General features: G+C 45.2%; 1 protein-coding gene across 10 annotated transcripts; it reads right to left on the bottom strand.

Annotated features, from left to right (window-relative positions):
- Nucleotides 1-46,047: 46,047 nt before the first annotated feature.
- Pex5 (peroxisomal biogenesis factor 5) lies at nucleotides 46,048-70,036 on the bottom strand. Of its 10 annotated transcripts, none has more exons than XM_075982827.1 (16): nucleotides 69,534-70,036; nucleotides 68,795-68,957; nucleotides 68,169-68,204; nucleotides 67,728-67,860; nucleotides 67,427-67,558; nucleotides 60,195-60,300; nucleotides 59,656-59,746; nucleotides 59,161-59,271; nucleotides 58,870-58,965; nucleotides 58,377-58,496; nucleotides 49,239-49,382; nucleotides 49,050-49,120; nucleotides 48,439-48,651; nucleotides 47,964-48,129; nucleotides 47,540-47,697; nucleotides 46,048-47,402 (listed from the first exon to the last, which is right to left on the bottom strand). In XM_075982827.1, exons 2-16 carry the CDS (start codon nucleotides 68,939-68,941, stop codon nucleotides 47,201-47,203), a joined length of 1,926 nt encoding a protein of 641 aa, XP_075838942.1. In that variant the 5' UTR covers nucleotides 68,942-68,957; nucleotides 69,534-70,036; the 3' UTR covers nucleotides 46,048-47,200. The 10 variants fall into 10 exon arrangements, with proteins under 10 accessions (XP_075838942.1, XP_075838945.1, XP_075838944.1 ...); XM_075982830.1 differs by having other exon boundaries at nucleotides 58,377-58,472; nucleotides 69,534-69,667; XM_075982829.1 differs by having other exon boundaries at nucleotides 69,561-69,579.
- Between the last annotated feature and the right edge of the window lie 2,053 nt (nucleotides 70,037-72,089).

Below are 72,089 nucleotides of genomic sequence, written 5' to 3'. Positions count from 1 at the left end.
AGTGAACTGTGTGCCACACTAAGTGTAGCTTGAGCAAAAGAGACCACAAAGCCCACTCCCACCGTAACACACTTCCTCCAACAAGGCCACGCCTACTCTAACAAAGCCATACCTCCTAATGGCACTGCTCCCAAAGGGGGCCATTTTCTTTCAAACCACCACACTCATTGTTTGTTTTTGCTTCAGCTTTTTGAGACAGAATATCACTGAGCTGGCATGGGTAAGCCTTGAACTTACGTTTCTCCTGCTGTAGCTTTCTGAGTCATTTGGATTCTGGGTCTGCAGCAGCAGGGCTAACTCAGCAGGGCTAATAAAATAACTTATTTTATTGAACTGAAAAATGGTGTGGGTTTTAAAAAAAAGGCAACTGATTGAAAATTAAGGGAGGCAAATTCTGGAGGGGAAAAAATCCACAAAACAGAATTGTAAGAGTCGGGTGTGTCACAACTCAGTGCAAGCTGGGGACAGAGAATGGGGTAACACTGACAGATGCACTGGGAATTCCACAAACCAAGGGTGGCAGGAACTGTGAATCCAGGGAGGAGGGCTGAGCTGTCCTAGAAGCCAACATGTATAAGGAGTTCTGCAGCTCACAGTGGGAGCAACGAGCCCAAGATAGGTGCCTGAGATAAGCCAGGGTTAAGTCCCACAGTTGAACGTCACAACTCACCGGAAGCTGTGGACCCAGTCAGGAGGCCCATATTGACACGCCTGCAAACATAAATGTTGGCATACAGGCAGGCAGAAAGTACTCATACACATGCAAACTCATGTGCTGAGAACTTTGACATGCTCTGATACAAGCTTAGGAAAATGTTCTCTGGTCGGGGGAGGATTCCTTTTTAACCTGTAAGAAACTCATTCCCTGGAGAGACCAGTGTCATCATAAGGTGATGCTGTGTGCGTTTGGGGAGTCTACTGACACCTCTAAAAGCAAAGCCTGGGAAGAGACAATCGCACTGCCTTGTAGCCAAGCCCCCATGAACCTGCTGTTCCAAAACACGCAATGAGAAAGTGGAGATTAGAATTGCTTCTTCTTCTCAGAAGGTGCAATTTCTGGGAGAGGAGAGAGAGGGATGTTGACTGGAAGGGCTTGAAATGGGGTGTAGGGATGGGTAGGGTGCAGGGAGATGAGAAGCACGGCCACGGCATCCAGACCCAATGCCACAGTGAGGGGAGCAGGTCTCCAGGCACACAGCCACAAGATTTGTACCTCAAGAGCTCAAACAGGGGCATTCTAACCCTGCTGAGCCCTATGCCCAGCAGAAACCAGATTTCACACAGGGTCAGGAAGCCATAAAGAAGATTGCTCACCACAAAGACATTCACAGGAATGGTGCTCTTCCAAGCAGCTGGTTCATTAGGATGTCACAGAAGAATTGGAAGGCAAGTTTGATCAGGAGAGGCACATTTCGAAGTCTCTAAGGCAATGCATGCTTCTGTTCTCTCTCAGTGCTAATATCTTTCCATCCACGATCACCTACCTCTGCATCAGTTTCTTCCTGCACAGTGGGATTAGAGGCCTGGCTTCCCAGGAGGTGGGAAGGCAGCAACACAGGCTGGAAGACAGTGTTCTGGAGGAAGCCGGGGCTAGAGAAAAACTACAGCTGAGTGGTAATTGGGAGGTTCTCGTGTCAGTCTTCATCACGTGTGCGCGTGTCGTCACCACCCTGATGACCACCTCCACTGTCCAATCCAGCAGTTTGCACTCCTGTCTAGAAATTGTCAGCTCATTTGGGAAGATGTCAAACAGCTTCATCTGGCTCCTGGAAGATGGCCTCCTCCTGCTGCAGGAGCCTTGTTAAGGGTTGGGTTTCCCACACTGAGGAAGCTGAAGCTTGTGATGTGAAAGCATGAGGACCAAAATGCCTAAGCATGGATGCTGCTTTCTTTGGGACTTTCTTCTCTCCTCTTCACTGTCCTCATGTGTGCTCGGGGTCAGCAGAGCTACTGCCTTGAGCTGCTTAGTAAAAGCATAATTCTTTTGGCATGGGTCCAATGGATGGACATTTATAGCCTAGCATAATTTTTGCTTGTCTCTAACAGGCCCAGTTAGCATGTTGCTTATCTCTGAAGTATTTGGCAGCCAGTACTCCTTTAGCTAAATTCTACTTTCTGTGATTTTATATCTCCAAAGCAAATCTGTTAGCAAATCCTTTATAACACCAATTGTGTGCCTTTGAGTTTTTTCTCTACCGGTACGTTGGGGCTGGTGTCTCACCCTTTCCTCTTTGTTTTCTGTCCACTCTCTTTTTAATTGTTCTGTTTCTCCTTTGACATCTTTCTTGAAGCTTTCCCAAACATTGTTCAGAAATCTGGACCAGCAAGATGGCTCAGTAGATAACGATCCTTGACTTCCTTTAGGGGAATGTACAATGTCTTGGTTAATGTTTCATTACTGTGATAAAAACACTGTGACCAAAAGCAACTTGGAGGAAAAGGGGTTTATTTCTATTTATAATTCTATTCCATCAACCAGGAAAATCAGGGCAGGAACCTGGAGGCAGGAGATAACGTAGAGACCATGAGGAATGTTGCCTACTGGCTTGTACCTCAAGAATGGCTCGACCTACTTTCTTACAGAACCCAAGACCACTAGCTCAAGGGTGCTCTCACTCACAATGGAATGGGCCTTCCCACATCAATCACTAGTTAATAAAATGTCAACAGTGGCTTACCCACAGGCCAGTCTTGTGGGAGCATTCTATCAATTAAGGTTCTCTCTTTCCAAATGATTCTAGCTTGTGTCAAGTTGATATGAAACTAGACAGCACAAAGAAGTTTTCCTCTTGAGGCCATTTGTCTTGGACCATTTGTGCAGCATTGTGTGTGTCTTGGTTTCTTTCCCATCCCAGTCACCAAAGGACAAAGCCTGACAAAGGAGAAACATTAGCAAGGCTCCCTATGGCTCACAGGTTAGAGGAATACAATCTATCACGGTAGCTTGGTCTGCAGTGCCGACCAGAAAGCATGCTAAGCCAGCCTTCTGCTTTCACCTCTCATTCAGTCTGGAGTCCTCTTCTATGAAACAGTACTGCTCACACTCAAGATGAAGCTGTGCACCTCAGTTCTTTCTGGGAGCACTCACCCTAAGCATGGATTGCTGCAGACCTGGTACCAATTGTACTGGAAATAAAAAAATGAACACAATTCACTTAGGCTATATAATTTATAATGCTTCCAAGATTTATGTATTCGTGGATGACTAAATGTGTGTCTTTTTTACTGTACTTTCTGTCCTTGTGTATATATTTCTAATCTGGCTATCTGAGAAGACTGAATCTGTCTTGGGGATGAGAGCATCTGGCTGGGAGAGGTTCAGCAAATGGCAAGGAGTATGCTATGCTGTGCTATGCTGTGCTGTGCTGTGCTACGCTACGCTATGCTGTGCTGGGTTGTGCTATGCTGTGCTGTGCTATGCTATGCTATGCTATGCTATTCTATGCTATGCTACACTGTGCTGTGCTGTGCTATGCTATGCTACGCTATTCTATGCTATGCTACACTGTGCTGTGCTGTGCTATGCTATGCTATGCTACGCTATGCTACGCTATGCTACGCTATGCTATGCTACACTGTGCTGTGCTGTGCTATGCTATGCTATGCTGTGCTATGCTATGCTATGCTACGCTACGCTACGCTATGCTATGCTATGCTATGCTACACTGTGCTGTGCTGTGCTATGCTACGCTACGCTATGCTATGCTATGCTACGCTACGCTATGCTGTGCTATGCTATGCTATGCTACGCTACGCTACGCTATGCTATGCTACACTGTGCTGTGCTATGCTATGCTATGCTGTGCTATGCTATGCTATGCTACGCTATGCTATGCTACACTGTGCTGTGCTGTGCTATGCTATGCTATGCTACGCTACGCTACGCTGTGCTGTGCTACGCTACGCTATGCTATGCTATGCTATGCTACACTGTGCTGTGCTGTGCTGTGCTATGCTATGCTATGCTATGCTATGCTATGCTATGCTATGCTACACTGTGCTGTGCTGTGCTATGCTATGCTATGCTATGCTATGCTATGCTATGCTATGCTATGCTACACTATGCTATGCTACGCTACCCTACACTACACTATGCTGTGCTATGCTATGCTATGCTATGCTACGCTACGCTACGCTATGCTATGCTATGCTACACTGTGCTGTGCTATGCTGTGCTATGCTGTGCTATGCTATGCTATGCTATGCTATGCTATGCTGTGCTGTGCTATGCTGTGCTATGCTGTGCTATGCTATGCTATGCTATGCTATGCTATGCTATGCTATGCTATGCTACACTGTGCTGTGCTGTGCTGTGCTATGCTATGCTATGCTACGCTACGCTATGCTATGCTATGCTATGCTACGCTACGCTACACTGTGCTGTGCTGTGCTATGCTGTGCTATGCTATGCTATGCTATGCTATGCCATGCCATCCCGTGCTACTGTCATGATGAGACAGATAATAAGGGTAAAAGGATGCTGGAGTGAGACGGTCTGGTTAATAGAAACATCGGACCTAAGAATTGAAGTTCTGTAGGTGAGAATTACTTATTGGCAGTTCAAAAATGAATATGTATTGGGCTTTATCGTGTACCCAAAAAAAAATCCTTGTCATCTGGAACTACAGATTGTGGCCTCTTTGGAAATAGCATCTTTATGCATGTAAAAAGTGAGGTCATAATGGATAAAGGTGGGCTATCATCCAATGAATCACAGTCTTACAAGGGGAGGATATTTAGACTCAGAGAGAAGAACACTGTGTGAAGACAAGTTCTGCACAGAGAAGACACCCCGTGAAGACGGAGGCAGACACTGTATAATGTTTGCATAAGCCAAAACTAGCCCAGAATTGTTGGACAGCACTGGAAGCTGGGAAGAGATGGGAAGTGTTCTTCTCTAGACATCAGGAGGGAACATGGCGTACTGACACTGTGATTCTGGACTGTGTGTGCGGCTCATGTGTGGTACATGTTCGTAAGTTTACCACTGCTGCTTTGTACACACATGGAAGCCAAAGAAAGATGCTAAGATTCTAGTATTCTGTCTTTTTTTTTTTTTTTTTGATTTTTGAGACAGGGTTTCTCCGTAGCTTTTGGTTCCTGTCCTGGAACTAGCTCTTCTAGACCAGGCTGGCCTCGAACTCACAGAGATCCGCCTGCCTCTAGTATTCTGTCTTATTGCCTTGAGACAGGCTCTGTCACTGAACGAAAAGCTCACCATTCCAGCCAGGCTTCCTGGTCAGTAAACTTTCAGAATCTATCTGTTCCTGTCATGCTAGCTTTTCATGTAGTTTCCAGGGATTAGACCTCAGGTCTTCGTGTTTGCAAACGCAAGCACTGTTGCCCACTGAGCCATCTCCTCAGCCGAGAGAAAACATTCTGTTATGGTAGCTTTCTGTGATTTGCTTCAGCAATCACAATGTATGAGAAAAGTGCAAAGATGTCCCTGAAAAAGTGCCTGTGTGGATATATACCATATTCATTATTTCGGGTCTGGGTTATCTCACTCAGGATAGTGCTTTCTATTTCCATCCATTTGCATGTAAGATTCAAGATATCTCCCCTTACCCCCATCCCACCCCACCCCCAAGATCCCACTTTTCTCCCCGGCAATTTTGTCTACTTCCCTTATCCAAGAGGATAACTATATGTTTTTCCTTGGGTTCACCTTCTTACTCAGCTTCTTTAGGTTCGCCTATTGTAGACTCCGTGACCCCTATTTATGGCTAGAAACCAATTATGAGTGAGTACATCCCATGTTCATCTTTTTGTGTCTGGGATAACTCACTCAGGATAGTGCTTTCTATTTCCATCCATTTGCATGCAAAATTAGAGAAAAGGTAGAAGGGAAGGAGGGGGGACTTGGGGAAACAGGAGGATCGGGATAAAGGAAGGTTGGATAGGGGAGCACGGAACCACAATTCTTAGTTAAGGGACCCACTTTAGGGTGGGCAGGAGAATTGACATTAGAGGGGCTCCCAGGTGCCCAAGCTGAGGTCCCCAGTTAGTTCCTTGGGCAGCTGAGGATAGGGAACCTGAAATGACCCTATCCTAGAGCAATACTGATGAATATCTTGCATATCATCCTAGAACTTTCATCTGGCGACGGATGGAGATAGAGACAGAGACCCACACTGGAGCACTGGACTGAGCTCCCAAGGTCCCAATGAGGAGCAGAAGGAGGGAGAACATGAGCAAAGAAGTCGGGACCACTAGGGGTGCACCCACCCACTGAGACAGTGGAGCTGATCTACTGGGAGCTCACCAAGGCCAGCTGGACTGCTACCAAAAAAGCATGGGATAAAACTGGACTCTCTGAACATGGCGAACAATGAGGGCTGATGAGACGCCAAAGACAATGGCACGTGGTTTTGATCCTACGCAATCTGCTGGCTTGGTGGGAGCCTAGCCAGTTTGGATGTTCACCTTCCTAGATATGGACGGAGGGGGGAGGACCTAGGACTTACCACAGGGCAGGGAACCCTGACTGCTCTTTGGACTGGAGAGGGAGGGGGAGAGGAGTCGGGGGAAGGGGAGAGGGGTGGGAGGAGGGAGAGAAGAGTGGGAGGAGGGGGAGAAGAGTGGGAGGAGGGGGAGAAGAGTGGGAGGAGGGGGAGGGAAATGGAGACTGGGAGGAGGTGGAAATTTGTTTTTTTTTCTTTCTTTATTGTCTTTTTATCAATAAAAAAAAGAATGTATTTTTGCAGAAAAAAAAAGATTCAAGATATCATTGTTTTTTACCGCTGAGTAGTACTCTAATGTGTATACATTCCACACTTTCTTTATTCATTCTTCCATTGAGGGGCATCTAGGTTGTTTCCAGGTTCTAGCTATTACAAATAATGCTGCTATGAACATAGTTGAACAAATGCTTTTGTGGTATGATTGGGCATCTCTTGGGTATATTCACAAAAGTGGTATTGCTGGATCCTGAGGTAGGTTGATTCCCAATTTCCTGAGAAACTGCCACACTGATTTCCAAAGTGATTGTACAAGTTTGCGTCCCACCAGCAATGGATGAGTGTTCCCCTTACTCCACATCCTCTCCAGCATAGGCTATTATTGGTGTTTTTGATTTTAGCTATTCTGACAGGTATGGTATCTCAAAGTTGTCTTGATTTGCATTTCCCTGGTTGCTAAGGAGGTTGAACATGACCTTAAGTGTCTTTTGGCCATTTGAACTTCTTCTGTTGAGAATTCCCTGTTCAGTTCAGTACCCCATTTTTTAATTGGGTTAATTAGAATTTTAATGTCTAGTTTCTTGAGTTCTTTATATATTTTGGAGATCAGACCTTTGTCTGATGCAGGGTTGGTGAAGATCTTCTCCCATTCAGTAGGATGCCTAGTGGACTCTAGTTATAAACAAAGGACATTAAGCCTATTGTTCACAAGCCTAGAGAAGCGAAATAACAAGGTAAACCCAAAGAAAAACATACATAGATCCTCCTGGAAATTGAAAGCAAACAAGAACGCCAGGCAAAAGTTGGGAACATGGGGATGGGGGTAAGAGTGGGGTGGGGGTAGGGGAAGGGGAGAGAAGGAAGAAGGGAAAGACTGGGGAGAATTTTGGGGAGTGGGAGGGTGGAGATGGAGGAAGCGTGAATATAGGAGCAGGGAAGAAGATATCTACATTAAGGGAGCCATTTTAGGGTTGGCAAAAGATTTTACTCTAGAGGGGATCCCAGGTGTCCACGGGGATGTCCCCAGCTAGGTCTTTGGGCAGCAGAGGAGAGGGTGCCTGAACTGGCCTTGCCCCACTATCACAATGATGATTATCTCGAATATCACCATAGAATCTTTGTCTTGTGACAAATGGAGATAGAGACAGAGACCCTCATCAGAGGAATGGACTGAGCTCCCAAGGTCCAGTTGAAGAGCAGAGGAGGGAGAAGATGAGCAAGGAAGTTAGGACCACGAGGGGTTGGTCCACCCACTGAGACAATGTGCCTGTTCTAATGGAAGCTCACCAAATCCAGCTGGACTGGGACTGAATGAGCATGTGATCAAACCAGACTCTTTGAATGTGACTTCCAATTGGGGCAGACTGAGAAGCCATTGATAAAGGCACTGGGACCTGTTTCTACTGCACGTACTGGCTTTTTGGGACCCTAGTCTATTTGGATGTGCACCTTCCTAGACCTGGATGGAGAGGGAGGGCCTTGGACTTCCCACAGGGCAGGGTTCCCTGCCCTCTCTTAAGGTGGGAGGGGAAGGGAGGAGGGTGAGTGGGAAGTGAGAAAGGAGTGGGAGGAGGGGAGGAAGTGGAAATTTTTGAATGGAAAAATAAAAAACAAATAAATAAAAACGCCTGTGTGGAGCAAACATTTTGACACTGGGTGAAACTGGATCCTGAACTTCTAGGTGGGACTAAATACCTGAGACGAACAACTTAAGAGAGGTTTATTTCAACTCATGGACTCAAGGGGCTTCAGCTCATGGTCAGCTGATCTCATTGTGCTTATACTTGTAGCGAGGCATAAACATCATGGGGGGAGGGCATGGCTCAGGAAAGTTGTTTGCCTCATGGTTACCAAGGAAACACAGAGAGAGAAGGGACCAGAACCAATTTAACCTTCCAAGGCCCAGTGACATATTTCCTCCAAGGAGGCTACCAGGCTCTCACAATCTCCCATTGTTCCTGAAGCTGTGACTTCATCACCCTGAGCACCTACAGGCATCATCAGTAGAGACAGGATCCTCCTTGTCATTCCCATATTCAAAATATGTTCCTGCAAGAAGCCCATTCAAACCCCAGGCCCGGGATCTTCTTTGTGGCAAGTATCCTTGGTTTCAGCCTGGGACCTTGCTTCCTTATTTTTCTCCTTCTCCTGATGATTCATCAATGCAGAAAGAGACCAAAGTGCCAAGGTAGCTCTGGAAAATATCAGGATCCTGTAATGCTGAAAGCCAGGACAGAGGGTGGGAGGTACCACTTATTTGGGAAGTCGAATCTACATCCTGTCCTAGCTGTATTTTCTGGATGATAACACTTGTTCCCTAAACTCTCAGACCACGTGGTTTTAGATTAGAAGTGCCAAGGCAATATGGTGTTATTTATGATAGCAATAAGGCCAGTGGGGGTCACAGAGCCAAGAACTAAGGTAGATGAGGACTGAACTGAGGCTAAAGGTAAGCCAGGAATGCGGGGGTACCCATGAGCCATGAAGGTGGCAGGGATCTGGTTATGTGAGAGATGCCCCAGAGACTTCAGGGAGGGAGCAATGTAAACATGTTTCAGAATACTGATTTTTCTCACTCGAGTTTTGTCTCAGTCATGAACATATGTAAATGTTGCCCATGGTGGTCATGAGAGAAGAAAGAGAAAGCACAGGGATCAGATGGAAGTCCCTTGCCCTCCTTAACATGCCCTGTTATTTGTAATCACCGCCTCAGGGGTTTTCAACATGGAGGTGTGCAGTCTGCCTATCGCACTTCTGAGTCCCACTTCCACACCTCGGCCATCGCCACGGTTTGAAGATGCTAGCTCCCTGAGACCCAGGAGACACTGCAACTTTAGGGGAAAAAAAAGTCAGGGCTGAGCCTTCTGCTCTGGTCCTTACCTCCTCTGCACATGTGTGTGTCACTGTTTGTGTTCATCTTTAGAATGTTCCCTTCCTGGCAGATGGCCCTGTCTCCAGCTGCCATTGCACACCAAGCAATGTAATGAAGAAGTTGATTGGAGGACCAGTGCAGAAAATAATCTGCCCTTGGGAACAGATGTCAAGGAATGATGGAGGAAGGTCATTGGCTAATAAAGGAACTGCCTTGGCCCATTTTATTGGTTAGAACATAGGTGGGTGGAGTAAACAGAATTCTGGGAGGAAGAGGAAGTGAGCTCAGACTCCACATCTCTCCTCTTGGGAGCAGACGCCTCAGAGAGACGCCATGCTCCCCACTCCAGGGAGGATGCACGCATGAAGCTCCGACCCAGGATGGACTTAGGCTAGAATCTTCCCAGTAAGACCGGTGCTACAGTTTATTAGAAATGGGTTGATCGGGATATCAGAATTAGCCAGTAAGGGCTAGAGTTAATGGGCCAAGCAGTGATTAAATGAATACAGTTTGTGTGTTGTTATTTTGGGTAAAGCTAGCCCAGCAGGCAGCCGGGGTGCTGGGGACGCAGCCCCGCTACCCCTATTACTACAAAGGAAGGACATGCTTTGTGTGGAAGAGAAGTCAAGGGAAAAGGGTTTTTGAGAAACTGTGGTCTTGATCGTCTGAGAGAGGTCTGGCCTTGAGGGACCATCCCGAAAGAACTAGAAGGATAGTTTGTCTACTTTACACTCTACTTTTTACGCTCTGACACTTAAGTGACAGCCTTGTGACCCTTGTCCATGGCTGTTCTAACAGTTTCAGATATATGTTAAGATTTAGATATTGTGACAGTATTCCTCAAACTACATCTAATTTGACAAAAGAAAAAAATGTTGAAGCCCTGAAAGGTAGACAATGGCAAAGTATTCTTTTGCTGAAATCCTGGCATCTGCTGAACATTTTGTTTGATGCGGGTAATGTAATAAGATTTTGAAGCTGATGCAATCAAAGATTACCTAGAATGCTCTCAGTTAGGCTCTGGGATTGTCTGTAGGTTTGCACAGCTCTATGCAGTAATACAGAACTTTCTCAAGGCCACAAAAGACGCCCTGCTATCTTCAGAGAGATGCTATTCTGATTCCTAGGAACAGGTCTACCCCATCTCCTTGCTTCTCACCTAGGACCCTTGCCTACACTTAGCAGACAGAAGACCAGTGACCTAGAGTACAATAACAGAAATATAAGGTTGCTGAGCCTACAATGCTTCCAGAGCTTCATGTCTTAGGAGTGGATGTTCTGGGTATGCCCAAGATTGCTGCCAAGGGTATGGAACCTATAGCAGCATAGCGCCCTGTGCCTGGCTCACTGCTCTGCAGTCACCGTGTTGAAAATCTGAATTGTTTTGAACAAGAGACTCTTCCTTTTGTTTTTGTCTTGGGTTTCTATATTTGAAAGGCTGGCCTCTAACAGTGACTTGTTCTTGTTACCTATTATTTATCCCTATTCTTATTGCTGGAAAGATACATTTGAGCTATTCAGTGTTAATGCTTCCTTTAAAGACAAAATCTGAGTGTGTTCACCACTTCCTATTTCAAGATTCCCTTCCTGCATCATCTTGGTTATTTCTGTTTGGGAGAGGATATGAAAACATTGGTGTTTGTGGTTCCCAGTTACAATAGTCACATGGTTTATGAAAAAGTATTTGGGGCTAATTCAGGACAAAGAAAAACAAAAAGAGAAATGCAGTTTAAAAAATATCACTGGTGCTGATATGCTAAGATTCTGATACCATATGGTACAATATATCAAGAACGCTCTGAGAAGTGTGGGCTTTCATGAAGCAGGATTTGGAGTTGGGGGATCACCCCATAGTTCTTTAAGCTCCAAAGCAGGCCTTAGTTACGTAACTTACAGACACTAATCAAAGGGGAAATTGTGGGATCCCTGTTCTAAAGCCATTACAGTTTTCAAGGCAGATCTGGAATATTCCCTGTAACATAGGGGCCCTTTAAGCATAGTTTTTCTTTCCTGTGCCATTTGATATTATGCAGACATAGAACCTAGCTACCTAGGCTTGCTTTCTTACCTTACCCGTGATTTTCATGGCTCCATGAGACTATCTGACAGCTTGGTCTTATTAAATATAACGAGACCCTAAATTCACTATTTCTGGTTGTTTTTCATACTGCTCAGCGAAAGACCATCAGGGAACGGCGAAACTCCTGGAGGAGGAGGAGGAAGAGGAGTCCTGTACAGAAATCACTGTGCAAGGAGACTCCAAGATCTGTCTGGACGAGTTGTCGTGCCAGTACTGAAACAAGCCGCACCATGATCCAGGCTAGAGGTTCACAGACCACCACCGTGGTATCCAGAGTGGGCCATGATGCACTGTGGCCCCTTTAATACTTAAGTTCTCCAATAATAAACCATTTGGTCCTACTCACCAGGTCCCTTTGACACTCTTTGAGAGCAGCTAGAGATATGATTTCACAGATGGCAATGCAGCCATCAGGGGCTCACCTTTGTCCCCTCTTCTCTTGAGCGAAGCCCCCGTGAGTGACGTGTGCTCAGACACAGGGAGATGCTGGATGCAGAGGAGTTCAAAGTAAGTCACTCAAACATAGCAAACACGTGTTACGTTCGCATATATAACATCTTTGATTGGATGCTTTCCAGTAACTTGAGTTTAGTCACATGGAAATAGATGAAGATGGGACAGAACCTCTTAATGAGAATCAAATTAATCCAAAAAAAAACTAGAGAAACTTCTGAAACACCTTCTAGAAACAGAAAGACGGGGAAATCAATTGAGGGAAGTGAGGCCGACTACAGCCTGGGCAGAACGTAAATATTAGCATGCGCACGCAACTTTACTCTCCCACCGGCCCATCTCTTCGTGCCCCTTTTCCTCTCACTGTGGCCACCACTTGGCTCACAGTCTCTCTAGAGGACAGCCTTTTCTCATTTTTCCCCTGTACAACTTTTGGAAAGATTTTCCTGTCAGTCTTCTCCAAACTGACTTCCTGTCACGAATATACAGAGGTGACCGGAGGGAAAACCAATAAAACCCCTCCTCTCACGGAGGCAAAGTAGAAGTTTGCCCTACTCCTGATCTTATGCTTTGTCCATGGGGAAAAAAAAATCAGATAAAATACTTATGCTTTCTCCGGTCACTGAGTAACCACAATTTCTCCCTGATTCTCCTATTTGAGGTGTGTCATCCTCAAGCTTACCCCACTTAGCAGGATCTATGCATTCTGCCTGGTGTGGTCTAGCCTGGACGTAGCTCCAGCAGGCACTGCCGAGCTTTGTGCAGAACAACTGGGCAGAGATTTCACATATAAGCAGCAAGATTTGCAGTTCAGAACAGGAACCGGTCCACAGCCAACTCACTCATAGACTATAATCCAAACTCTAGTAATTAGACGTTGGCTGGCCCGCTGTGCCACAGTACAGGGTGTCAGCGCTAACAACTAGGCATTGGCCGGCTGTAGCACAGCACACCGTGTCCGTGCTAATGGCCACAGACGTAGTGCCTTTTCCTGGATGCAAAGGCAACTGCTGCCACTTCTTTGGGTGTAGCCAACTTTTCCTTCCTCTTCAGAAACCAGTTACAAGCAGTTATGAGCGAGAACAGCTGCATGGAAGAACAGGAAAGCATCCTGCATCTTTGATGGTGTCCAATAAGCATAGTGGAGAGGTGGCCTTGCTGATTGGCACGGGCAGAGTGAGTGTGCCTTGGAATCCTAGATTTCTCCGAAACACTTTGTGTCAGCAGAATTTCCTAAGCTGGCAGGCTCGCTGCTGACCTGCCACACAGGTAAAGGGGCACTGGACAGAGGAAATCTCAACTGCATGTTAATTATAATTATATTCCGTATAACAACTCAAAAACTACTACAACTGGGTGTGGGGTACACACTGTTAATCCTAACACTGGAATGCAGAGACAGGCAGATCTCTATGAGTTCAAAGCCAGCCTGGTCTACATAGTAAATTTCAGGCCAGCCAATAATACACAATGAGGTCCTGTCTCAAAAAAAGCAAACAAACAAAAATGATGACATCAGGTATATGTTCTCAAAATACATCTTCCTAACGGGCATAGTTTGTTTTCTAAGACACAGCTGCCTAGTCCCACCAAAACAGTAAACTCGCTAGAGCCAGGATCAACTGTGAAGAAACAGTCCTGAGCATCCAAGGAACTCTCTGCTTCCCTGTGAGCCCATTCTTGCAGCTGACTGGCACCTCGATGGAACTCAATGGAAGGCAGGGACTGGCCAAGGGCTTTGTCCTGGCAAAAGGCTGCAAAGAATAAAAGCAATGGAAAAGACAGGATCAAGATCCTTATCTTCTCAGTTCATTTCATCACCGGTCCTGTGCCCCCAAAGTGTTGCCCACGATCTAGGCTACTTGCTGTGTTCATACTTGTGGTAGGGAAGTCCAAACATTGTGAACATGTTCAATTAAACATATTAAAAGTTGGATGGATATCGATGAAGAACAAATGGTTTGGAATATCAGTTTACCAGGAAGGTGAAGAGAAAGAATTAAAACAAGCAACATCACAGACGCGTACAAGGGCGCCCCAGCGGTGTGCGCCTACCACATCTAGGGAGACCAGCAAACAAGGGGCACTAGAAACTGGTACTCAGCTCACTTCCTTTCTCTGTATCGTTCAGTCTGGGACTCCAGGGCATGGAATGGTTCATTCATATGGGGGGGTGGGGCAAATCTCTCTAGAAACAACTCCACAACAGCATTCAGAAATGTGTCTCCTAGACGATTCTAAACCCAGTCAGGTTGACGAGGATCACCCCTCACATGTTACATTCATCTAGCTGTAGATCTACCAGGTTTGTGGACCCTTAAAAAAAAAAACCTGTTTTGTTTTTGCTACAACTTTCTTTTTCTCTCCTCATGGTGCCTTCATCACCATTCTGTGCAATTATCGCTGTCTCTGTGCTAGCTGTCACCCAACACCTGAAGTTCCACTGCTGATTTGAGATGGGGGTAATCTTCATGTACATACAAATAGTTAAAATCCCTCTCCACGCTGCTCCATCGCACCCCACAGCCTCGGTACACTGTGGCTGCGTTTGCATTCATCTCTAAGTAGTTCCTGATTTGACATCTAATTTATTAGGTTTCATTGTTTCATAGTGTGTTATTTACTTGCCACAACTCAGACCTCTGTTACTGACTCCCAACTTTATCTCACTGAATTTGAAGACCCAGTTTCTCCACTTGCACACAAATATTACATCCCAAGACCCTCTGCAGATTCCTAAAACAATGGACTGAGCTCTGCAGAAACCGCATTTCTTTTCAAAGGAAGCAGGCTCAGAAATGTGTCTGTGGTTATCTAACCCGGCTGTTTCGTGCTTCTCCCCTGTGCGCAGAAGCCCTTGCTTGGTGCTAGCCTTGACTCCTGGGTTCAGGATGACTTCTTACACCTAGCCTAGAGGTAGAGCAATGGCCTTTGCTCATATCTGGGAAGCAAGAGTCAGGCTTATCTGCTTCTGTGCCCATCCCAGAAGCGATGACATCTGCCTATGTCCTGAGCTGAAGGACCATGTTCGTCATCTGATGACTCAAGAGATGGACAAACTCCAAATGTGCACCTTCCTCTTTTCTCTCATCCCTGCAGCTGGATTCGCAAGACCTCCAAGTCATCCTAAGGCCCACAGGGGTGAAGCCGGCTCCTGTGATGAGGCTCTAATGGAATCCTACACCTACAGAATGACTGGCCAGTTTGGAAGTTCTGTGGACTTCAGACCCAGGGGACTGACTCACACCAACCCACCACCTCGTCTTCGTAGACCTCTCCAAGAATCTCACCACAGAGACTTTCCATAACACAGGAGTCAAGAGGTAACCAGAAACTGCCCGGGGAAACAGGCACACAGAGCTCTGCCTTCTCCTAAGCATTGTAGAATGAAAAGAAAAGGCCTGGGATGGTGGGGAACAGCGTTCCTAAAATGCCTGTTTGCAAATATCCTTAGCATTTTTATTTCATACAATGGAATACTACTCAGAAATGAAAAGAAATAACGACTGGTATATACAAGAACCTAGGTAGACATCAAGATGGTTGCATTAGCAAAAGTCGACTTTGAAAGGTTATATATGACGCAATTCCATTTATCTAAAATTCTTGAGACAGCAACACTGGGAGGTGGAGAATGAGTTTTCAGCTGGAGGAGATAGGAAGAGGGTTGGGGCAGAGCAGGGGAAACAAAGGAGCAGTGCTTCTATGGGGCTTATTTCCGAGTCTGGATTCAGATGGTTGACTAAAACCATCTCAATGGGAGGGAAAACAGAGCTACAGTGATCTGTATGCGTGCACAGGCAAGCACTCGGAGACACAAAGGCTCTTTAAAAGAAAGCGAACATGCTATTAGGTCTGTGGTTTATTAACAGTGACAAGCAAAGCTCCCCCAGAGAGCTGTTATGTAAACACATCTTCACTAAAGCCAGGGTGAACAAGGAAACTTAGGCCAGAGTATCTCTTGGCATCAGACTTTAAAGGTCTACAAAGAAATCAAACTACTGCTATTTACAGATTGGATACATGAGATCCAAAAAATTCACCAGAAAACCTTTAGGAATAACCAACAAAATCAACTCAGAAAAAAATCAGTAACCTTTCTATATACCAACTAGCTGAGAAAAAGATATCATTGAACATACTCTCATTTACAGTGGCCCTAAAAAATATGAATTGAGAGCCAGGTGGTGGTGGCACACACCTTTAATCACAGCATTAGGGAAGCAGAGGCAGGCAGATCTCTGTGAGTTTAAGGCCAGCCTGGTCTTCAGAGATAGCGCCAGGACAGGCTCTGAAGCTACACAGAGAAACCCTGTCTCAAAAAACTAAAAAAAAAAAAAAGAATTGATTGTATATTATGCCTAGCTACACACCTGAGACTGTGTTCTTAACCAGAATTTCTTACCAGAAGAATCTTTGGGAGATAAAGCAGAAATCAGAACTATAGTAACAATACACCAAGTCTCTTAGTTGATCCTAAGGTTCTTTGGTGACATCTGCTGTTGATCCAGGGTAGGCAATGCCAAACAGGACCCTGTACTGATGTGGTTTTCCTTCCTCTGATTGCAACATGTTATTTTCTACTCTATTGGTGCACAATTCTCAAAGAAATTGAGATTGTTCTCATTCACACTAAAATGTGATTCAAATTTGCTAATTAAGATAAGGAATGAGAAATAAACAATGATGACTGTGATTGAGAGTAGCGGTGGTAGTGGTGATGGTGATTGATCAAGATGGTGATTAATCATGATGGTGATTGATCATGATGGTGGTGGTGATGCCAAGGAGGATGATGGTAGTGATGATGATGATGGTGGTGGTGGTGATGATGATTAATCATGATGGTGGTGGTGATGATGGTGGTGGTGATGGTGAGGTTGATGGTGGTGGTGATGCTGAGGAGGAGGATGGTGGTGATGATGATGCTGCTGAGGATGGTGGTGGTGGTGATGATGATGATTGATCATGATGGTGGTGATGATGATGCTGCTGAGGATGATGGTGGTGGTGATGATGATGATGCTGAGGATGGTGGTGGTGGTGGTGATGATGATGATCATGATGGGGGTGGTGATGCTGAGGAGGAAGATGGTGGCGATGATGATGATGCTGAGGATGGTGGTGGTGGTGATGATGATGATTGATCATGATGGGGGTGGTGATGCTGAGGAGGAAGATGGTGGCGATGATGATGATGCTGAGGATGGTGGTGGTGGTGGTGATGATGATGATCATGATGGTGGTGATGATGATGGTGGTGACGGTGAGGATGATGGTGGTGGTGACGGTGATGATGACACTTTATGAATCATCAAAAAGTATTCAGGTGTTATACTGCTTTCTTGTGATCCCAGCACTCAAGGGAGTTGAGGCAGGAGGCTCATGAATTAAAAACTAGTCTGGGGTGACTAGTGAGCTTCAAAAAAATGCTTTGTGTAGTCAGAATGCCGCTGGTAGTTTGCACTGCCTACTAGACATTTTGAGGTGTTATAGCAAATAAGTTTTTTAAATATTGAAACCTGTGTAGTAAAACTTTGAAGCGAAGTAGGTGCTCTTCCTCTTAAAGTGACTGTTTATTTTCTAGAATTTTTAAGATTTTTTTGTTATTATTTGACAATTTTATGATCTAGGTACCCTTACCCATCATAGTTCATAGTGAACCCTTTCTTCCCAGCAAGCCCCTCTCCTGTTTTCATGTCTTTTGTTATTTGTTTGGTGTTTGGAGAACCCAGTAAATTCAGTTATGGTTGCTTGTAGACAGATGTTGTATTTCATTTCCCAGCCATCCGGACCAGAATAATCATCTCCGCCTACTTTCTTTATATATCTCTGTTCAGATTTCCTGCTGCCTAGCTTTGCTCTACTAAGCTGTTTGGGTCCAGTGCCAGCCCTGACCGTAAATTATTTCTCCAGACCAGAGGGGAGGCATGAGAATAAAGACACAATTCACAAGACTTTATTGGGAGGGAGTTTTTCAGTGACCCCTCATGAAATTCTGAGTTCACATCCTGAAAATTCACCCGCATTTATTCTTCAAACAGTTTTTATACCAAAACATAAACTGAGGGGGAGATTCATTAGCATTCTGTTTCCTAGGTAACCAGGTGAATGGCTTTAGTCATGTTCACACCCTTCTATGCCCTCTCTGTCATGTCTTCCTATCTTCCTTCTCTGTATGCCAGCTCTGTCACGAAGGCTGAATTAACATCTCTTTTCCAGGCGTCCTCTAAATTACAAAGAAGCAGAACAACATTAGCATATCCTGACCCTTTGTTAGGTTCGTCTGGAAAGGCTAGGTGACCACCTTCTGTGAGGCCAGGTGCAAACCATGGCCTGAGAGTCTGGCTACCATACAATGTAGACATTTGGGCCTGTATAATATATGGTCCTACACTAAGCCATTGACTGAAGCAGCTTCTCTATAACCAATAGTAATAAAACATTCATAGCATACAGAGGGGAATCCCACATCATCTCCCCTTTTCTGTCTAAGTAAGAAGGAAAGTTTTAACTTTAACACTATAAAATTACATATAACAAATAAGTTCAAGCAAGAATTATAGTTACAATATTTAGTCTATTTTTACCTGGCAAAATTAAAGAAAATATACTATCACCTATTTTATCCTTGTGAGTCTAAAATTTCATATCTAATTTATCTTTTACCATAACTAAGGAAAACTATAACTATCTGTCTTCAACTCCATCAAAGACTCCAGAAGGATTTAATACCTAAGTAAACAGGAAGTGCATTGTAAGCAACTTCCAAAACTTTAGAACTGACAATGACATCTTGCTGCCTGGACAGTAACCCAAATTTCTTCTGTAACATTGGGGCATTCATCTTCAGCCTACAGGCCCAAAGAAATGGTAGACTTTTCCATGAAGCAGGAAATTTGAAAGGCTGTTTCACCTATCTTGGTAGTTTGTCAGTCACTTTTTTTATCTTGCAGAATGTCTGGTAGTTTCTTCTATAGAACAGGAACCCTGAAGGACCATCCCATCTTTTGGAATGTTCAGCAGTCACTTTTCTGTAGGTCCTGCATGTCCAGTTCATACAGCACTACAGAAGGCAAATTCCATAACAAGCTTCTTCAATACCCATCAACCTCTCTGAAGTAATTAGTCCTACCAAAAGCAAATATGTCTCACTGTTGAGAAAAGTCTAAGTTCTTTTTTTTTTTTTTTGGTTTTTTTTTTCGAGACAGGGTTTCTCTGTGGTTTTGGAGCCTGTCCTGGAACTAGCTCTTGTAGACCAGGCTGGTCTCGAACTCACAGAGATCCTCCTACCTCTGCCTCCCAAGTGCTGGGATTAAAGGCATGCGCCACCACCGCCCGGCAAGTCTAAGTTCTTAAAACATTTAAAATACCATATCTGTAGGTCTATAAAAGGATTGAAGATTATCTAACAGAAATACATCTCTGTATATCTAGAAAACCTAACTAACATGACAAGTTTGACTATTATAGATGACTATCTATTAATCTGCAAATTTTATTAATCATTACATTTTTAAATGAACAGTCTAAATATAATAACTTAAACAAGTACATAAATGCATAAAACAAAATTGACCTTAAATTTGTATTAATAGACCAACATCCATACCAATACAAAGTAATCATCTTTATATCATATCTCCCATATTTTAAAAAAAATCAATTATCTGTGACCATTAACAATTTATACCCAACCTCTTTTAAATGAAAACAAACATTTATAAATAATCACTACCTCTTTTAAATGAAAACAAACATTTATAAATAATCACTGGGAATTTGGGCATAGTTTTCTCCAAACTGCTTTCTGCTGTTTGTTGGACAAAGTATTTTTATGGTTAATGGAGAACTTTTGTAGGGTCTTGTTCCGTCAAACCACATTAGCATGGAAGGTATCCACATGTTCTTATCTTCTGTAGAAACAAAAGTAGAACTTCTTTTCCAAAGCGACATATCCTTAGACCTTAATTTTGAAATCAAGATAACTTTATATTGGTTAAACTTAGGAGTTCCCAGAAACAAATGTCTCTCTGCAGTCAAAAAATTCAAAGAATGCACAATAATATACATAATCCAGACTCTCTGTGTATTTTCCATCTTTATGGGCCTATTTTTCTTTACTTCTTTAATCTATGACTGACTGTACTCTTTTATATAACTTTTACTGTCTCCTTAAAGACCTTACTTCTTTTTATAACTTTCTATACTCTTTTTTCTTTCTCTCCTAAGTCTACGTACATTTTTAACACACTGTGACCCATTCAGAGGTTTATTTCTGTCTGAATCTGTCTTTATTGTAGATCTGTAATAATTTTCTGACTAGAAGCACTTCTTGAAATGCTAAGAGGTGTGGCCAGGACCAACTGGCTCCACCTTTTCCAACATGGCAGAGCAATGTTCACTGCCAGCTCTGTGAGCCATGCTCACTGCTCCAGCTCTAGGAACACAGGGAGTCTATTACTATATTTTAAAGATTTATTTATTATGTATACAGTGTTCTGCCTGCATGTACCTCTACAGGCCAGAAAAGGGCACCACATCTCATTCAAATAGTTGTGAGCCACCATGTGGTTGTTGGGAATTGAACTCAGGATCTCTGGAAGAACAGTCAAGTGCTCTTAACCTCTGAGCCATCTCTCCAGTCCCCTCTATGCTACCATTAAGCAAATAGTAGCATGTTGCTCATAAACCCCATTTAGTGCAGGACCTCCTGAAAAAGCCAGAGCTATTCATGCAACTAGCAGGATCCAGGAAATCTTCTTAAAGGAGTCTCACTTCTGCTCACCACCAGCAAACAGAGTCCACCTCAGAAACTTCTGCTACCAAGAAGCTGTATTTAGCTATGTTCTTTTGTGTCTAGAATTTCTTCCCAAGCTCTCTCAGGTTTTATGTGGATGCTGCATTTCGTTTACCAGCCACCAAGACCTGAATAATCACACAGAATATATATATATATATATATATATATATATATATATATATATATATATATATATATTAAATTATATTAAGCTTGGCCAATAGCTTAGGCATATTTCTGGCTAACTTTTATATCTTAAATTAACCCATTACTATTATTCTGAGTATCACCACGAGGCTGTGACATACTGGTAAGGTCCCTGAAGTTCTGGTGTGTCCTTTTCCTTCCACAGCTACATAGTGTCTCTTTGACTCTGCATACTCTCTACCTCTGTTCAGATTTCCCATCTGGCTTTGCTCTGCTAAATCATTAGCCAAAACAGCTTCTTTATTAACCAATGGTAATAAAACATATTCATAGCATACAGAGGGGAATCCCACATCAATTGCTCTCAGGGACAGAGGTTATTTCCTGGAACTTGAACACTTACCAGTGGCTATGCCACTGAAGGAAATGGCTCTCTGTCCCCCAGCAAGCTCTGAGTGGGGTCTTATGAGCCCCTCCCCAACTTGAATATTTTTATCAAGTGAAAAGAAATGTCAACTTAAGATTAAAAAAAAAAGTTTATTTGTGACATTTTCTAGCTATTCAGGAAGGATTGGAAACTCTTATCCCCAGTTTGGGAATTTAGCTCCCAGATGGCTTGACACACTTCAACTGAAGTATAGGTCAGAGTAGAATAAATGCTGTGGGCCACCAGAAATCTTAGCTGTTTAGGTGTTTTACCCTAAGACTAACATGAGTCGTGGGATGTTTCTCTCATTTCACTTTTTCTTTTTCTTTAAAATGCAAGACTGCCTACAATGTCTAGTGTCCAAGATAATTTTTAAATTAAAGCTTAATTATAAACATTTCCAGAATAAAAACCAATTTCATGGGAAATGTTTTAAAACTTTCAAAAATATGTGTAATAGAGCTGGAAGATGATATTCGGGTCAATCAGAGAGAAAAAATAGCATCTCTGCAGTCATTTCTGCATGCTACAGTACCAACCTTCTGGGCAAGATGTGCACCCTGGTGCAATAGTGGCATGCAGATTATGGGATAACCAACCGCTTTGAGGTTTTTTTGGGGGGGTTGTTTTGTGGGTTTGTGGGTGGCAGGGTTGAGACAGAGTTTCTGGCTGGTCTGGAACTTGCTCTGAAGACCATGATGGCCTCAAACTTACAAAGATCCACCTACCTTTGCCTCCCAAGGGTAGGAATTAAAGGTGTGTAACCACCACCGCCTGGCCTTTTGGGTTGTTTCTGAGGCCTGTTCTACATGAAGGAATTTGGGATTTGTACTATAAACCTGGTCAAAAGCCCATGAGTCTGGAGGTCAAGGGACCTATAAGGATTCACTACTGTTGTTTTGCTAAATGGACATGCTGTCAAACACCCCCTGAGTATGTTTGCTCATGCCCATAGATTAGTGCTGTCCTCAACCATGATCGGGGAAACATTAATTACAACATTGCTTGGCCAATAGCTTAGGTGTATTTTTAGCTAGTTCTTACATCTTAAATTAGTCCAGTTCTTTTATTATTATATATTTTACCACAAGGCTCATGGTTTGTTACTTCTTGTTTATTGGGCAGGCAGCTACATGGCGTCTGTCTCCTTTGGCAGCTACAAGGCATCTCTCTGACTCCACCTACTCTTTCTATATATCTCTTTCAGCCTGGCTATATTTTTCTAAGCCATTGGCCGAAGCAGCTTTATTCATTAACCAATAAGAACAACATATATACTGTAGTAATAGAAGTGGCGGGACTGCGTCCCCGGCACACGGCTGCCCACACGGCTAGCTTAACTCGAAATAATTACACAGAAACTGTATTCTTTTAAACACCGCTTGGCCCATTTCTAGCTAGCCTCTTCTAGACTAGCTCTCGCACCTGGACTAGCCCATTTCTAATAATCTGCTGTAGCCCACGAGCTGGCTTACCAGGAATGATCTTAACCTGCATCTGCCTAAAGTGGGAGAGTCATGGCGACTCCTTGACTCAGCTTCTTTCTCCCAGCCTTCTGTTCTGTTTACTCCACCCACCTATGTTTTAACCTATGAGGGCCAAGCAGTTTCTTTATTGCTTAACCAATGAAATCAACAGATTGATATATGACACTCCCACATCACTTCCCCTTTTTCTGTTTAAACAAAAAAAGGAAGGCTTTAACTTTAACATAGCAAAATTACATATGGCAAAACAGTTATCAAGCAAGAATTACAGTTACAATATTTATATCTATTTTATCTTTTATCATAACTAAAGAAAACTATAACTATCTATTCATTCTTCAACTCCATCAAAGACTCCAGAAGGATATAATACTACCTAAGTAAACAAGAAATAAGAAAACTCTAGAAATGACAGAGACATCTCGCTGCCTGGACAGTCACCCAAAGTTCTTTTGTACCGTTGGAGCATCCATCTTCAGCCTTCAGGCCCATAGTATTCAGCAGACATTTTCATCAAGCAGGAAATTCCAAAGACAGTTCAGTCATTTTCTGCTGTATCCTGCAGAATGTCTCGCAGACTCTTTCATGAGTCAGGAACCCCGAAAGACCATCTCACCTTTAGGCAAGTTCAGCAGTCCTCTCTCTGCGGGTTCTTTGTGTCCATTTTATGCAACAGTCCAGGCAAGAGCAGTTTCTTGCCCAAATGGCTATCAAACTCCATAAGGATCCTCTTCAATGCCCATCTTCCTCTTGAAGTAGATTGGTGCTGCCAGGAGCAGAGTGTCTCATTGTCATGAAAAGCCCTAAGTTATTAAAACATTTAAAATGCCATATTCTGCAGTCTTTGAAAGATATGAAGAATGTCTATCTAACTGAAATATATCTCTATATATCTAGAAAATCTAAGTAACATGACTACAAACTTGACTATTATTTATGACTATCCATCAACAACCTATATTTCCTAATTATACATTACATTTTAAAAATGAACTACACAATCACAACACCTTATTCAAGATCAGAAATACATATACATATAACAAAATTGACCTTAAAATCCACACCAATGCAAATTATTCATACCTATATCATTTCCCCCTTTAAATGTAAAAGAACATTTATAAATAATATTTTGGGAACATAGGCGCAGTTTTTTCTCTCCAAACTGCTTCCTGCTGAATGGGGGCGCTGTTAATCAGATCATTTAGGGTGTAACCTGTGTGCCAGGTTTATCTCAGTTGGCAGTTGAGCGAAGAAATTTTTTGAGGGTGTTACAGCAACCTTTCAGGGGGGTGTGGTCTATCATACCATATCGGGATAGATGCAATCCATAGGGTCTGGTCCTCTGCGAAAACAAAAAAAGACCCTCTCCAAAGCATCATATCCTTAGACCCAAATTTTGAAATCATAATATCCTTATATCCATTCTTGTTTAGCTTGGTAGCCCATGTAATGAAATGTCTCTCTGTACTTAGCTCCTTCACAGTCAAAAATTTTAAAGAAAACACAATGTACATAATCCAGACTCTCTGTGAATTTTCCATTTTTACGTGGCTTATTTTTCTTTATTTCTTTTAATCTACAACTATCTGTACTCTGTCTCTTTAAAGACTTTACCCTTTTTTTTTAACCATTAACTTTATTCTCTATATTCTTTTTCTTCTCTCTCTCAAGCCTACATACATTCATCCAACAGTGTGGTCTTTTATGTCTGAATCTGTTTTATTGTGAATCTGTAACATTTTTTTACTATCCAGGAGCTTTTCTTAAAATGTTAAGCATTTCTTAAAACCTTAAGTTGCACCATGTAGGGGTAATACGGTACTGCCTGTTTACTGCCAAGTCTAAACCTTAACTGCGCTGTTATTATGGTAATTACGGCAGTTCCTGCCTGAGGTCAGCACAGTTCAGCATGGAGCAGCGGCTCCTGCCTCAGATCCACTGGTGCCTCTGAGCTGAGCACAGTTCCAGGCACCCAGCAAGTCCACATTGGAGCCACACTCAGCAGTTTAATTTTGAGACTGAGCATGCAGCATAGAAACTCTTTTTATCCAAGTTACAACCATTTCTAAGTGTCATATATCAATCTGTTGATTTCATTGGTTAAGCAATAAAGAAACTGCTTGGCCCTCATAGATTAAAACATAGGTGGGTGGAGTAAACAGAAAAGAAGGCTGGGAGAAAGAAGCTGAGTCAAGGAGTCGCCATGATTCTCCCACTCCAGGCAGACGCAGGTTAAGATCATTCCTGGTAAGCCAGCTCATGGGCTACATAGATTATTAGAAATGGGCTAGTCTAGGTGCGAGAGTTAGCCGAGAAAAGGCTAGATATAATGGGCCAAGTGGTGTTTAAAAGAATACAGTTTCCATGTGATTATTTCGGGGCATAAGCTAAGCTAGCCATGTGGGCGGCCGGGTGCCAGGGACGCAGCCCCGCCACTCCTATTTCAACAATATACAGAAGAACTTCCCACATCACTGTATTGATGTCCATGGTTCCTGTTACCACCGAGGGCTCTACAGTTGCCTGGAGGCTGAAATACCACCTGTAACCTTGTCAGTGTCAGAGAAATATGATCCCATAGTGGGGGTCATGCTTTTCTAAGAGGTCTGTGCGGCCACCTGGGTCTAGGGTGATGCCCGGGCCTGGTCTGTTGAGGAGAGTTATGTCTGGATCTGTGGCCTTGCTACAGCTAAGCTCTGTGTTGATGTCAGTGGTTCCTGTTGCCACTGAAGGCCATGCAGAGGCCCCATAGTCTGGGCCAACACCTGAAGTCATGTTGGTGTTTGAGGGTCAAGCTGCCACCAGGGCCATATAGATCTGGGTGTCCTGTGCTGTCATCCAGGGCTATGGTGACATCTGGACCCAAACTGCAGCGGAGGGCAATGTCTAGATCTGTGGCCCTACCACAGCCAGGATCTGCATTGATCTGCAAGGCTCCTGTTACCATCAATGACCAAGCAGATGCCTGGGGCCCAGACTGCCACCTTGGGATATGCTGGTACTTGAGTGCCATATTGCTCCTGGGGCCATGCCAATCTGTGTGACCGCAGGCACACATAAGCTCGGCCAAGGCTTATGCCAGGGACCATGTCTGGGCCCATGGTTCTACTGCAGCCTGGGTCTGTGTTGATCTCCATGCCCTGTGTTCCACCAAAGGCCACACGGACATCCAGGATCTGAACCGCCACCTGTTGTAAGGTTGATGTCCGAGGGCCATGCCATTGCCAGGGCCATACAGACCTAAGTGACATGCACTGCCAACCTGGACTATGGTGTCAAAAGGGCAGAGCTATGACCAGGGCCTTGTATGGGTCCATGGTTCAGCCGCAGCCAAGGTCTGCATTGATGTCTGAGGCTCCTCATGCCATCAGGGGCAGTGAGGATGCCAGGGATCTGGGCCACCATCTGAGGCCATGGTGGTGTTCAAGGGCAATGCAGCCCCTGGGTCCATGCCAGTCTGAGTAACCTACACTGCCAACCTGAGCCATGGTGACATCCGTGACATCCTGCCCTGACCACTGACAAGGGCCCTGTCTAGGTCTGTGGTCCAACCAGAGTCAGGATCTGTGCTGATATCCGTGGCCCTTGTTGTCACCAATGGCCACATGGATAACCAGGGTCTGGACCACCACCTACGGCCATGTTAGTGTCTGAGGGCCATACAGATCTGAGCGGCCTGTGCTACTGCTAAGAACCATGCCAGGGTCCGTAGCCCTATCACAGCCTGAGTCTGTGCTGATGTCTGTGGCTCCTGTTTCTACCCAAGACAGTGAGGATACCACTGCACAGAACTGGCCCCACTTCTCACTGACTACAGCACTAGGGGGAACAGGCCCTACCTCCCCTCAACTGCAGCACTCAGGAGAGTGGGCCCTGTACCTAGCCTGGGCAGCACAGTAGAGCTGACCCTGTTGGCGGGGGTTCAGGAGAGCCTGCGCTAAAGGCAAGAGGATGGGAGAGCTAGCTCTACTATCTGTGGTCATACAGTGCATGGGTGAGGGAGAGATAACCCCTCTAGTACCTAGTCACCTACTACAGGCCGGAAAGCTGGTCCTGGGGTGACCAGAGTCGGAGGGCTGACCCTGTTCCTCACCGACTGCAGCACTCAGGAGAGTGGGCCGTGTCACCTCTCGTGGGCAGCACAATAGAGCTGACGCTGTTGATGGGGGCACAGGTGATCTGGCCCCGTGAATATGAGTGAGCGATCAGGAGCCGCCCCTCATCTGCCATATGTGGAGAGCTGGCCTGAGGTCGTGAGCTTGGCAGAACTGGCCCTGCCCCTCACCAGCGCAGTACACAGGAAAGCGGGTCCTGTACCTCGCCCCGGCGAAACAGTCAAGCTGACGGTGTTGGCAGGGGTGCAGGTGAGCCTGAGGGCATGAGAGCAGGAGAACTGACCTTGCCCCTCCTCATATGCTCTGTGGTGGCATGGGTGAGGGAAAGATGCCCCCCCACCCCTTGCTACCTGCAGCAGACAGGAAAACTAGCCTCAGAGGCAGGAGAGCAGGAAAGCTGGCCCTGCACCTTAGCAGCTGTGGCAGTCAGAAGAACAGCCCTACCCCTCACCTGGGCAAAACAAGAGAGTGGGCCCTGGTGGTGTGGGTGCGGTGAGCCAGTCCCAGGGGCATGAGGACAGAACATGTCCCGCTCCTTGCTGCCTACTGCAGTGGACAGACTAGCCTGGGCAATACCGAAGAGCTTGCCCTGCTGGTGTCCGTGAGAGAAAGCTGGCAGGCTGGCCAACCCGACTACCACCCAGACCCAGAACAGAGCGGTCCATGCCAACATCCACCTCATCAAAGAAAAACTGCTGGAGCATGTGAAGGGGCCTGCAAATCCAAAGCTTCAGAATCTTCATGATACAGGAGAACAACAGGATTCTAAGAGGAGCCCCAGTGAGGGCCCAGCATCGAAGGGGTAGCAGGAGCCAGAAGCCTCAGACCAGAACAATGAACACTTATAAGTAAAGATGTAGGGACTGGCGGTTTACTGTGTGACTCACTGGGGCACACTGCAGCTTCCATGTGGAGACTTTTCTCTTTTTCTTTTTGTATGTTTTTATGTTTGTTTTCATCTTTTCAATTCGTTTGTTTTTCTTTTAAATTTTGTTTTATTTTGGAGGGAGGTTGCAAGGGCAGAGGACAGATATGAAGGGACAAGGAGATGAATGGAATCAGGGTGCATGATGTGGAACCCACAAAGAATCGATTAAAATGTCTAAAATGAAAAAAAAATGTGACTGCAACTTCAAGCAAATCCCAACCAATAGATACAGACTCTACTAGCCCCGCCAGCCCAACAATTTTAAATAAAGGCCCTCCCAGGGAAAGGAATTCTGCCATCACAGCAAACAGATGACTTAAGACCTGCACCATGCTCACCGGGAAAGCCCTGTAGGGCTCATAGGAATGAGGAAACTTGATTCCCACGTGCATGCACTCAGACGTTGAAGTGTCTGTGGGCACAGGGAGAGCGGCATTTATACAACGCATAGAACCAAGCCCTCGCTATTTTTCAACTTAACCTCTGGAGACGCAGCTCAAGTGTTTCAAATCCAGAGCCAGGCTGTACCCAGACACACCCTCCTTTACTCCGATTCTGCCTCCTTCCTTTTCCTCTTCTCTGCACTGATGGTCCTATTCCTTACAGGACACTTACAGCTTGTGCTTGTTTGTTTGTTTGTTTGTTTGTTTTTCTCTTTCTAACTATTAAGCTTTTCACTACCTTCCTGTATAGTTTGCTTCAACCTTCATTTTTTTCTTTGGATACTCCTGTATTGGTTAAACCCACGGATACTGCTGTATTGCTTAAACCCATGGATACTACTGTATTGCTTAAACCCACGGATACCGCTGTATTGGTTAAACCCACAGATACTGCTGTATTGGTTAAATCCACGAATACTGCTGTATTGGTTAAACCCATTTTGCCGGACCTGTTTTCTCTCTCATGCTCAGGCCACTCTCCTGCGCATCGTCTCTGCTCTCCCCTGGACGGCTTTCTCTTTCTCCTCTGAACGGCTTTCTCTTTCTCCTCTGGACGGCTTTCTCTTTCTCCCCTGGACGGCTTTCTCTTTCTCCTCTGGACGGCTTCCTCTTTCTCCCCTGGATGGCTTTCTCTTTCTCCCCTGGACGGCTTTCTCTTTCTCCTCTGGACGGCTTTCTCTTTCTCCCCTGGATGGCTTTCTCTTTCTCCCCTGGACGGCTTTCTCTTTCTCCCCTGGACGGCTTTCTCTTTCTCCCCTGGACGGCTTTCTCTTTCTCCTCTGACGGCTTTCTCTTTCTCCCCTGGACGGCTTTCTCTTTCTCCTCTGATGGCTTTCCCTTTCTCCTCTGGTGTGTTTGTTGATGGCAGGCACTGAGCAGAACACGTGGGAACAGCAGATTCTGTGCAGCGGGAACCACCGTGGTATTTCTGCTGACTAAGGCTCGGGGTTGGTCCCTGGTAAACCGACAGTCCCCTGACAGTCAGGGCTCGGCTTGCTGATGTGAGCTGGGGACACTGAGGCCGTTGATCTGTCTGTGAACCTCCTGCGTGATCTTGAGTAGGTCCAACAGTTCCCGATGGGGGTCTCTGAGTAAACATCGGGTACCTGTGTCTGGAATCAACCTCTCTGTACTCAGGAATCCTCTCTCATCATTCTGAAACAAGCCCTGTCTCTAAGCCTCTGGCTTTGTGTACTATAGTATAATCTTCAAGTTTATCTTGAAGAATCATGTCTTGTTTGGCTGCTTCATTAGGTCAACAAAAATGGATTCTCTCTATCAGACTAAAACTTGGTGGAGAAATTTGATCATATTGATTCGTTACTTGTTTCCATTTCATCCGCATTCCTGCAACACTCAGGTGGCTAAAACACTGTCAGGAAGAAATTACATCTATTTCTGTCCACAGCCGTTCACCTCTGAGGCAGGAGCAGACATTACAATTAATGTCTACCTCCTGACCAGTGCTACCTTCCCAGAGACAGGTGGAAGTGGAAACGAGACCCTGCCCTCACCATCAGCACCGCCAGTGGAGGGGACTAATTGTCCAAGACCTAATCATGTGTATCTACTGTTTGAACACTGAGTGTTTTCCTCTGGGAATACCCGGGGCCGAGTGGAGACTCTAAGAAGCTATCAGGATCTCAACGGAACTCTAGCTGTTTGATTCAGGGGTGACTATCTCCAAAGGAAAGAAATTAGTTGCATGAATAAGCGATGGAAACTCTGACCTGGAATAGTCTGCATAACTTTTCACCTAAATTCAAAAGGCAGAAGTTTCTATATGGCTCCCTCTCCAGTCCAAAGAGCAGTCAGGGTTCCCTGCCCTGTGGAAAGTCCAAGGTCCTCCCCCCTCCGTCCATGTCTAGGAAGGTGAACATCCAAACTGGCTAGGCTCCCACAAAGCCAGAACATGAAGTAGGATCAAAACCCCGTGCCAAGCCGGGCGATGGTGGCGCACGCCTTTAATCCCAGCACTCGGGAGGCAGAGGCAGGCGGATCTCTGTGAGTTCAAGACCAGCCTGGTCTACAGAGCTAGTTCCAGGACAGGCTCCAAAGCCACAGAGAAACCCTGTCTCGAAAAACCAAAAAAAAAAAAAAAAAAAAAAAACAACCAAAACCCCGTGCCATTGTCCTTGGCTTCTCATCATCCCTCATTGTTCGCCATGTTCAGAGAGCTCACCAAGGCAGACTCTCTGTTTTTTTTTTTTGAAAGACTGTTGACCCTTTGATCTTAGTGTTGATGGTTTTAAGTCTTTTCCGTTTTGATTTGATTTTGTGTTTGTGTGCATTTTTGGCCAGAATATCTCATACAGATTTCTTCACTGCAACTTTTTCTTCATTTTCCTCCTCATCAAAATCATCATCATCTTCCTCGTTATCATCTTTATCATCTTCATCAAGTTTTAATTGTTTCTGTGGAACCCTGTTACCATCTCCCGAAGCAGATCACTTTCCAGACATCCTTAAGACTTCTACATCCTCCTCATTTTTATCTTCTGACTCTGCATCTTCCTCTACAGCTACCGTGTGCAGTCCACTGATGTGCACAGGCCCTGAACTACACTTCAACCTTAAGACACAGCTGGTGTCATTTCAAAGTTCCCAAGAGAAATTGTACAGACATTTTCAAAGTTGCCAGTGTTACTTTAATTGGACTGCCCTCATAGCTCATTGTTCTGCCTCTACCATGAGTAATTTGCGTTTTGCTCCCATCCCTAAACTAACCATTCTTAGTGACAACTGGTGCTCATTCTCATCATTAGCCACCGTAAAATGGGAATCCTTGTCAGCTTTTAGTGCACAACCAAAAAGGTAGTTCTGAGGCGAAAGAGGGTTTATGTCCACGTCCATTGAGTCTTCAGTGTGACAGAAGTTGGACAGAGGGAACTGCTACTTCTTTCTCCTCAGAACAGACACACAGGATGGAATCACGCCAGGGCATTTTGTTTGTTTGTTTGTTTGTTTTTTGAAACAAGGTCTCACTGTTACCTTGGCTGGCTTGGAACTCACTATGTAGACCGGTCTTACCTTGAACTCACAAAAATGCACCTGTCTTTGCCTCCTGGGTGCTGGGATTAAAGGTGTGCAGCACCATGTCCAGCCCAGTAAACATTCAACCTCTGAACCATCTCTCCAGCCCCTAGATGTTGAAGGAGGGTGTTTATTTTGTTCCCGGTGTCCTAGAACCGAAATAATCACACAGAAACTATATTATTTAAAATACTGCTTGGCCCATTAGCTCTAGCTTCTTATTGGCTAACTCTTATATTAGTTTAATCCATTTCTATTAATCTGTATATTGCCACATGGCAGTGGCTTACCAGCAAAGATTTGGTATATCTAACTCTGGCAGCTCCATGGCATCTCTCCAACTCCACCCTTCTTCCTCCCCAGCATACAGCTTAGCTTTTCCTGCCTACCTAAATTCTGCCTTGCTATAGGCCCAAAGAAGCTTCTTTATTCATTAATGGTAATCACAGAACACAGAGGGGACTTCCACATCACCTCCCCTTTTCTGTTTAAATAAAAAGGATTGTTTTAACTTTAACATAGTAAAATTATATATAACAAAACAGATATCAAACAAGAATTACAGTTACAATATTTATATCTACTTTATCTTTTATCATAACTAAGGAAAACTATAACTAAATTCTTCAACTCCATCAAAGACTCCAGAAGGATATATTATCTAAGTAAACAGAAAAGTACATTGTAAGCAACTTCCAAAACTTTAGAATTGACAGAGACATCTTACTGCTTAGACAGTCACCCAAAGTTTTTCTGTATCATTCAGGCATCCATTTTCAGCCCACAGGCCCATAGTATCCAGCAGACTTTTCCATGAAGCAGGAAGTTTTAAAGATAGGTCTGCTTATACTGGCAGTTTGACAGTCACTTTCTTCTGTATCCTGCAGAATGTCTAGCAGACTCTTTCATGAAGCAGGAACCCCAAAGAATCATCTCACCTTTAGCAAGTTCAGCAGTCATTTCTCTGTGGGTCCTGCATATCCAGTTCAGCAGTTCTGGTAAGAGCAGTTTCTTGCCCAAATGGCTAAAGAGCCTCTTCGATGACCATCTTCCTCTCGAAGTAATTGGTGCTGCCAGGAGCAGATGTGTCTCTTTGTCATGAAAAGTCTTAAGTTTTTAAACATTTAAACCATATTCTGAAGGGCTCTGAAAGATTTGAAGAATACCTATCTAACTGAAATATATTTTTATACATCTAGAAAATCTAACTAACAGGACTACAAGCTTGACTATTATAGATTATTATCTATTAATCTATATTTCTTGATTGTGCATTATATTTTAAAATGAACTGCACAAACACAATGCCTTAATAAAGAGCAGAAATATACACATAACAAAATTGACCTTAAATTTGTATCAATAAACCAAGATCCATACCAATGAAAATCTCTATAGCACATCCCCCTTCAAATGTAAAGAAACATTTATAGACAATATTTGGGAACATGGGCATATGCTGCAGCCAGTCAGTCCCAAAGACTCACACAGAGGTCTACATCAATTATAAACTGATTGGCCCAGTATCTCAGGCTCCTCTCATTAACTAATTCTTATCATTTATATTAGCCCATAATTCTTGTCTATGTTGGCCATGTGGCTTGGCACCTTTTTCAGCAAGGCAGTCACATCTTGCTTCCTCTGTGACTGGATCATGACACTGCAGACTGTGTCCTCTTCCCAGAATTCTCCTGTTCTCATTTCCCTGCCTCTACTTCCTGCCTGGTCACCCCACCTATACTTCCTGCCTGGCTACTGGCCAATCAGTGTTTATTCAAAATATAATTGACAAGGTACAGACAGACCATTGTCCCACAGCACCTAGAATAAATTTTTAAAGAATAAAATAAAATAAAATTTTGCTTTGTTAAATCAATGATGGCAGAAGTAATGCTGGGAGACTCAGAGATTGAGTCTCAAGAAGTTTCACAGTCCCACTCCTTCCCGTCTTTGCACTCTGAGATCAAGATGCCATAAAATGTGAGCCACCTGGAAGAGAGCCGAGGCAACCTGGCTGGTAGCCAGACATGCTGCCGAGACCATCTTACAGCACCTACAGGCAACCACATGATTGTTCCCAGGTAAGAGCAATAGAAGAACCATCTAGATTGCCAACACACAAAATCATGAGCATAGGTGTCAATCAGACATGGTTTAAGCCACTAAGTATTGGGGTACTTTATGTGGAGAGAAAAAAATTAATATGTTCTCAAGGAAATTTAAATTTCAAATCAAACTCTGAGTGGCCTAGTCCTTCAGGAACAATGTTCCTAGTCTGGAAAATGAAAGTGCCATCTTTTTCTTTTCTAACATCCCTATCAGTTTCCCCTCCCTCCTCTCTTCCCAGTCCCTGCCTGCCCCCACAAGCCCCTCTGACTCCTCCCATCCACTCCTCCTCTGTTTCTCTTCAGAAAAGGGCAGGCCTCCCATGGGTATCACCAAGAATGTCATATCAAGTTGCAGTAAGACTAAACCTCTCCTCATGTATTAAGACTGGACAAGGCAACCCAGTATGAGGAGTAGGGTCCCAAAAGCCCGCAAAAGAGTCAGAGGCAGCCCCTGCTCCCATTGTTAGGAGTTCTACAAGAAGACCAAGCTATATACTTGTCACATATATACTGAGGGCCCAGGTCAATCCTATGCAGGCTCCCTGGTTGTTGTTTCAGTCTCTGTGAGCTCCTATGAGGCCAGATTAGTGGATTCTGTGGGTTTCCTTGTGATGTCCTTGACCCTCCTGGCTCCTACAATCCTTTCCCCCGCCCTCTTCTGCAGGACTCTCTGAGCCCAGCCTAATGTTTGAATGTGGGTCTCTGCATCTGTTTGCACCAGTTGCTGGATGAAACCTCTCTGATGAGAACTGGACTAGGCACCAATCTATGAATACAGCAGAATATTGTTAGGCATCATTACCTTGACATTTTCCCCCCAGTCCTGTTTGATTCTATCCTAGGTCCCTGGGTCATACAGCCTCTAGGATAGAAAGTGCCACCTTAATTGTCACCACCCCAGTTTTCCCAAATAAACTAACTCTAACATCCTCTTAACACTAAATCTTAAAATTATTCTTTTCTGATAAGAAGAGAAAATTTCAGTTGAAACACTGGATTACTTTGAAGTATATATTCTTTGGTTTAAAGCAAATACTACACTGACAAGAAAAAATACACACAAATGAGTATATATGAGTCAGTGTTTTTAAATACAAACATCTTTGGGGAAAGGAGATGGCTTGGTGTGTAAAAGTACTTACTGCACACATCCGATAACCTGAGACCAGGTCCCCAGACTCCAAATAAAGCCTAACTCAGTACTAAAGGGATGGTAATCCCAGCATGTCCTGGAGTCTGTGAAGAGATGGAAGCATCTCCAAAAAAGCTCACATGACCAGCACCAGAAACTTGCCTCAGACAAGGCAGAAGGACAATGACCAACACCCCCAAGGTTCACACAAGCACACACACATACACACACCACACACAACATACATACATATATACCACAGATACATGCATTTTTAAACTAAACATCCTTATATATTATAAAACACTTCATCGGCTGGACGGTGATGGTGCATGCCTTTAATCCCAGCACTCGGGAGGCAGAAGCAAGTGAATCCCTGTGAGTTCGAGGCCAGCCTGGTCTACAAAAGCTCATTCAAACCCTGTCTCAAAAAACAAAACAAATCAAAACAAAACAAAAAAAACCACTTCATCTGCTTTAAAATGGATTTTAGGCAAGAATTAAGGAAATTTTGCTTTGGTGTCTTTCCTGATCTCAGGGGCTCTTCTGTACCATTAAGAAAAAAGATAATAAATACAAATGCACAGCAGGCTACTGATATGGGATGTCCTTCTCTATACTGTGAATATGTTTTCTTACCATTTGTTAATAAAGAAGTTGATGTGGCCAATAGCCAGGCAGAATAGAGCCAGGCAGTAAATCCAAGCAAAGATATAGAAAGAATGACAGAGTCGGGGAGATGCCAGCAGCCACCAGGGAAGCAACATGTGAGATAACAAGCCACGGGCCTCATTGTAAAATATAGACTAAAAGACATGGATTAATTTAGTTGTAAGAGCTAGTTAATAATAAGCCTGAGCTAATAGACCAAATAGTTTACAATTAATATTTAGCCTCTGAGTGATTATTTTAAAAGAGCCTTGGGACCAGGCAGGACAGAAAAAGCATCCATTTACCTAATGGTTATTGATCATGAAAAATATGAAGAGAAATAATAAATACATAAGGTTCTAGATCTAAATCCCTTTCAAATACATTGCTACAAAGAGTTTATCATAAAACCTTTGTCCTCAGACCTTAAAATCAAAAATAGAAGTTATAATGATAAAATAGAGTAACTAAATTTTAGATCTAAGGTATTAATTTTGCCATACATGTATGTATGTGCCAACAACATATGGATGTACATATATATCTAAATAATTGAAATTTAAAATTCAAATAATGTCATCCTAACATATTTCCTTAACTTTAATCATTGATACAAATATAAACCACTCAAAAAAAACAAATATAAACCACTCTTACCAAAAGCAATCTACAGATTCAACGCAATGCCCATCAAAATCCCAACAAAATTCTTCAAAAACCTCGAAAGAACGGTACTCAACTTCATATAGAAAAGCAAAAAATCCAGGATAGCCAAAAACAATCCTGTACAATAAAAGATCTTCAGGAGGCATCACAATCCCTGACTTCAAGCTCTACTACAAGGCTACAGTACTGAAAACAGCCTGGCATTGGCATAAGAACAGACAGGAGGATCAATGGAACCGAATAGAAGACCTGGATATCAATCCACATATCTTCGAACACCTGATCTTTGATAAAGATGCAAAAAATATCGAATGGAAAAAAGAAAGCATATTTAACAAGTGATGCTGGCATAACTGGATATCAACATGTAGAAGAATGAAAATAGACCCATATCTATCACCATGCACAAAACTCAAGTCCAAATGGATCAAAGACCGCAACATAAAGCCAGCCATACTGAACCCCATAGAAGAGAAAGTGGGAAGTACACTTGAACACATTGGCACAGGGAACCACTTCCTAAATAGAACCCCAGCAGCACAGACACTGAGAGAAACAATAAATGGGACCTCCTAAAACTGAAAAGCTGCTGTAAAGCAAAGGACACGGTCAACAAGACAAAACGACAGCCTACAGAATGGGGAAAGATCTTTACTAACCCCACATCAGACAGAGGTCTGATCTCCAAAATAAACAAAAAACTCAAGAAATTGGACACCAAAAGAACACACAATACAATAAAAAAAAATGGAGTACAGACCTAAACAGAGAACTCTCAACAGAGGAATCTAAAATGGCTGAAAGACATTTAAGGAAATGTTCAATATCCTTAGTCATCAGAGAAATGCAAATCAAAAACAACACTGAGATTCCATCTTATACCTATAAGAATGGCCAAGATCAAAAACACTGATGACAACTTATTCTGGAGAGGTTGTGGGGAAAAGAGAACACTCCCGCATTGCTGGTGGGAATGCAAGCTGATACAACCTCTCTGGATGTCAGTATGGTGATTTCTCAGAAAATTAGGAAACAACCTTCCTCAAGACCCAATAATACCACTTTTGGGTATATATCCAAAGGATGCTCAATTGTGCCACAAGGACATGTGCTCAACTATGTTCACAGAAGCTTTGTTTGTCATATCCAGAACCTGGAAACAACCTAAATGTCCCTTGATCGAAGAATGGATAAGGAAAATGTGGTACATTTACACAATGGAGTACTACACAGCAGAAAAAAATAACGACAGCTTGAATTTTGCAGGAAAATGGATGGAGCTAGAAAACATTATTTTGAGTGAGGTAACCCAGACACAGAAAGACAATTATCACATGTACTCACTCATAGGTGGTTTTTAAACACAAAGCAAAGAAAGCCAGCCTACAAATCACAGTCCCAGAGAACTTAGACAACAATGCGGACACTAAGAAAGACATAGATCTAATCTATATGGGAAGTAGAAAGTAGAAAAAGACAAGATCTCCTGAGTAATTGGGAGCATGGGGACCTTGGGGAGGATTGAAGGGGATAGGGGATAGGTAGGGTGGGGAGCAGAGAAAAATGTACAGCTCAATAAATATCAATTAAAAAAGGAAAAAATATAAACCACTAATTTATCTACCTACACAATTTGAGTAAAACCTTAAGATTCCATGTCTCTGATAAACCTGGATTATTATTAGCAGTATTTGCTGCTTATTGGAACTCAATTCAATGTTATATCTAAAACCTCAAGATAACTTTAGATTTAATATTGAAATGATTAGTTAATTGTCACAATTTATTTGAAGATTGTAAAGAGAATAAAATCCACACCTACTCAAGGTTTTTAATGTAACAGCCACAATTTTTTTAAAGTAAACTTCTTGTAAAATAAGGAAAATAGACACTTCTATATGCTGATAAAAAGGTTTTTATAAAAAACAAAACAGCAAAGGCCATTCAACTCGTAAGGAATTAGAGGTGCTGTTATATAGAAGCAAGAACAGACTCTGGTGCTCAGCTTCATGCTGGAATCCAAATAGAACACTGTGGTCGGAAGAGAGTGGTGGATGCAGGATTCAACAGGACACAACGTAAGTGCTTTTGTTTCTGTGGGGCATGGCTTCTGTGATTGTAGAAAATCCAAAATAATCTCAAAGCAGTTTAATTTCCATTTTTGTCACAGTTAAGAATGTCAGACACTTTTCAATACTTATTGGCCATCATACTTCTTTTGAGAATTGTCTGTTCAGTTCTTTAATATATTCATTATTGGGTGAGTTTAATTACTGTAGTTCTTTATATACTTTTTATTTTTATTTTAGTTAAAATATAATTACATCATTTCCCCCTTCCTTTTCCTCCCTTCAATCGCTCTTATATCCCCCCTCCCTCTCAAATCCATGGCCTCTTTTATTGATGTGTGTGTGTGTGTGTGTGTGTGTGTGTGTGTGTGTGTGCGCGCGCATAAATACAAAAATACAACCTGTTGGGTCTGTTCAGCATTGCATTAATGTACAGGATTTCAGGGCTGATCACTTTAGTTTGCATAACCAATTAGGCCCTCAACCCAAGTGTAGACAAATTTTCCCTCTCTCCAGTCTAGTAAACTATAGTTCTTTGTCTAGGAATGGGGCCTCTTGAAATGTCCTTCTTCCACGTTAGCATGTATACTGGTCTTGCCATCGTTTGAGCCTTGTGTTAGCTAGCCATGGTGTTGTGCTAGGTGTCTCACTAGAAGACACCATCGTACAGCAGACTTCCTGGTCCTCTGGATCAAACAATCTTTCCCACATCTTCTTCCTCCATGTTTCCTGAACCTTAAGTGCCAGAGTTATGTTTTAGACTCATCCATCAGGGCTGAGCACCCCATAACCAGCTGTTTTCTGTATTGACCAGTTGTGATTTTCTGTGATGGTCTCTATCTGCTATAAAGAGAAGCTTCTTGATGGAGGGTGAAAGCTACATATTATCTGTGGGTATGAGGATAAGCATTTAAAGTGCAGATAGGAATTATGCAGGTTTTGATAAAATGGTGGTGTCTTGAGCTATTTTATTTCACTGTGTAAAGATATGTCATTGTGACTGGTTTAATAAAAAGCTAAATTTCCAGTAGCTAGGCAAGAGGTATAAGCAGGACTTCAGGGCAGAAAGAGAACTCAGGGAAGAAGTTGGAATAGCCAGCTGGATCAAGAGGAAGCAGGACATGCAGGAGGAGAGGTAAAAACCATGAGTCACATGGCAGCACATAGATGAACAGAAATGGGTTCGTTAAAGTTATGAGCTAGTTGGAAACCAGCCAAAGCTTTCATAATTAATAAGTCTCCATGTCACTATTTGGGAGCTGGCTGGCAGGAGAGAGAAAACCTCAGTACCTGGTGGTAGAAGGTTCTATTATAAAATCAGCGACCTCATTAGCCCTTGAAAGCTGGGTAAGTTTCCATCCAATCAGACAACTGTTGGTTATCGCCAAGACTTGAGTGCTACTACTGCACCTTTCGAGATATCCTGCCATGTTGGTGTGTGTGTGTGTGTGTGTGTGTGTGTGTGTGTGTGTGTGTGTGTGTGTGGTTCATAGGTATTAGGCCTGGGTAGGGCTGTTCTCTGCTTCTCTCCCTTGGTGCCTTGCATAGCACATTCTGGTACTACAAAAGCTGGTCCTTACAGAAGAGGCATTCAGGTCAGGACCAGCTTGAATCTTCCAAGTCCTGTGTCTGAACTACAACCTCTGGGAAGCAACCAAGGGTAGCAGCAATAGCCTCTATTGTTTTGGAGCTCTCTTGAACTTCCCAGATCAACAACTCAAAAACAGATTTCTCATGCCTAGTGCTGGACTTCCATTAGATGTTTCATATATCCTAGATATTAAGCCTGTCTGACGCATAGTTGACTTAGTTGTCTCCTTTTCTGTCGGCTGTCTCTTCAGGTGGTTACCTCCTTTGTTGGGCCGAAGTTTTATTAATTACATGCAATTACATTTGTCAACGCTTAGAATTACTTCCTGTGCTCTACACATCATTTTAAATTTTGAAGTGTCTTATATATGCTTTCTTCCCACAGCTTCAGAGCGTCAGGCCTCATATGAAGGTCGTTGGTCCATTTTTAATTTATCGTTGTACAGTAAAAGATAAAGGTCTGGTCTTATCATTCCACTCGTGGAAATTCGGTTTTCCTAGAACCACTTGTTGAAGAGACATTTTCTCAATGTTTGTTTTTGACATCTTTGTCAAAACTTAAGTGGCCATAGCTGTATGACATGTCTGGGTTCTCATTCACTTCCGTTGATCTACATCCATTTCTAATACAGTCCTGTTTTTGTCCCTATGCCTCCAATGTTGCTCATTTGGCTCTGTTGCTTTGGTTGTTCAGTTGGTTATGCTTCCACGTAGATTACAGAATTTCCCCCCTAATTATCTGAAGAATATCATTGGGACTTGTCTTAGTTAGGGTGTCTGTTGCTATGAAGACACCACAATCACAGCAACCTCTTATAAAGGAAAACATTTAACTGTGATGACTCATAGTTCAGAGGTTTCATCCATTATCATCATAGTGGGACATGGCAGTGAAAGACCTGGATAAATCCAGGTATCCCCAAAGAAAACCCTGGATAAATCCAGGTTTCACACACACACACACCAAGCAGGAAGAAAAAAGCCAAAAATCTAAGCAGGAAGAGAGAAATCTAGGATTAGACAGTTCAGTGACTGTGTTTCAGGAACTAGCTGAAGATAAAGTTAGATTGTAATCTTGAGAATAGTCTTGAGAAACAGGGAGTTTCCCCCTTGTGATTATCATTAGGTATTTTTTGGAATACTGTGTTTCAGGAACTAGCTGATTATGACCTTGAGTGATCTTGAGAGGCAGGGAGTTGGTCCCTTGTGACACCCTCCCTGCCCCTTTCGGATTACTGGACTGTGGTTTCTTCCTATAAAAACCCCTTCTCGGGGTCACTCGGGGTCGAACTCTTCCCCTGCATGGGTTATGAGTCTCAGCCCCAGTTCCTGTCTCATCGATTAAAGCCTCGTGTGATTGCAGCAAGGACAGTCTCTCATGAGTTACTGGGGGGGTTGTGTTACTCCGAGACTTGAGTGAGAGTCTCCCCACACGGTGGGGGGGGGGGGTGTCTTTCAGCAGCAGCAGGCAGGCAGAGCTGGAGAAGGAGCTGAGAGATCTACATCTTGCAAGCAACAGGAAGTGAACCAACACTGGGCGGTATCTCAAGCATATATGAGACTTCAAAGCCCGCCTCCACAATGACACACTTCCCCCAACAAGACCACACCTACTCCAGCAAAGATACACCTCCTAATAGTGCCACTCCCTTTGGGGCTCGTTTTGTTCAGACCACCACAGAACTTTTCTTCCTTAAATTTTCACTGTAAAGGTCTTTCACCTCCCTGGTGGGTTTATTCCTCGGCTTTGTTTTTTAAGTTATTGTGAATGGGATTCTTATGTTTACTTTTACCTTGTTACTTAGTGGAAGTGTTTTTCAGGTGTAAGAGTTTTCTGGTGGAGTATTTAATGTACAGGATCACATCATATACAAATAGGGATAATTTGGCTTTTTTTTCCTATTTGTATCTCTTGTTTTATTGCTTTAGCTATGATTCAAGCACTGAGGAAGAACAGAGTAGGCATGATTGTCTCATTCCTGAATTTTGACGAAGTATTTTCAGATTTCCCCATTCCTTACGTCATTACACGGCTGTCATGTCTACCCTCTTGAAGTAGCTCCTTCTGTTCCTATTGTCTACTAAGCTTTACCATGAAAGAATGCTCAACTTCATCCGCATTTATTTTGCATCTGTGAGATGACCATGTGATTTCTGTCCTTGACTCTATTTTCATGCTGATTTGCATATGTGGGATAGCTCCTGTTCTAATTAGTTTTCTATAGCTGTGAAAAACAACTTGAAAAAGAAGTCAAGGGTGGAGCTGAAGGCGGGAGCCTGGAGGCAGGAAGTGAAGCAGAGGCCAGGAAAGACCACTGCTTCCTTACTAGCTGCCCAAAGATGGCACTGCCCTCAGTGAGATGGGTCCTCCAGCAGGCAATCTCATGGAGGCATTTTCTCAATTGCTATTACTCTTTCCAGATAACTATAGCTTACATCCCTCTGATTAAAAAAAAAATTAATCAGAACACCTCCACCCTTGGAATAAAACCAACTTCTTTATCTGTTGTTCAATTGAGTTTGCAAGTTTTTATTAAAAGATCTTGTATCAATGTTCAAGGAAACTTATGTAGAATTCTTCTTTTCTGTTGTACCTTTATCGGGTCTTGGTATCAGGGTACTGGTGACTTCAAAGAGTGAGTAGCAGGGTCCCAAGTGCTTTTATGTTGAGGGCAGAGGATTTAAGGAATCAGTTCACTTCTTCATGTGGGCTCCAGGGGTCAACTCAGATCATCTGGTGTACGTGACACACACCTTTCCCACTGAGCCATTAGCTAGCCTTGAGTTACTTCCTTTCTGTGTCCTGCCCATCCTTGTCTCCTCATCAGGTATCTTAATGAAGCCTTTGTGAATTCCAAAGCTCATTTCTTTAAAATTGTCTTTTGTTATTCTGACTCTTCTCCTTATGGGGTCAAGGAGAGGCAGCTTCTAGTGTACCCTCTCACCTGGGACCCTCTGGTGACATTTTCTGAATAGTTGGCAGGTAAGTGGGTAGGGTAAATTTGAAAAAAGTTGGGCATGGAGAAGAATAATTGGTTTCTAGCCATAAATAGGGGTCACGGAGTCTACAATAGGTGAATCTAAAGAAGCTAAGTAAGAAGGTGAACCCAAGGAAAAACATATAGTTATCCTCTTGGATAAGGGAAGTAGACAAAATTGCCGGGGAGAAAAGTGGGATGTTGGGGGTGAGGTGGGATGGGGGTAAGGGGAGATGGGGAGAGAAAAGGTAGAAGGAAAGGAGGGGGGACTTGGGGAAACAGGAGGATCGGGATAAAGGAAGGTTGGATAGGGGAGCACGGAACCCCATTTCTTAGTTAAAGGACCCACTTTAGGATGGGCAGGAGACTTGACCCTAGAGGGGCTCCCAGGTGCCCAAGCTGAGGCCCCCAGTTAGTTCCTTGGGCAGCTGAGGATAGGGAACCTGAAATGACCCTATCCTAGAGCAATACTGACGAATATCATGCATATCATCCTAGAACTTTCATCTGGCGATGGATGGAGATAGAGACAGAGACCCACACTGGAACACTGGATAGAGCTCCCAAGGTCCCAAGGAGGAGCAGAAGGAGGGAGAACATGAGCAAAGAAGTCGGGACCACGAGGGGTGCACCCACCCACTGAGACAGTGGAGCTGATCTACTGGGAGCTCACCAAGGCCAGCTGGACTGTTACCAAAAAAAGCATGGGATAAAACTGGACTCTCTGAACATGACGAACAATGAGGGCTGATGAGACGCCAAGGACAATGGCACGCGGTTTTGATCCAACGCAATGTACTGGCTTGGTGGGAGCCTAGCCAGTTTGGATGTTCACCTTCCTAGATATGGACGGAGGGGGGAGGACCTAGGACTTACCACAGGGCAGGGAACCCTGACTGCTCTTTGGACTGGAGAGGGAGGGGGAGAAAAGTGGGGGGAAAGGGAGAGGGGTGGGAGGAGGGGGAGAAGAATGGGAGGAGGGGGAGGGAAATGGGAGGCTGGGAGGAGGTGGAAATTTGTTTTTTTTTTCTTTCTTTGCTTTATTCTCCTTTTATCAATAAAAAAATTAAAATAAAAAAATTTTAATAAAAAAAAGAATATGATCAAAATATGTGGCATAAAACTCTCAAAAATACATTAAAAATTAAGCATGTTATTGTTTAGGGAATAACTTTCCAGTGATAACTAGGATTAGAAAGCAGCCCACTGGGTGCCTGTGGCCTCTGTAAAGTCAGCAGAGGGCAGGACACTCCCTGGTCACTCACTCCAAACACATCCTTCCTGTCAGCCTCCCGCACTGCTGTCTTCTGGCACCCAGCATCAGCTCCCCTCACTCCCTGCACATAAGCTCTGGGGCCAGCTGCAGCCTTGGTCTCCAAAGCCACTGCTTCCTTGCACAGAGCTCTTGCCAGGTACCTCACCTGCTGTGCTCCCAGAGCTGAGGCTGCCCTGTATATATATATACCTCACCTGCTGTGCTCCCAGAGCTGAGGCTGCCCTGTATATATATATATATATATATATATATATATATATTATATATATATATATATATATATATATATATATATATGTACCTCACCTGCTGTGCTCCCAGAGCTGAGGCTGCCCTGTATATATGTACCTCACTTGTGTATATATGGATATATGTATCTCACCTGCTGTGGAAATCCCTCTCCAGGACAGAGTTCTCCCTTGTGCTCTGAGAGGGAGTATGGATCACACGGAAGCTTTGTTCTGAGGGAAAATAAGCCCTTAAGGGTACACTCTTAAGCATATTCCCTCGGGGAAACAAGGTCCAGAGACCAGGGAGCTCAGTCATCTTCCCCAAACAGAGAATGGGATCATCACCTCCATGATTCAGTATTTCTTGATTCTTTAACACATTTCCAGGGTACACTGTTCACTCAGCAGGCATGGCCCAAGCTTCTGTGTGTGACTACAATTGTGCAAAGTCAGTAGTCAGACACCGGACTGTGCCGCTGTGGGGCAGCAGCCCCTAAGAGATGAAAGAGTAAGTTTTCATGAGAATATGAAAACGATGATGAGACCCAAATAAAGAAAAAAAATTAAAGGTCTAAATCCCAGAAGACCTCCATGAGCCATGGAGTAGGTGGGTCCTGCAGAACTGGGGCTAAAGGCTCTCATGCAGTAACAAGGGAGGGGCATATCTGCTGCTCTCGTGGAGTAACAAGGCATATCTGCTGCTCTTATTGAGTAACAAGAGGGGCATATCTGCTGTCCTCGTGGAGTAACAAGAGGGGCATATCTGCTGCTCTCGTGGAGTAACAAGGCATAGCATATCTGCTGCTCTCGTGGAGTAACAAGGCATATCTGCTGCTCTCGTGGAGTAACAAGGCATATCTGCTGCTCTCGTGGAGTAACAAGGCATATCTACTGTTCTCATGGAGTAACAAGAGGGGCATATCTGCTGTTCTCATGGAGTAACAAGAGGGGCATATCTGCTGTTCTCGTGGAGTAACAAGAGGGGCATATCTGCTGTTCTCGTGGAGTAACAAGGCATATCTGCTGCTCTCGTGGAGTAACAAGGCATATCTGCTGCTCTTGTGGAGTAAGAGAGGGGCATATCTACTGTTTTCTCCTAAGATTTCCAAGAACACAAAAGATTTTTGGAAGGAAACTCTAATTTGAACTTAATGAGTCCAAGGCACCTGGAAAGAGCTTCATGCGGGGACAAAATGAGCATATAAAGAAAGAGCCTGAGATCTGGGTGGAGGCCCCGGCGGGGCGGGACAGTCACCGGCACTATACAGTAGTCATACCCACAGGTGCAGGTAAGGGCTCCTCAAAATGATGGATCATCAACAGCCAATGGGCAGGCAGGAGAGGCAAGCAGAGTCCTGGAAGAAAAAGTGGCCACCCGTGCAGATCCACTGGCCGTAGCCATACAGATCTCACAATGCACACTGCAGTCCACCATTCCCACGGGCCATGCTAATGGCACCCCCACCCCAGAACCATGTGTACCTGAACAACCAAGGGTGGTTCAGCATCTGATTAAACTCCAGTTAGGTTAACAGCAAAAGTAAATCCACACTACTGATGACAAAAAAAGACCCAAGATTTCACAGTACCACACAATTCCCTTTGTAATAGTAACACAAATGTTTAAAAGAAAAAAGTAAGAAGAAAAAGAGGAAGAGGGAGGGAGGGATGGAAGGAAGAAGGGAAGAGAAAGGAAGTGGCTGTTAAAACACTTCTGAACCATGGCAGGTTGCTGGCACTCAATACTTCTGGAGGGATGGATAGATAATCAGTACGCCAGTGAGAACTTAGAAGACAGAGAAGGGAAAACTGAACACCCATCTGCCAAACACTGACCAGCCTCCCATCAACCCAACTTCAGCCAGCAACAGAATCCTACCCATATCAGCTCAATTTATTCTTCATACAAATATTTTACAGTTTTATTTTTAAATCATTTACACATATGCATACAAAGAAAAATAAATTTCAGGATGGAACCTTGGGACCATGGCAGTTAAAAAAAAAAATCTCTGATCATTAGCTCCTGAAGACAAGGCAAGAGGCTTAGCAGTCATTTGTGGGGGCTTGTGTATCTCCCCACACAGAGGACAGTGGAGAAGAACCCAGCTGCTCCCTCAGCATCCCTTGATCTTCACCTTGTGGAGGTAATATGGGGGAGGGGGGTGTTCAATGCTATCCCCTACAAATGTTTCAAGAAGGCTTATGGTAACACTGAACCCTCCTTTTTCTGGGAATTTGGCAAGAACACAACTTCTGAACCAGTTTGCTACAAGTTTGCTCAGTTCCTGCTTACAGGTCTCTCAAGGAGCAGAGGGGGCTGCAGTACTGACCACACCCCTACTGTCCCACCTCAGACTCTAGGCTCATTGCTCCTCATAGCCCATGCTCCCTGCAGTGATGAGCCCAGGCCCTGAGGACACTACAGTAGCCACATGAGCATCCACTACTTGAGGGTCCAACCACAGAGCATCCCAGCTCACTCCCACGAGTGACAGAGCTATGAGCACCTGTCCCAAGCTTGGATCTGTGGAGACACGTCAGCGTTTCAGTTAACAGGCCACCTGCTAACATCCATCCCACACAGCATCACACAGCTGTGAGGACTCTTACACGCCACTGCCCAAGGAAGCTGGACTATTGCCAATTCCCAGTAAGAGTAGGGTAAGGAGAGACTTACAAATGTGGTAGACCCTATCATAAACGGCAGCTGATGACAACAATCTCCCTATGTCATTGGGTCCTACCCAAAAAGCAGCACCAAGAAAGGGCAATGATGAGCAGAAAGAGATCTGTAGCTGGATAGACAGCCCTTGAATTACCAAGGGACAGAGACAGCTCATTCCCTACAATTATGTAGGACCTAGGACACAGACTATGCACCCCTACATCGAGGCAGCTCCTGAGAGGTCGTACCGCTCGTGGTCATCAGCCCAACCCCTTGGTAGGCCCACTGGAGGAGAGGGAGTCACACCCAGAGCAAGAAGCCCTCCAGGCAGACACTCACGGGGCAGCTCATCCCACTGTCACTGGGGCAGGCCAAACATAGCTAGGAGGGCAGACAGATCCCGAGCATCAGCCGCCCCATAGGCATCGCTCTGACCTAACATTGATAACGCCAATCGCAGGGTACTCCAGATGTTCTCTGACATGGCGCCTCCCTCACCCCGAGGGCCCCGGCTCTTCCTCTGCATGTTCAGTGCCTCCAAAAAGTGTTCCACGGCCTCCCTGTAGGGAAGAAGAATGGGAGCAGGTAAGCAAATCAACAGTGGGTGAGGCATGGGGCACGGCGAGGAAGGATCAGAACGCTAGGAACCAAAGCCAAGAAGACAGGTATATCTGCTCACAAAGGAGTCCACACTCACCGGTGAGCCCCGAGGTTGATGCAGCTGATGCCTAGGTTATAGCGAGACCGGATGTACCCAGGCTGTAGTTCAAGGGCTCTGCGGTAGGCAGCCACAGCTTCTTCACTCTGGTTCCCATTGGCCAAGGTGGCCCCAAGTTTGTTCCACAACAAATAGTCCTGGGACAGAGAGAGAGGTCTGAAATACGAGCTAGGGGTGGATCAACTTCTGCCATCCCGCCACCTGCTTCGCCACTGTTTGGTTAGTGTAGGTTACTAACTCATGCTCTTGCCCTCAGCAGCTCCCACTGTGGACCCTCACCTCATGTCCATACGCTCCTGTTTTCCACTGATTCCCCCCCACCCATGTCATTTCCCAGTCTTCCAGGGCTTTCATGAAATCTCCCAAGCGCAAATGACTCCTCGACCCTCCTCCCGAGGCTCACATTGGGACGAACACTGAGGGCAGCCGTAAAGCAGTCCACAGCCTTGTCGTACTCCCCACTCAGGTTGAAGAGGACTCCCAAGCCACACTGTACATCAGGGTCAATAGATGTAGGGTCTAAACGCACAGCTGCCAGGAAGAGCTCTTTCACTTCAAGAAACAGGGAGCTAGGTAAGAAGAAAAGCAGAGCAGTAGGTAGATGGGTCTATCTGTATTCCTAGCCTCCAAAAGCCCCTTAAAAAGGCAACCACATTCCCAGGGTTCGTCAATCAGTTATCTCTTTACCCAAATCCCACTTTGCAGCCTGCTCTCTTTACAGCACTGCATGTAGAACACTGACCTCCTTCAAGCTGAGCGTGGGTAAACCATTCCTCTTAGACCCTTAGATCTCAGCATACTGAAAGCTCCCTAAGCAAGGTCACGCTCTTACTAGGACTCACACTACCCTCCTCATCCCAGGAATCCCACGCACTCACTCAGACAACAGAGATCCCAAGACACGCTTGCTGGGACCCAGTCCTGTCCCACTAGCCCCTTCTTCACCAGGAGCCACCAGATGGGCATAGGCTGGTGAGTAGCGCAGCCAGTCTCGCAGGGTCTCACAGGCCTGTCGCTGCAGGGACTCATTGGTAAAGCTTACAGCCAGCGCCATCAGTGCTGTCCGGTTATCTGGCTTTAGCTCCAGACACCTGATGGGACAAAGATGAGAAGACTGACACCAAACCTGCAAATGACACCAGCAGCCCTCGGCACCAGGGGTCCACAGCCGAGCTTTGAAATACATTCATGGAGGCCTGACTTCTACCCTCTCAGCTTAACCGAGAGAAGAATCCTCTGGACTTCAAGTCAATATCCCAACCTGAGAAGGCAAAGTTTTAGCAGTCGAAGACCAACCAGGATCCCAAAAATACAGTCAGAACTGATGAAGGATGCGAACCAAGCCTTCCTCTCGCTCCTCTAGCCATCCCTGAACCTTCTGACGGTTCCTTTGTGCCAACAACAGTCAGGAAAGACAAGGACCTGGTTCTGGTGTCCATTAGGCTAATGGCTACTTGCAGACCTACATCTTTCACAGTGGCACACTCACCTCCGCAGGGCACTGATAGCCAGGAGCTCCTGCTCATTCTCAGCCTGGGTGGTCCCCAGATACTGCCAAGCCTAGAGAGAAGTTGACAGTTCCGTCATTGACTTTGCATCCTCTCCTCCACTGGCTTCCCCAACTCTCCATGCACCCCATCTGCACGCCTCTTTGGGCCCTGGACAAAGCCCCACTCACTTCCATGTGCTTAGGATCCTGCTGCACAGCAGCCTCAAAAAGCAGCACAGCATTGGGCAGATCGCCCTCCTCAAGTCGACGCAGCCCTTCTTCAAAAGCCTGAGGGTGGTCACGCAGGGGATTCTCCTCCTCAAACTGGTACCCCTAGAAGGAAGGGAAGCGATGGGGGAGGGGACTTCTGAGAGAGAATCCAGTCGGGGCAGCACGGCTAGGAAAACAGGAGCCACACAGGCATATCAAAGTCTCCGGATTATAGAAACCATGACGAAGCAAAGGTGAGTACCAGCTCAGCTGCCATCTCCTATTTACAGTGGCTGAGAAGCTGCCTGACGCTCTAAGTACCTATGCTGAGATTATAAACTTATTTTAGGAAGCCTTCCCACGCCTGCATTTCTGTATCTTCAATTTCTCTCCACCGGACAGAGCACACCTCTCAACAGCACCTGCTGATCACAGTGAAAGCTCTTCTGGGTGCCCCAACTCCTAGTGTGATGGCAGATGGGGGGTGCAACAGGAGTCAGAGGCCCTGCCTTCAAGGCCAGGCTTTCCCAGCTGACTGGGTATATCAGAAGTGCTCAATCTAGTCCCCATTACTAAATTTCTCTTTTTGTCCATTTGCTTGACTTTTAGGTAGGGTCTTGCTATGTTGCCTAGCTGGCCTCAAACTCACAACTATCTTCTTGCCTCAGCTTCCCAAGTAGTGACATTACAGACATAAGCCACCATATTGGGCTTCTAGATTTTAAATACAATGTGGACCCCAAAATATGGCTAGCAGAGAAGGCTTCTACAAGACACTGCTCTCTTCCAGCTGGGGGGAGGGTATCAAATGAGAAAGTCAGGATGCCCCTAAAAAGTTTTGCCAACTGACATTTGATGTGATGTAGAATATGGCAAGGTCAAAAACCACTGTTAAGCCACAAGGCTCTAGACAAATAAAATATTCCTTCGGGGGACGTAAACTGATGTGGGAGTGTCATATCAATCTGTTGATTTCATTGGTTAAGCAATAAAGAAACTGCTTGGCTCATTGGTTAGGAGATAGGTGGGAGGAGTAAACAGAACAAAACGCTGGGAGGAAGAGGAAGTGAGGTCAGACTCCACAGCTCCGCTCTCCGGAGCAGACGCAGGAGAGACGCCATGCTACCTGCTCCAGGGAAGACGCACACCATGCCCCAGCTCCGACCCAGGATGGACTTAGGCTAGAATCTTCCCGGTAAGCGCACCTAGGGGCGCTACATAGATTATTAGAAATGGGCCAGAGCAGTGTTTAAAAGAATACAGTGTCCGTGTAATTATTTCGGGGCATAAGCTAGCCGGAGCCGGGCGGCTGGGGTATTGGGGACGCAGCCCAGCCGCCGCTCCATATTACTACAAATGACGCCCAGACGTGTGGCTAACTAAACCCACTTAAAAAACCTGAGAAGGCTTAAAAATAAGGGAGAGAGCATTTAACACAGATTTTTGCTGTTTGTTGGTGGCGTGCTGTAGAGAGATTTCCTGATTCAGCAACAGCAGCAGAAAAAAAGCTGCGTTATTTTAAAGCGTGGCTTCCTGGGGCTGTGCCGCCAGTGCAAACTCTGGCTTTATGTTTGTGTTCCCGCTTGGGATCGGAAGGAGAGTGCTCTGAGACCTTGACGATGACTCAGAGCTCCCCGCCTGCTCCTGGGCAGAAGGCAGAATCAGGCTTAGGCAGGCGGAAGAGCATGGCGGATTCCTGCCGCCATACAGGGACGTGTTTTCAGACTGCGCAGTGCTCTGCCTGTCAGATTTGGATGTTACTTGGATGAAAAGAATTTCTGTGCTGCACGCTCAGTCTCAGAATTAAAGTGCTGAGTGCCGCTCCTACCTGGTAGCCCCAAGAGGCTTCCTGACTCAGCTTCAGCTGCAAAACCCTGCAGCTCATTAAGAGGTCCTGCCACGAAACACTTAAACGGTGTTGACGAAAAGCTGAACGCATGCTTTTCGGTTTTCAGCCGTAGCAGGAAAAAAGCTGCGCTGTTTAAAAATGCCAGCTTTCTGGGCCATCCTGCCAGGGCAAACTCTGACTGTTTGAGGCAGGAGGGCCAGCTACCGAGAGAGGACTTGAGTGTTGTCTGTTGTAGCTCGCTGGCTGGCAGGGACCTTGAAATGCCAGTTGTGGCTATAAACATGGCTACGGCCAGTACTTCAGCCATGAGGCTGGGAAGCTAAGGAAGTTAAAGTTCTTAAAGCAAAAAACAAAAAAAGGAAGAGAGTTGTTGTGTGTCTTAGTACACACCTTTAATCCCAACACTTGGGAGGCAGAGGGAGATAGACCTCTGTGACTTCAAGGTGTGGTAGCACACGCCTTTAATCCCAGTGCCTAGAAGGCAGAGACGAACAGATCTCTGTGAGTTCAAGGTGTAGTAGCAAACACCTTTAATCCCAATGCCTGGGAGGCAGAGACAGGCGGATCTCTGAGAGTTCAAAGACAGCCTGGTCCACAGATATACGCTCAAAAAGCAAAAAGTTAACTTAGGAATGTCTCAGCTTAGATTCTTAAGCGCCTAATGATTTAAAGGCGCAAATCAAAAGTGCTCCTGGATAGTAAAAAATTGCAGATTCACAATAGGACAGATTCAGACCACTGAATGAGTCACACTGTTGGATGAATGTACGTAGGCTTGGGAGAGAGAAGAAAAAGAATATAGAGAATAAAGTTAATGGTTTAAAAAGAAAAAAGTAAAAGTAAAGTCTTTAAAGAGACAGAGTACAGATAGTTATAGATATAAATAAAAATAAGCCGCGTAAAGATGGAAAATTCACAGAGAGTCTGGATTATGTACATTGTGTTTTCTTTAAAATTTTTGACTGCGAAGGAGCTAAGTACAGAGAGACATTTCATTATATGGGCTGCCAAGTGGAACCAGAATGGATATCATGAGGGTATGACTTCAGAATTTGGGTCTAAGGATATGATGCTTTGGAGAGAGTCTTCTTTTGTTTTCACAGAGGATGAGACTCTATGGATTTCTTCTATTCCGATTTGGTATGATGGACCACGTCCTCCTGAAGGATTGCTGTGAACATCTTCAGAAAATTGCTTCGCTCAACTGCCAACTGAGATGAAACCTGGCACACAGGTTACACCCTAAATAATCTGATTAACGACGCCCCCATTCAGCAGGAAGCAGTTTGGAGAGAAAAAACTGCGCCCATGTTCCCAAATATAGTTTATAAATGTTCTTTTACATTTAAAGGGGGATATGATATAGATATGAATAATTTGCATTAGTATAGATTTTGCTTTATTGATAGAGATTTACGGTCAATTTTGTTATATGTATGAATGTTTCTGATGTAATTTTTACTTGATAACTGTTTTGTTATACGTAATTTTGCTATGTTAAGGTTAAAGCCTTCCTTTTTTTGTTTAAACAGAAAAAGGGGAAGTGATGTGGGAGTGTCATATCAATCTGTTGATTTCATTGGTTAAGCAATAAAGAAACTGCTTGGCTCATTGGTTAGGAGATAGGTGGGAGGAGTAAACAGAACAAAACGCTGGGAGGAAGAGGAAGTGAGGTCAGACTCCACAGCTCCGCTCTCCGGAGCAGACGCAGGAGAGACGCCATGCTACCTGCTCCAGGGAAGACGCACACCATGCCCCAGCTCCGACCCAGGATGGACTTAGGCTAGAATCTTCCCGGTAAGCGCACCTAGGGGCGCTACATAGATTATTAGAAATGGGCCAGAGCAGTGTTTAAAAGAATACAGTGTCCGTGTAATTATTTCGGGGCATAAGCTAGCCGGAGCCGGGCGGCTGGGGTATTGGGGACGCAGCCCAGCCGCCGCTCCATATTACTACAGTAAACAGTTACTACCACAAAAAAAGAACTAAAACCATATGTAGTCACCAGACAGTTTGGTGACCACAGTTTCAAATACAGTGCAGACACGGAGAACTCAGCAGTAAACTGGACAGAATACAGACAAGCTGTCCTGTTTGCTCATCACTGTGAAACAAAGAACCAGAACCTCTACATCCTAAACCACAAGTCATCAGCTGCAGAAGACAGTCAACAGCTGCAGCGTACAGTCAACAACTGCAGAGGACAGTCAACAGCTGCAGCGGACAGTCATCAGCTGCAGCGGACAGTCATCAGCTGCAGCAGACAGTCAACAGCTGCAGCGGACAGTCATCAGCTGCAGAGGACAGTCAACAGCTGCAGAGGACAGTCATCAGCTGCAGAGGACAGTCATCAGCTGCAGAGGACAGTCAACAGCTGCAGAGGACAGTCATCAGCTGCAGCGGACAGTCAACAGCTGCAGAGGACAGTCATCAGCTGCAGAGGACAGTCAACAACTGCAGCAGACAGTCAACAACTGCAGAGGACAGTCATCAGCTGCAGAGGACAGTCAACAACTGCAGCAGACGGTCAACAGCTGCAGCAGACAGTCAACAACTGCAGCAGACAGTCAACAGCTGCAGAGGACAGTCAACAGCTGCAGAGGATAGTCAACAACTGCAGCAGACAGTCAACAGCTGCAGCAGACAGTCAACAACTGCAGAGGACAGTCATCAGCTGCAGAGGACAGTCAACAACTGCAGCAGACGGTCAACAGCTGCAGCAGACAGTCAACAACTGCAGCAGACAGTCATCAGCTGCAGAGGACAGTCAACAGCTGCAGAGGATAGTCAACAACTGCAGCAGACAGTCATCAGCTACAGCAGACAGTCATCAGCTGCAGAGGACAGTCAACAGCTGCAGAGGATAGTCAACAACTGCAGCAGACAGTCATCAGCTACAGCAGACAGTCAACAGCTGCAGAGGACAGTCACCAACTGCAACGGACAGTCATCAGCTGCAGAGGACAGTCAACAGCTGCAGAGGACAGTCAACAGCTGCAGCGGACAGTCATCAGCTGCAGAGGACAGTCAACAGCTGCAGAGGACAGTCAACAGCTTCAGCAGACAGTCATCAGCTGCAGCAGACAGTCATCAGCTACAGCAGACAGTCAACAGCTGCAGAGGACAGTCAACAACTGCAGCAGACAGTCAACAGCTGCAGAGGATAGTCAACAGCTGCAGTGGACAGTCATCAGCTGCAGAAGACAGTCATCAGCTGCAGAGGACAGTCAACAACTGCAGCAGACAGTCAACAACTGCAGCAGACAGTCAACAGCTGCAGCGGATAGTCAACAACTGCAGCAGTCAACAACTGCAGCAGACAGTCATCAGCTACAGAGGACAGTCAACAGCTGCAGCAGACAGTCATCAGCTACAGCAGTCAGTCAACAGCTGCAGAGGACAGTCAACAACTGCAGCGGACAGTCAACAACTGCAGCAGACAGTCAACAACTGCAGAGGATAGTCAACAGCTGCAGTGGACAGTCATCAGCTGCAGAGGACAGTCAACAGCTGCAGCAGACAGTCAACAACTGCAGCAGACAGTCAACAGCTGCAGAGGACAGTCAACAACTGCAGCAGACAGTCGACAGCTGCAGAGGACAGTCAACAACTACAGAGGACAGTCAACAGCTGCAGAGAACAGTCATCAGCTACAGCAGACAGTCAACAACTGCAGCAGACAGTCATCAGCTACAGAGGACAGTCAACAACTGCAGCAGACAGTCAACAGCTGCAGAGGACAGTCAACAACTGCAGCGGACAGTCAACAGCTGCAGAGGACAGTCAACACCTGCAGAGGACAGTCAACAACTACAGCAGACAGTCAACAACTGCAGAGGACAGTCAACAACTGCAGCAGACAGTCAACAACTGCAGAGGACAGTCAACAACTGCAGAGGACAGTCAACAACTGCAGCGGACAGTCAACAACTGCAGAGGACAGTCATCAGCTGCAGCGGACAGTCAACAGCTGCAGAGGACAGTCAACAACTACAGCAGACAGTCAACAACTGCAGAGGACAGTCAACAACTGCAGCAGACAGTCAACAACTGCAGAGGACAGTCATCAGCTGCAGCAGACAGTCAACAGCTGCAGAGGACAGTCATCAGCTGCAGCAGACAGTCAACAGCTGCAGAGGACAGTCAACAACTGCAGAGAACAGTCATCAGCTGCAGCAGACAGTCAACAACTGCAGCAGAGATCCAAATCATGAGACTCATTGCTGGAAATGGATTTGAGGGGAACGTGTCACGTGGATAGCTGGGAAACATTAAAAACTCAGAAATGACCCTACTGCAAGGGACAGCATTGCCTTCTCAGTAAACAGCCAGACAATAAAGACGGCACACCTTGCGGGTCCTACTGCAATGTCCCAACTCCACCACAGGAGGGCCAAGCAGTCAGGGCCATACGTAAGCAATGAGCACGGCTGTATCATCATCAAATTTTACTCATGGACATTGAAATTTAGATTTTAATTTCCAGGTATTACAAATTGTATTACCCTTTTGATTTCTTCCAGCCATTTAAAAATTCTAAAACCATTCTCAGTCACTAAACCATTTACAAATGAGTAGCAAATTCATTTATTCCACAGGCGATCCATGCTCTAGATCATCTGAATTCAACAGAATAAATATTTTTACATTCAACCTTAACTGCTGTCCATCATCAATCCACCCTTTAAGCCACTCTGTGGGAAACAGAGAATGTTATCACATCACATATAATGTAATTTCCTAATGAATATAATTTATGCCTCAAAGCTACTGAGAGCCTTCTAAAAGCCTTAAGCACTGTTCACTAATGGTGATTGGAACTACTTTCTTAGAGTTCAATGGCTGTGTGTGTAGCAGTCAGCAGAGATGAACGTTCTCACGTGTCTCCAGCAGACAATGTGACAAATGAATGCCACCGTCGTTCAGACACGAGTCACCTCTAGACCCCGTTACCTATCACTTCTAAGGTCTCATCAATTACTGCTCAAAGAGAAATTAACTATTATTCCCTTGTGCAAAAATAAAATATTTGCACAGATGGAAAAAGAATTCTCTGCAGGAACCCTTCACAGCCTACGGAGTGCAGAGAGTGTCGCTTCGCATCTGAAAGCTCTAAGTCAGCCAGTCATCTTGTCTGACCCCCTGCCTTGGGCTGGTCCAAAACCACACATGATCCTACTGCAGACAGAGCAGTGCTTCAGAGCCTCCACACCACAGAAACTCTTTCAGCAACACTGTACACGTCTTTTTAAGTCACAAGTATATGTAGCCTCTGAAAAATCTAAAGGTTATCAATAAAAAAAATGTTTAATTTTAAAAAAAGATAAAGAGGGATGAGGAGATAGCTCCATGGATAAAGCACTTGCAGGCAAGCAGGAGGACCAGAGTTCGGACCCCAACTCCTGTGATAAAAAGCAGGCAGGTGTGGCGATCCAGTCGGATAGGAGATCTGCAAGGCAAGCTGGCCAGCTAGACTAGAGCTATGTCAGTGAGCTCTGGGTTCAGTGAGAGACTCTGCCCCAGACAGGAAAGTGGAAAGCAACTAAGGAAAACACCCCATGTTAATATCACACCACAGACACAAGCAAAATAATAAACAAGTAAAATGTACAAAATGACATGATCCATGAATATATTTGACAATGATCTCATATCCACACTTTTAAAGTACCCCATATAATTCAGTACAACTTAGCTTATGGACAGGGAGATCTTAACTTTTCACTATTAGTGATTAATAACATGGAACATTCTTATGAAGCATCCATGCAACTGTTTCTAAGCCTAGTTTTGCAATATTTCAAGGTATCACTGACATTTAATAGGATTCATGGATCTAATAACTTAATTATAGTTTTTGTTTGTTTTGAAACACAATCTCACTAACCTACACCCGTCTTTTTATAGTCAGCCTGCCTCAGCCTCCCGAGTACTAGGACTACAGGTGCGCATCACTATGCCTAGATCCCTCATTAGATTTTCAAGCTTTTAATTTTAAAGGTGTACTTGGCCCAGCATGTCATAGATACGGGAAGAGTAAGTGCTAAATGAAGCTTCTAACTTAAAAAGTTATTCTGTGTAGGTCATAAATGCCAGAGTAATCAACACTCAGAGGAAATATTACCCAAATAAAAGTAGTACTTATATCTCAATTTGTCAAATGTATGGAAATGCCAATTATAAGTTAACAGCATATCAAATTGTTAATGCAGGACAATGAAAGTGTTGTCCTATAAGAATTTATACTGTGGCCAAATACAAGGAGAGGTTCCTAGAAGTAAGTGGTCCCTCAATGCACCACAGGACCATTCTTGGTCGAGCCCAGAAAGGATGGAAACAAAATAGTGCCTTTTTCCCTTGGGGCAGTTTCTCTGGGGCTCTCAAGCTCTAGCCTTCTGACAGTCCCTGGACTTCTCCTGTCTTTGCACGGCTCCCTGTGTCAACATCCACCGCCACTGCCCCGCATCACATCTCAAGATCAGGTTCTTTCTCCTCCACAGCTGAGCTGAGAAAGAGGTATTGTTCTGTTCCTATTCTGTCTTCCTGAAAACCAAGCAATTCTTTTCCTTCCCTCTCATGCTTCAACTCAGAGGCTCAATTATCAGCCATATCCCCAGTGGTCCTGCAACTCACAAGCAGATGGATTCACAGAGAGACAAGTGAAAAGTCACAGACATCTACGCTAAAAGCACACATTACATACAAGATCCAAACATCTTCACCACAGACTTCTGAGAGATCTTCCTATTGCTTAAATTATTTAATGTGATTCTTTGAACCCCTGAATTGGGACAAGAGCCTGGTTCCTACAAGAAGAGATCAGAATTTAAATGAGACCTGAGGGCATAGTTCAGTAGGATACTTAGTCCTTCCTAGCACACACCACCCCTGGGTTGATCCCCAGGTGGCTTGAACCCATGAGCTAAAAAAAAAAAAAAAAAGTATGTGTCACAGCGTGGACAGACAGGAATGATCCATCAACTACCACTGTCCAGCAGAGAGGTCAGCAACAGATAAATTGTCCCAGTGCAGCTCTCTAAGAGGCCTACTCATCTGTTGTTAGCACATCCAGTGTGCGCCTCCCTCACGGGCATTACGTCACTGTAGGATTTGCAAAGGTGTTCTTGCGAACCCTTACTCTAGAGAACATAGTACATTCAGTCACTGGACAGCAGGAGCCAAACTTCTTTTCATAGATGTAGGCTCAAAAACAGTAACAGCGTGGAAAGGCTTCAAATTCTAGCACCCGGAAAGCCAGGGGCTCCTACCTTGTCATAGGAAGTGGACGTGAGGTCATCATAGTCAGAAAGCCAGGGGTGCGCCTCAGCATCCCGTTTTGCCATTTCCTCCAATTCTGCCTGCAACTTGTCCCAGAAATCGACATCAGACTGTAAGGAAGGGAAGGCAGGTAGAGAAAGGAGAGGCTTCATGACCACCCAACCCTCCCTCCTCCACTCTACTGGGATATGTCCCTAGGGCAACAGGTCTTAAACTTCAATGTATTCAGCAATCATCAGCAAAGCTTTTGTAAAATGCAAATTCTCCAATCCTACCCCCAGATTCTGATGCAGAAATCTGAAATGATGTCCAAGAATTTGCATGTTGTAAAAAGCACTTGGCCCACACCTATGCAATTCTGACCCCAATGATCCAGCATACTATGAACCAAAGTCTATCGCCTCAGACACTAACAAGGCCATACATACTCTTCATGGGAAGGCACGGCCCTGGGGCACTTGTATCCACACCAGCTGTTCTCACCTCTATAGCTGACTTGGCTCGTTCAAATTCCACATCAAGGGCAGACGTGTTGTTTCCTGATCTTGTGAACTGATCAACCCAGGCCTCTGAGGTGCCCTGTGACAAAGGCTGATCAGTACCACCTCCACCAGCTTTGCAGTAACACAGAGTGGCTGAAAACCACTGAACACCACCAGCCTGGATGCTCTCAGACTCTTCCCCACCCGCTCACACTCTAGATCCCTTCCCACTGAGCACTGACCCTGCCCTGGGCAGCAGCCTGAGGCGGGCTGGGGAGTGACAGTGTCCTACCTGCTGCTGCATAAACTCTGCTGCCCACTGCTCTGCCTGAGCTCGGCCCGACCCTGCAGCGGACTCCAGGGACACCTGCCCCTCGCCAATCTGCCGCACGAATTTCAGGAACTGGGGCACAGAGACACACATAGGCACCTTGGGACAGGACTTCTGGGTGCACACTCTCAACTATGCCCAAGGAGACCCTGCACTTGACCCTCCCTATGACCATCTCTAGCTGCATCAAGATAATGCTAAAGGCCCTGGGGGTGGAGGGGGAAGCAGAGATCAAAGATGGGATTTCTGCCTCTAGAGTTGAGAAGGCACAGAAAAGACAAAGGTTAGAGATAAGGGCATGAGGGAGAAGTGGGTGATGCAGCCAGATCCCAAGTCTCCATTCTCCGGAGGGGGGATAGTTCTAGAATCTCATCCCCCTTACAGCACAGTACGGTGGGGGAAGAAGGCTTCTGCCTTCAGTCCCAGCTCCACGGAGCAGAGCAGGAGACGACTCACCTCAGAGTTAGCCAATTTGGGGTCATCCACCTTGGACACAAAGTCACTGGCTGTGTGCTGCAGATCCTCCTCGGGATGGTATTCATCGTACCTGGGTGAGGAAGAAAGACCAAGTCACCCACCCCACTGCCCATGCTCTTCCCCAATCCCAGCTCACGGCAAACAGAACTCTTGGGGGGAGAACAATAATGCTATACTACTACCATAAGGAGCTACAAGCTCCTTATAAAGAGATATCTCAGTGGAAGCTGAGAAGTCTTTTTACCCTCTCTTTTGCAGAACACAGCTCTGCAGAGAGGGAGAAGAGAGCAGACGCTCAGGGCAACACGGTGCATAGAGCCACTGACAAATCCCTATGGAACAGTTAGGATCACTACCAATAGGTAAAATACCAAGAACTCTAGCGGCGATGTTAATAAATGAAGTAGAAAAGAAAAAACTGCAAGCTGGATGTGGGTGGAGAATGTGGAGGGACGAGGCTGGGAAAACTGCCCAAAACTATTCTCTTCTCACAGCATCCAGGAAGACACTGGACTCACCATCGATCAGTGGTGGATGTTCCTTCCGGCTCTCCCAACCACAGCTTCTCCTCAGACTGCTCCAGATACTCCTCAGCCCATCGAGCAGGGGACACAGACAAGGGATCTGCAAGAGCAGTTGTGGGACCCATCAAGGCTCCAGGGTAACGACAGAGAAAGAGGAAGTAATACAGACTCACTGACCCTCTTAACCAAACCAACGCAAACAGAACCCTGTAGAGTTCCTGAGAACGAGAAGTCTAATAAACCCTAACAGCCTCTTGGGTGGCTGAGCCATTCCCAAGGGGGCTGAATGGAAGTTTATGGAGAGTTGGGAACAGGAGACCTACTAAGGGCGATCAAGAAAGAACAGAGCAATCCCAAGGCTAAACCAGAGGCTCAAAAGCTGCAGGCTATAGAAAGAGCCTATCTGTAAAGGAGGGTACGGTTGAGAGGGCTTAGAGTCGGTAAGAGCACTGGCTGCTCTTCCAGAGGACCTGGGTTCAATTCCCAGAACCCATATGGTAGTTTACAGACAGTAATTTTAGTTCCAGGAGATCCAATGTCCTCTTCTGACCTTAAAGAAACCAAGCACACAAGTAGGGCACAGACACATGTAGGAAAAAAATACACATAAAATAAAACTTTTAAAGCCTTTATTAGTGTATATATCAGCTACACAAAGTTAGGGCCTCCATATACCATTCCCACATATCCAAAGAGTTTTGATCACATTTACTCCCTTTCTTTTGGGGAATGAAGGTGTTGGGATTCCTCTCTATGAAGTTCTCGTTGTCCTGGAGCTCACTACATAGACCAAGCTGGCCTCAAATTCAGAGATCTACCTGCCTATGGCTGGGGTAAAAGACAGGAGCCACCATGCCCAGCCATACAGACATACACACACCCTTTACTACCAAACTTCCCTCTTTTTTCTTTCTTCCCCTTCCCCATCCTTCCAAATCCTTTTCCTTGAAGTCTACAGTCCTCAGTAGGAAGCAGGGAGCATCAGGACTTCCTTACAGGAACTATACACGAAGTATGTGCCAAAGCTGGACACACTACAGCACTCACAACCCCACCCGGGAATGTCAGGGGTGCGTATCCTCATGGGCCGCAGGCCCTACACCCACAGATTAACACTGTTCTGGCTCTCATCACTGTGGCGTCGCTGTTTTTGTTTTTTGATTGTTTGTTTGTTTGTTTGTTTGTTTGTTTGAGACAAGGTTTCTCTTTGGAGTCTGTCCAGGAACTAGCTCATATAGACCCTTCTGGCCTCGAACTCACAGAGATCCACCTGCCTCTGCCTCCCGAGTAATGGAATTAAAGGCGCACGCCACCATCACCCAACTTTGCTTGGTGTTTTTTAAGATAGTGATTCACTGTGTAACCCAAGATGGTCTTGAACTCAAGATCTTCCGTCACAGCTGGGGTTTATAGGCATGAGCCATTTGATTCATTTCAAGAGGCCATGATTTTCAGTCAAATTCTAAAGTTATCTTAGAAACTCTAGTGACAAAGGGCACTGTGAGCATGGGAACAAACACTGAATAAGGGCACTGAACTGTTTCTCAACTCCTTGAACTTTGTCCTACCAAGCAGTGAACAGATTGTTCACTGTGTTGCCAAGGTAGCAGAGAAGGCACAAGCCCAGTTGGGCCTCCTACTGTGTCCCCATCTTTCCGTCCCCGAAGATCTGACTGTCGGCTTTAACACTGAGAAGGCGCCTTATACCCTTAGTATTGACTGCATCCCACTTTACCTAAGACTCAGTCTGAATAATTTCAACAAAGAAATCTCAAAATCTGAGAAAATAATGTCAAAATCTTAAAGAATAAAAAAGAATCAAGGCTCTCAGATCACACACCTAATGGGAGGAAGCCATGCATAATTGATGTAATAAAAAAGCATGGTTGAGCTGGGCAGTGGTGGCGCACACCTTCAATCCCAGCATTCGGGAGGCAGAGACAGGCAGATCTCTGTGAGTTTGAGGCCAGCCTGGTCTACAAGAGCTGGTTACAGGCCAGCCAGGGCTACACAGAGAAATCCTGTCTCAAGAAACAAAAACTGTATGGTTGACAACTGTTTAGGTTTACAGATCCTGTGTTTTATTTCAAGAACCCTCAACAACTGCAGGTCCGTCCTCGGATCCTGTAGGTAACATTTTTCTTCTTCCCTTACTGTAACTAGACTGTGGCTCACGTGTGAAGACTGAAAATCAGAAGTTTAATATGGAGACGGATTTCAGTAACACCTCCCGGCTCTTCAGTCCTGGTCTGTTGAAAAGAACTCTACTGCTACTCTCATTCCCTCCTACTCTCACTCGGGCTGTGAGTGGTCAGGACCACAAAGCCACAAGCCATTTCTGTAGAATGTTCTTGCCAAAAACAAAACAAAGAAAAACCTAAAGTGCCTGGACTTATCACATGCACACCACACTTCAGGGGGAAAGAAACACAGGTGAGAAGCCTCACCTTAAACTGCGATAATTCAGGGCTAGGCGTGCACATCAGTGTTAAATTCCTGCCTAGCATTCGAAAGGGGGTGAGTTCAATCCCCAACAGCTCAAAACAGTAGTAACAACCACCTAACACAGTTTGCCTCTGAGGCATATGTAATAGTAATAGCGACAACAACCTGACACAGCTTGTCTCAGGACCACACATAACAGTAATAACAACAACAACCTGACACAAAGAAAAATCTAAAGCGCCTGGACTATACAATACAAGATGGTATTTCATAGCTGCCCTATGAACCTCACACACTGTAATAGCTGCTCTTGGTTGTCCACTTGACTACATCTGGAATTAACAAAAACCCAATAAGCTGGGGACACCTGTGAGGGAGTTTTTCTTAATTAAATCATTTGAAGTGGGAAGACCTACTTTTAATCTGGATCTTTTGAGATGAGACAATCCACCTTTAATCTGGGCCACACCTTCTGCTGGCAGCCTATATAAAGGACACGGAAGAAGGAAGCTTGCTCTCTGCTCTCATCACTGGCAAGCCCATTCCTTTTCTGGCATTAAAACCTAGTCATTGGGATCGTGGCATACACTGAAGACCAGATGAGACATCTAGCTTCATGAACTAAACAACTACTGGATTCTTAGGCCTCCTGGTAGATATTGTTGGACTAGATGGGCCGCAGCTTGTAAGCCACTCTAATAAACCCCTATTGTAGAGGGAGGGGCCCGCTTGTTCGTCCCGGCCGCCCAGCTATGAGTGTGTCTGTGCGTCTCTGTGTTTGCGCGCATGCATATTCTATAAGTTTCTGTTCCTCTAGAGAACCCTGATTAATACACACAGTATGAAAAGTGAGTCTGTCTAAATTCAGAATACCTATGGGCTGTATTCATCTCCAGATCTGAGTCAGCACAAGATGCAGACTGGCCAGAAAACACGACAGATGCTTCCATCTGTGTGACAGACCGAAAGCGGAGGGGGGAAGGGGAGTCTTGTGTGGTGATGGTCTACCTCTTGACTAGGATGGTACTTATGCAAATCTACACATCTGATGAAGTTGCATAATACTGTTCACGCACAGATAATGGCACGTAAAACTGAAGAAAACCAATGAGCTCTGGGGACTGTACCAAAGCAGATCTCCTGACCACCACTGGGAGACTCTGAGGTAGAAACACAAAACTTTCCTCTATGCTTTCTTTTTACTTATTTATTTTTTCACCATTACCAGCAAGACTATAAAATTTTCCATATAAAAACAACTAAAATAACAAGATGAACTTCAATGTTCCTTTTTGAATAATTCTAGAATATTAAACATGGGAATTTAAAAGATAAGAACCTAAAAAACGTGCCTATAATCCCAGCACTTGGGACACAGAGGCAGATGTGAATTCAAAGCCAGCTCAAACCACAGAGTAATACCTTTTCTCAAAAACAAAAACAAACAAAACAAAACAAAATAAGCCAGGTATAAGGATACATGCCAGTAATCCTAATAGTCAGCAGAGACAGCCGCAAACTCAAGCCAGTCTGCATCCAAGTGAGATTACTGTCTCACAAATACCAAAAAAGTAACTAATTAATAAGACCTTAAACAGTATAAAATAATTTGTCTCAAATATATTTATCCATAAAACAACAGTTAACTTATATCACTGACATATCAGCTACAAACACGGGAAAGCCATTTTAAAGCAGGAATCCTGGGGCTGCAGAGATGGCTCCGTGGTTAGTGCACTGGCTTATTAAAGGGTTCTTCCAGGTGACCTGGTTCAATTTCCAGGCCCCATTTGGCAGCTAACAACAGTCTCCAACTCCAATGCTAGGGGATTTGACACCCTTTTCTGACTTCTGCAGGTAATGCATATATGTGGCGCACAGACAACCATGCAGGCAGAAGACCCATACACATAAAATAACAATAAATCTTTTAAATAAATAAAATATAAGTTCCTAGAAAATCAATTTCTTTTAGCTTTTGCTCCTAAATCTCCATCCATCCATACATTCACTATCTGAGGCATACTACAATAGGATAATTTTATAGAACCCAATTTCACACAGCAATCTCAGGTGCCCACATCCGAACCTCTGGGAAGTGGGCACAGTTGCCAATGAATGTGCAAAACAGACGGGCTCTCCAAAGACAACAAACAGGTGAGGCAGGTCCGACATGTTTTCCTAAGGCTGCTCTCAGCTGTGAGCTAGGGAGGATTCCACAGGCAGGAAGCAATTACTTACAATAAACTCAGCTGCACAAACGGTTTGGTTTTTGTTTTGGTATTATTGTCTGCTAGCTTTAAATTATGGAAATGACTGATGCCCACCCATTCCAACAGAAGTCTGTACTAAGATGTATCACTTAAGGTTAAAGTTTGTGTGGACACCTGAAAGGCCCTGTCCAGCAGAGGGTCTTTGTATAGCTCAAATCTTGACTTGAGGCAATTCCACACGGAAGACTTGAGAGTAATCTAAAATTGAGATTTTGGAATAACAGTTCAAAAAGTATGGCACCTGGGTATCACATCTCCTACTGACACTTTGTAAGAGGGTTCCAAACCTCCACCTAGCAGAGAGTGCTTAAAACTAAAGCTCTCCCTAGAGCACTGTCTGCACCTTACTTGAGGAAAGGGTGTCTGGAGCGGCTTACACTAGTGGTTGAGCATTTCTCCTGTGCGCAGAGAAGTCCTGCCTTCAGGAGACAAGAAATGGTCAGAGGAGAAGCCAACCAAGTCCCATTAGCTCAAAAGCCTTCAACTATTCAGGACCCCATGACTGCCTGAAAGGCTAGAATCTTTGTAACTTTCTCCATTGGTATCTCTTCTCATCCTTGGATTTCTCAAAGCAAAAGAAACAAACAGTGCTTCTCTCAGGAGGAGGAAGGCTGAAGACTGCCCTTCCCCTTTGCCCTAATCTGATAGGTATGGGAGAGAAAAGTCAATTCGCAGGGAGGCAGTGAGCGGAAGATGCCCCAAAGACCATACATGGCTAAGACTAAGTGTGTAGCCAAGAGAGAAAGAACATAAAGTACAGGCCTGGCAAGACACACTGACAGCTTGGTCACAGTCAAACCCCCACTACACCCCAGGGAGAAAGCTAAACAATGTGCTGTCAGATACCTCCTGAATACCTATGCTCAGGCCATGGTCAGGGCTGCCCTCAACCTTGGCCAGGGAAGTGAATCTCTGCAGTGGTCAGCAGGGAAGACGGAGACTTGGAACTGGTCAAAGTGCTGAGAAAAAGTATCAATCACTCAGCCCTCAATGGGACATCTATCCTAATCCCCTGCCCACGGGAAATCTCAGAAGAGGGGGTGGCGAGAATGTAGAAACCAGAGGATGGATTGGGGTGCTGTGACATACTGTCTTCAGGACATAATATGCCCACTGCACCCACGGACTCATTTCAGCTGTACTCACCTGCGCGAGAGCAAGTCAACGAGATCAGGTGACCTTTGACAGGCAGCATTAACAGACTCAGTGGGTTATCAACAAAAAAGGAGAAACAAAGAAAAGAGAGAGAGAAAGGAAAGGAAAAGAGAGGAAAGGACACGAAAGGGAAGCAGGGCATGTTGAGGTTATCTAGACGGAGTAGAGGGAGGAGTCAGGAGTTCTTCCAGAGAGTTGAGGCTACATACAACCAAAATAAACTGTTTACATGTATGAAAATGCCTAAGAATAAATAAAGGCTATTCTATTAAAAACAAAAAACTAAATCACTTACAATACAGTGCTATTGTAAGCAAGTTACTTTACCTCAAAAACTCAATATTCTTATCTGTAAAGTGGTTCTAAAAATAGTTAGAACTTAGGTTCTCATGGAGCTTAAATAAGCAACATATTCGTTGCACTTAACACAGAGCGCAGAACCCAGTAAGTACACAGAAGTTAATACTGTCCTTATCATCAGAGATGGTCTTTCCCTCAAAGCCTAGTCATTCTTCAATATCCATGAAAGAATGATTCCTGGAACTCACACAGACACAAAATGCTGAAGATTCAGGTCTCTTAGGAAATGATCTATTCGCATAGAACCCACACACAACCTTCCACTACCGTAACATCTCTAGATGACTTATAATACCCAATGTAATAGAAATGCTATGTATACAGTAATTACGTGGATTAGGAAATAAACACACACGCATACACACTAATAGCCAGGCACAGTGGTTCATACCTGTGCTAAGAGGCCATCCTAGGAAGATCTCAGTTATTATGTAGGGATTTGGAGGACAGCCTGGTCTACAACAGCCCAGTCTAAAGACTCAAGAGGTATGTATACTCTTCCAAACATTTTCCATCCACAATTTGTTCAATCTACAGATGAGAAACCTACAGCTAAGTTTCTGAACCCCACAATCCTACTTTCCCAGACCCCAATTCTACTCAAGATGGCTGGATGCCAGACTCCCAAATGCTACGGTAACAATTTCTCTCTTCCAGGACCATTCATCCGATCTCCAGCTCCTCTCCACTAGAATAAAGCCGACAAGTGTCTGAGGAAGAGGCAGACTTAAGCGCTCCTTCATATTCTCATTCTCCTCTCTCTCACGCTCTCTCTCCTCCCCCTCCTTTTTTCTTCATTCAAACGTGGTTTTCTCATTAATTTTTTCATTCCCTACAACCACTACAAGAAGTCACATCTAACACCCCACAGAAACGAATCAAGTTAGAAAAGTCATTACAGCCCAAATCAACTCAGACCCTAAGAGGAGTCAGGACTTCAGATCAGAACCTTCCAACGCTCTGTCACTAGTACCGATTCCCCTCAAGCCTCACCTGTAACTTCGGCAATGAACTCTTGAGACCAGTCAGTCTCATTATAGTCCTGAGCTACATCCACAGCATCTCCAGCGGCAAGAAACTCCTGGGCCCAGTTCTCAGACAAGGCCAAGTCTGCTACACCAGGGGCTGCAGAGAGACAAGAGACGACTAAGAAAAACGGAAACAAGTACCTGTCACTCCTGGATGCCACCTCCTTTGTCTCCTTAGTCTGCTGATACCAGCAAAATCAAAGGATGGAGCGTTCTGGCCTCCATGCACAGAAAACACTGGCCTTCGCACCAAGCCCTCACCCCACCTCTCTGAGGAGCCTGGCGAAAGCTTGACTGTTCAATCTCCTGCATCTCTGCCAGGAGGTCATCCATCTTGAACGTCTGAGGGGCACGGGATACAAGGGGTGCATTCTGGTCCTGCAGGAATTCTGCCACCAACTATTGTAAAGAGATGGTGAGATGAGCCGTTAGGATTGGGGGGCCTCAGCAAAGGGGTAGGGCCAACTGGATGGAGCTACTGATATCAGATAGAAAGAAAAACAGAAACTGGAAACAATAAAGAAAAAAATCTATATGTAAATTTGGAAACCAAAAAGAGTAGAAAAAAACATTGGCACACAAATCTCATTTGGTGAAGAGAGTTCAAAGTGAAGTACGAGTGGACTGTTAAAGGTTTAAAAGAAAAAATAACCATCGACCAACAAGAAAAAATGGAGAGAGGCAGAAAAGAAACTTGTTTTATTTACCTCATCTTCAGAACCTACTCCCAAAGGCTTGGAAACCTACGAAAGGAAGAAAAGAGGCAATATACACACTGATGGAGGCCACAGACTTACTGCTTAGGTGACCTGAGGCTAGCCAAGAGCCTTCACAGAGCCTCGGCTTCTCGGTCTAGAAAATACTTGTCCTCGGGCCGTGGAGCACACCTTTAATCCCAGCACTCAGGAGGCAGAGGCAGGCGGGCCTCTGTGAGTTCGAGGCCACCTGGTCTAGAGGAGCTAGGTCCAAGACAGACGGTGGTAGTGCACGCCTTTAATCCCAGCACTCGGGAGTCAGGCTAGCCTGGTCTACAGAGTGAGTTCCAGGATTGGCTTCAAAGCTACAAAGCTACTTCTCAAAAAAAGAAAAGAAATAAAGGAAAGAAAGAAAGAAAAAAAGAAAAGAAAAAGCTAGTTCCAGGACAGGCTCCAAAGCAACACAGAGAAACCCTGTCTCAAAAAACAAAACACACATACATACACACACACACACACACACACAAATAGTTGTCCTCATCTGTGTAAAGATACACACTGCTCACTCCAGTGTCTGTGACAACAGAGGAAGCAGCTATTGGGCTGACAAATGGGCTCCCCTGCTCTAGAACACTCACCGTCTCCGCTGCAGAGGCTCCTGGGGGCCAGGGGCCAGGCCTCAGTCCCTCCTGCCGAAGGGCCTTGTCCTGGGTGAAGTGGGTGGCCAGCTTCATGAGCGGGTTGGCACCCCCACATTCGCCCTCCACCAGCTCCCGCATTGCCATGGTGACCACCAGCTCCCTGATGGACAGAAGATTAGAACTATGGTCCCAAGGCCAGACTTTACCAACGCACGCCCCAGCACCTATCTAAAGCAAGGGGGCCCACGACGGTCCCACGAGGGGCCAGGCCTCCGGGGCCAGGCGACCTGCGGCTGGCCACCCCCTAGCTATGTCCGGAGCCCAAGGGGAGTCTGATTCCTCCCGCCTCCCCACTCCAAGCCACGGCTTGCGGCTTGGGGTCCTCCCGCAGCTGTCACGACTGCATCTCAGACACCACCCGCCCACTGCAGCCCGACAAATGGGCCCGGACCCCTGGGGAGCACGGGTAAAGGCGTCACCAACCCGGCTAGACGGGGACTCTGACCGGACAAGGGAGAGCGGGAACGCCGCCGACCGGACACCTGGACCAAGTCTGGGGTGCGCGGCGGGACCCGATCCCGGTCAGCGTCACCTGAGCCCCTCCCCCGCCGTGCCCGTCCGGGCCCAGCGCCCCGCGCCCCCCTGTCCCGCTGGCCCCGCCCCCGCCCCGCAAGGCCACCGCAGCAGCGGAGACTCGCGGGCCCCGACCCCGCGCCCCCTAGGCTCCGATGCTCACCGCCACGGGCCGCACCGTAGGACCCACCGGGCCACCCGGGGTGGGCTGGGGGAGGGGAGGGGGCGGGAGCCAGGGGGCGGGGCTCGGCCTTAAAGGGACCTGGACCGGCGCGCTGCGGCCCTGCTCAACGGAAGCGGGTGAGGGGGCGGGGCCTTCAGCGGCGCGGCGTGAGAGGCGGAGCCAAGGGCCTTAAAGGGGAAGTCCTGGGCAGTTGGCACGGGTAGGGCTCGAGCAGTCCCTAGAACGCCAGGATTTATTTTGTGGAAAATGCGGAGGAATGGAGCCAGGAGAGGCTTCTAGGGCTTTAGCGGAAAACCAAGGTTGCAGAGTCCAAGGCTCAGCTCTCTTTCCTGGGTCTTCTCTTTCTCTAAATCGCCCAAACAGAACCTGTGACCTGCGTCGGCCTTGTAGATCTGACCGCCTACCGCTGTGCTCCTGGACAGCGTCACAACCTCCTTGGAGAGAGAGACTTGCCCCCAGTTTCTCTCCCATGCCTGTGTAATGAGGAAAATAGCGCCGGATGATGACAAATTCTGGTGACTAAAATAGGGTCCTACGCATTCTAAGACCTCAAACCGGTTATGGCTGGGGACGGTGCAGTGAGTCACTCCTCTCCTTCCAGCGTCTCTACTGGTCAAGGTCATGATGGCCTGATTCCTCCAAGCTGGGAGAACGTGGCAAAAAATACCTTTGAGGAGGGAATATGAACCTCTAAGCCTCAGGCTCCACCATCTGCCAGAAAACCTGGCTTGGGTGCCAAACCTCAAGGTCACTGGGAAACAAACCTTGCGACCTCACCTAGGTCCCAGACCAAGGGACTCCCTGACGTTTTAGGGTAGGGGAGATTCAGAGTGCCTTTAGGTGGGCTAGGTTAAGATTAGGGCTAGAAAGGCCAGCCTGTCCCAGTCCGGAATGCGGGAGCCGAGATAGTCAGCAGGTGGCGCCCTGGGGCAGGCTTGATCTTTGCGGCAAAGGTAGCCTTCTTGGGGAATACGGCTGTATAAATTCATCCCTAGGAAGCTAGAAATTGCCCTTATAAAGTGTTGAACAAGGCAGAATATTGTGCAATGTTTCTGTCTTTAGGACATTGTCGGTATCTTTCAGAGGCCCTAACCCCATTCTCCTATTGACGACAAATCCCAGCCCTTGGCTGTCCCCACTGTTACCAAGCTACCATTGTAACTAGAAAAATAAATAAATAAACCTAGCATTTAATAAACTGACCACACCAACAAGAAAAGGACACCCTCTTGGAAGATGAGCACTTTAAACCGGAGGCTTTCTGGAGAAAGCAGTGTTTAAGGAAAGTATGTGATGTTTGAATTTCAGAACATCAGGGAAACAAGAAAGCATCTCCCAATAGCACTCAGAGCACACAACACATATAACCTTCTGCTCTGCTAGGACGTTTAGTAACTGATTAGCAGTAATTCACTATGCCAAGCCTCTGGGAGAATGGTTGTAATAACTGAAGCTTTATGAAATGCCTGTTAAACCCCAAGTGTTACACTAAACACTTGGTGAACATTAACACTTTTAATCATCATAATCTTCATAATACTCCGATGAAAAAGATATCACTAGCCGTGTTTTACAAATAAGACTCGCCCGAAAGAGAGCATCTAGGAAGTCAGAATCCATTCAAGCAGAGCTGGCAAGATGGCTCAGCGGGTAGAGGCATTTGCACACAAGCCTGATGGCCTAAGTTTAATCCCCTGATCCCATAAAGTGGCAGAGAGAACTGATTACCTCTGAGAGTTGTCCTCTGACCTCTACACACACACACACACACACACACACACACACACACCACATTTTGATCAATACGAGCGCATAACTCCAGACACTGACCCGTATACAATTCTGCCACCCAGACTCGGAGAGAGATCTTTCTTGTAGACCCTAAAGCATTGATATAAGCCAAAGACTTCTCACAGAGTCTGGCCCACAACCCCAGAGGTGCTGGGAGAAGACAAGATAAGTTATGTGGGTGCTAATCTTTTGACATTTAGCTTATCGAGGTTCTAAATCAAATCTTCTCTAAGTTCAACCTTAAAATCATACTTGTATCCATAAAAGAAAGAACTTTTATAAAATAAAGGTAAATATTCCTTAATATTTAGCAAGTTCAACAGGCTGAAGTCCTCTAATTTTCAGACACATTGGTCACATGCCAGCTGTGCTTTTAAACACTTTTCAAGTATTGACTTTGTAAGACTTTAAGACAATCCTGAAGCCATTTTTGACAATTCTGAATCCTCTCAGCCTCTGTGCCATAGTGCTTCCCCTCCTCCTCTGGGAACCAAGGACCTAACAGCTACACTCGCATGTACTCAGTTCCTGAACCCATATACGTATGTTTTGGTTCGGTCCCCTGGGAAACGGGGTCAAAATGACCTTTTACCTCATCTGATCTGGCAACAGCTCTCCAGTCAATTATTGGTAATAGCCCTTTCAAATAAGCCAATCAGAATAGTCAAAGAACAATCCCCCTTGCTTCTGTGGCCCCTTTAAAAGTAGCCTGTGCCCACTATTCGAGGTCCCTCGGCTTCCCGA

Source organism: Microtus pennsylvanicus, chromosome 8 (genome assembly GCF_037038515.1).
Source record: "Microtus pennsylvanicus isolate mMicPen1 chromosome 8, mMicPen1.hap1, whole genome shotgun sequence".
In the NCBI taxonomy this organism is placed as follows: domain Eukaryota; kingdom Metazoa; phylum Chordata; class Mammalia; order Rodentia; family Cricetidae; genus Microtus; species Microtus pennsylvanicus.
The sequence above is the reverse complement of the archived record's forward strand: the minus strand, read 5'-3'. Positions and strand labels throughout refer to the sequence as shown.

Bases quoted from the DNA above. Each gene is read 5' to 3' on its own strand.
- Pex5 (XM_075982827.1), bottom strand. From the start codon at position 68,941: ATGGCAATGCGGGAGCTGGTGGAGGGCGAATGTGGGGGTGCCAACCCG. The intron at 67,559-67,727 runs GTGGGGTGAGGG...GTCTCTCTGCAG, and splicing joins TCGCCAGGCTCCTCAGAGAG to CCCCTGGTGTAGCAGACTTG. The intron at 47,403-47,539 runs GTGAGTGTGGAC...TCTTCCCTACAG, and splicing joins ATCAACCTCGGGGCTCACCG to GGAGGCCGTGGAACACTTTT.